Source organism: Aythya ferina, assembly GCF_964211825.1.
Source record: "Aythya ferina genome assembly, chromosome: 2".
Classification (NCBI taxonomy): Eukaryota; Metazoa; Chordata; class Aves; order Anseriformes; family Anatidae; genus Aythya; species Aythya ferina.
The window spans coordinates 81,618,082-81,690,170 of NC_140297.1; the positions used below are offsets into that span (position 1 = coordinate 81,618,082).

General features: G+C 40.6%; 1 protein-coding gene across 4 annotated transcripts; it reads left to right on the forward strand.

The window, feature by feature from the left end:
* Positions 1-5,552: 5,552 nt before the first annotated feature.
* Positions 5,553-37,367, forward strand: MYLK4 (myosin light chain kinase family member 4). Of its 4 annotated transcripts, none has more exons than XM_084508145.1 (14): positions 5,553-6,495; positions 16,209-16,284; positions 16,868-17,330; positions 18,132-18,151; positions 20,998-21,103; positions 21,973-22,066; positions 22,760-22,869; positions 23,972-24,113; positions 26,388-26,458; positions 27,200-27,328; positions 27,849-28,001; positions 28,364-28,436; positions 30,055-30,130; positions 32,417-37,367. In XM_084508145.1, the coding sequence occupies exons 1-13, from the start codon at positions 5,836-5,838 to the stop codon at positions 30,100-30,102; spliced, it is 2,145 nt and encodes a 714-aa protein (XP_084364271.1). In that variant the 5' UTR covers positions 5,553-5,835; the 3' UTR covers positions 30,103-30,130; positions 32,417-37,367. The 4 variants fall into 4 exon arrangements, with proteins under 4 accessions (XP_084364271.1, XP_084364273.1, XP_084364272.1 ...); XM_084508147.1 differs by having other exon boundaries at positions 30,058-30,130; XM_084508146.1 differs by lacking the exon at positions 32,417-37,367 and adding an exon at positions 32,248-32,396.
* Positions 37,368-72,089: the final 34,722 nt, after the last annotated feature.

The following is a 72,089-nucleotide window of genomic DNA, read 5'->3' on the forward strand; positions in this document are numbered from 1 at the left end:
TGCTGGAAAGAGTTCATTTTTAAGGAGGGAAGAAGAACATGGAAGTCCCAGACATATAGAGCAATGTACTATTAGGTACAAAATAGACACTGAAAGGATTAGAAATAAACAAACAATTTGGGAAAAGATGGCAGAAAAATAAGGAAGTTGTAGATGAAATTAATTTTACAAAGGTCTTAATTTAAGTCATTAAAAAAGCAGATTATTATTTTATTGTCTGAGCTTCTGAAAAGTTAACTCCTGCTGTAGATTTCTGAGTGTCTCTTTTTCTTTCTTCTCTTCTGAGATTTTATTTTAGGAATTTGAGCAATTATTGTTATTATTATTATCATTATTTTTAATAGAAGAGGAAATCAATATATTCAAAGGAAAGCCAAATCTTACTTTTGTTTCTAAAAGATATAACTCGAGAAGCTGACCTGTACCATTTTCACAGACGAATTGATTACATATTCCACCCCACTCTTGAATATTTCCTCTTTCTATTCAGTAGTAAGGCAGCTTTTTAAGAAAAATATTCATGAGCATTTCCCCCCTTTTTTTTCTTGACAAAAATGCTGTCTACTCACACTGGCAATGAGTTTATGTGTATAATATAAATATATACTAGAGAGAAGACCAAGAGAGAGATGCAATAATAAGCTTCAAGTAGTAGAAGGTGTCTAAGAAACAGAAGAAAATAAACTGTTCTTGTCATCCCTAGATAGGACAAGAAATCAATTTCAGTTTCACAAAAGGAAATTTAGATTAAGAAAACTTTCTAACATTGAAAATTGTCAGCACTACAACAGATTGCTTACAGAAATTATGGGAGTTTCAGCACTGAAAGTTTTAAAATGCTTAATATATAAGCCAAACTTTATATATGAAAAGCTTGGTTTGCTACATGCTGCCTTTTAGCAGCATAAAGACAGCTGTCTTTCCTCCAGATCTTCCCACAATTTTAATAATAGATGTACAGGATAATTCGGTATGGATATAACTTAAAATACACCTCATCCTATCCAATCTTACCTAGGTTGTGTAAAAATGTATGTAATTAATCTCAGTGATTGGGAAGGTTTTCTAACGTCTCTTTTTCTGAAAGTGGAGGTCACAGTGGCCTGGTCTAAATTAGCACTTGTAAGTCAAAGCTAATTGTTCACACCTTCCTTTTTATTTTATTATTATTTTTTTTTCTTTTCTCATAAATATGTGCCCTATGCAAACCTGATCCTTGCCAGGACGTAAATACTGAAAAGCCAAAAGAACACATGCTGCTTACACACAGGAGCGAGCAATGGCTGGAATGCGGAGCGTGCGTCACACACATGCTGCAAACTCCTGCACAGCAGGCATCCCCATTTTATTTGGGGGAGAAAAGCACTGGCAAGACACCCCAACCCTCCGTAATAGCAAAATATCAAACCAGGCATGGGAGTTTGGGGGATATGTTGTTTAGACCAATTTGAAATAGGTGAGCCTGGTACTGTAGTCTCCAGATAAAGTTCAGTTCAGCATATCCCGTTGCAGAGTTTACAGCCCCAAAAGTTGGAATTAGACTCCGGGACTCAAACATTTCCACTTGTGCTCTTGTTTAAATGGCTGATGCCAGCAGCCGTAAATTTACGAGGTGCTCTGTCTGGGCCTTTAACAGTTAGGAAATGTGAAGAACTGAGCTAAACTGAAAAGACTCAGGTTAAAAATTAGGGGGGGGGGAAATCCTTATAACACGAGTCCAGTAGAAGAAGAGGAGGTAAGGCAGGGCACTTAGCATCTGAGTAGTAGTGTTAGAGGACCGAGAACTGGTGAAGATTGAGTGTACGGCTGTTTTAAGCAGAAAGCAGTTCTTGGGCTTTCTTTGCACTGATAAGCTCTCACATATGAAATATATATTAAAAAAAAAAAAAATATATATATATATATTAGCTCTTTTTACTGATTATAGACTGTTTGGATGTTTTGGGCTATCAGGATTTATTATTTTTTTTTAATATGTTTTACTCTTATATCTCTGAGACTGACATCCAAATGCTGTGGAGCTTGAGGTCCTCCTGTCCTTCATAGGTTTTGCATTGGAACATGCTAAGAGCTTGGTTTGGGCATTTCTGAACCTGAGGCTTGTTCAGAAGCAGAGACCTAATGGAATTGAGGTAGCAAACTGGCTGGTCAGTGGTAATTTCCTAATGCTAGCCAGGTTTTCATGTTCATATGTCTAGAGAAAATAACACTGACCACAGTTGGAGTTCAAGAGAGAAAGCAGAAGGAAGACTTTTTGCCTCTCTAGTCTGCCTAGTCTTCACGTTTAACCCCTTTATCAATTTCTATGCATCTAATGGCAGAATTTGAATCTAAGTATGTATCTTGTTCACAAATGTAATACTAATACTAAGTATGGAGTTTTATCACATCTCTTGCAGACCTGTTTTATGATGTCTGTAGAGGTGTTTAAAATGTGAAAATGACAGGAGTAGCCAGAGTACTTCTCTCAAACTTTAGGTGCTCATATACTTTGAAAATTACACATGCTGCTTTAAGGCCTTTTCCCACTAAACTTGAAAGAAAAAAGAAATACAGTTGTATTATTATTATTATTATTATTATCATTATTGTATCAGCCATTTGAAAGAATTCAATACCAATTCAGCAGCGATTGTATGGAATAAATAAAATTCTTGGCAGATTATTAAATACCATGAATTATCACAGTTGATCAGCACTATGTTATATAGCACAGGTGTTTGTTACTGTGTGTAAAAATTCCCAGTGTTCAGTATCAGCCTTTGGGCTGATATTGTCAATTCCACGGTGTAGTGGCGTATTGCTAATATTCTGAGGTATTCTAATATTTCTTTTGCACCCTGCAAAGAAAGAAATGTTCAAACACTTTAAATAATGCTATTTTTTACAGAAGACTTTACCTCAAATAATTGACTCTCATTGAACTCCTGAGAGGTATTTGAGCATGTATGAGCATTTCCAGTTTGCAGAGCAAGAGGCAGGGCTCACAGATTCCCAGCTCTGAAGAAGTTACTGACAGGAGCTTGCTGAGTCCTGAAAGCAAGCTGCTGTTACATTTCTTTCATTTGTTCCTCTTTTCTAACCACTACACGGCAGTTCTCTCTTCCAGCTCACTTCAGAGCTAGCACATACTGGTGAGTTTGTAAGGAAGCATTTTTGCAGCTGACTTTTTGTATTTTAAACGTGTCTGGCATTTTTGCATGTCATGGCATAATATTAAATCAATAGGACTTTACAGAAGATACCTGCTAATAGGATCTTACCTCACAGAGGCTAAAACTTTTATTAGTGTTTATAGTACTGGTTTGAGGTATTACATGTAACGTTTCCCTGGACAACTGTTAGAAGAGATTTAAATGTTTAACATATGTGGCTGTGCGCAGTAATATAACACATGATTTTACCATTACTATCTGTATCTCCTTTTTTTTTTATCGTTTCCGTGCATTTACAAAATAATGTTCCTTTTGGAAAGGATCCCGGTGGCTGCCAGCTTTCCCTGTGAAATCCCCCTGAGCAGGAGCCCTAGCTGGATGGGTGGCGAGGTACAACAAGCCTTTAGCCTCGTGTTTGTGCAGGGAGCATGGGGGTAAGGAGAAAGCTCTCAGTGAACTTTTGCCTGGATGCTTCACCCAAGGTAAATGGCTCTTCAAACTAGGGCCATTTTACAGCCGTGCAAACACCTCTCCTGGAAGGTTGTGTCTAACGGGCTTCTGCAAATGTGAAACAGTCAGGAGGGTTTAGTTTATCTTTCTAACAGAGATGAATGTAAGAAGACAAAGGGGATTAAACATAACTGCTCTCTGTAGTAGACTCCATGATATTCCTTGCTTCAATCTTCTTATCTTCTACTTTTTTTTTTTTTTTTTTTTTTTTTTGTTAACTGCTGTCCTATATATTATTCTTTCCATGAAATAGGGATCTCTAAACTCTCTTTTTATTTTCATTTTTTCCTGTCCTGCTTCCTATTTTAAAATCCTTTCACCTTCTCAATCCACCCAGCGAACACGCTACGCACAATAACATGTGGTGGTCACCTCTTGGTAATGTCTGTTATGTAAAGAAAAGATTTCATTCCACGTTTTAGGGTCACACATGGACACAGGTCACCTTTCACTCCCAGTAACACGCTGCTCTCAGGAGGTGACAAATGTACCTAGGAACTTTTTTTCCTTTATTAACCTGTGGTAACCTGAGAACAAGCTTCTGAATTAGCTTATCAACACTGTCTATATATTGATTCATAAATGACTGTGAGAGAATGCCTTTGGAAACTTTTAAAACCATCAGCTGTGATTGGCTGTAAAAGAAATCCTTGGCACCAAAAAAAGTAAGGAGAAGGCTTTTCATATGCTTCCGTTTTTGAGCAGAACTGATTTACTGATTTTGAGAGGATATTTGGTGTGTTAGATATTCAGAACTAAGTACATGCTCTACCACGTTATCCCTCACACTCCTCATTTAAAGACTGGAGAAACTGAGGTTGGGAAAAGAAATAAATCACGGGGATCACAGAAGAAGCTCTTGATCCTCTGAGCAGAGCAACTGTCTGTCTTCCAACCAGTGGGCTGACTTTCCTTGTCGTTTTCTGTAAGAGGCACTGTACCAACGCAGACTGACCTATGTGTAGACAATCTGTGGCAGTCATTTGTCCAAGGTAACCTTTTCTTCATATTTCAGAGACAGCCTTTTTCCCTCAAGGTGATCCATACTAATGTGCTTTTTGTTCATGTAGAGTATGGTTGACTTGAGATGAGAAGTTTCGGTTTTATTATTATTTTTTTTAGATCTGCTTTTATTTTCCCATGCAACATGAAAAATGACCAGCAATTCAGACCTATGCTGAGGGGAATCTTGTTCCCAGTCATGCTGATTCTTCTTTGTCCAATATTGTCTTTCTGAAAAAAAAAAAAAGCCTTTTGCAAAAGCAAAAATTAAACAAACAGTTTGAGTTATGAATACTAACCACTGGTTTTGAGACTTTTACTGGCAGGCAAACAAAGCAAAGAATAGAGTCTCTCTATCAAACTTTTTATTTTGGAATTTAAATGACCAGATCATAGTAAAACCTAAGAGCTTCTTCAATTGTGGCAAATTAGTATAGTCTCAATAAATACAGAAGTAAATGAGATTTTGGCTATGAATGGAATTGCTTGTGTGGAGAGCTAGCTATAGGGCAGAGAAAAAGCTCTGACTTTTTCAAGTATCTGCATTCCAGCATCTCCTTCTTTTACTTTCTTTAGCATATTTGTTTTTAACAACTCCATCAACTTCCTGCCTGCCATAAGAGACTTCTCAAGCAATAGAGGCTTTCATCTGAAAAGCTCACCTTAAGACGTAGCAATTTCAAGCAGCCACATTTAAGGTCCCTGTTAGGGCCCTTATTCTCTTCAGAGCAGGGATCACGTTACATACTAGGCTTTTGAAAAGCAGCAGCACCACTGCCAAGGCGTCTCTGCCCTTAGAGGCTTCTCACATATCGTGTAGCCTTTTTGCTGACAAATTCCTTTGGAGTGCAAATAGTTCTGTCCCTGCTAGGGCTGATGTCACTGAACCGAGTGCATTTAGGATGCTCACCTCTCTATTTGCTTCATTTGGAAACAGATATGTATGTAAAAAAAGAATGGATTCAAGGCGCTTTCCTTCCTAAATAATTTGGGTGTCTCTTCCCTCTGTTTTAGTCAAATGTATGAAAGTAGTTTGTTAATTAGTTGAGCTGGAGTTGCCAAAGTAGCCTGTATACCTGCGCAGTCTGGATGGGAAGCCTTTGCAACTGCTAGTGTCCTCAAGCAGCCGAGCATCAGAGCATTTTCTCTTCCTACACAAGCCAGCAAAATGACCACATCCAGCAGGCAGAGCTCTTCTACAACTAAGGTCAACAACTTGGCCAAAATATTTGATCCAAATGCTTTGCAAAACCAAGGGCCTGATATCGCAACGGAGCCACCCCAAATTCTTCGTGTTGAAAGCAGTGATGTCAGCACATCTGGAAGTTTTAACATCATGGATATGAAGTTTGCCTCCCTTGAACAAAAAATAGATAAGCTGTTGACTCTGCAAGACAATGTCCTTAAGAAGCTTAACAGTGTTTCTCAAGAAATCTGTTGCATAGAAAAAGATATTGAGATTGTAAAAGCAGAGACATCTGAACCTGGATCAAGGATGGAAAGAAACAAAAATCTAAAAAGTAATGAAATTAAGAGGCTTTGCCTTAAAATGAAAAAATCTCTTTCTGATATAAACAGGAATGCAGAGCAGCAAGTTAAAAGACTAGATGGACTGGAGCAAAGCGTTTCTGGAATACAGAAGCTCGTAGGGCCTCTGGCTGAAAAGGTTAAAACATTAATAATTCATCATTCAAGCTTAAAACACCATGTTCAAAAACGTAAGCTTTATAAGTTTGGTGATTACACAAAAGGAGCTGGACATGGTTTTGGGATGCAGATTTTCTCACAGACAACAGCTGGTGCCCTGCTCAAGAAGAAAACTGAAAAGGTGAGCCTAGGTTTGTTTTTCGTCTTGTCAAGAATTGTTGCAAGCCACAGATTTGTTCTCCTGTATGCTTAGCTCTGTCATTTCATTAACATTTAAGAGAGAACAACCCATATGCTTTAAAAAGGAAACGTATTAGAACAAACTGAGCAAGTTTTGGTGGAAAAGATACAAAAATCTACTTGGTGATAACCCCATTTGTTTTTTTCTAATGATCTCTTTACAGTTATAATACATAGTTAGGGGTCAGTGACAAGATTGTCACAGAGTTCAGTGCGTTTGGGTCCTGGGTATACATTTGACTGTGATATTCACCAGATTTATAATGATCGGGGGAAATCAAGTTGCAGGAGCCATGCTATATGTCGCGTAGTCTACACTCAGTGAAACTGATGAAAAACCTTCCGATGACTACTGTGGACTTTGGATTGTGGCCGTGCATGTGTATGATGTCCTTTATTTCAAAGAACAACTTAAGCGTGCTGTTCCGATCTGGTATTTCTGCTGACATCAGTGGGGAGGGAGGGCTTCTAAACTGGGATCCAAGGTAAGGTTACCGTAACCGGAGCTGTGGCTTGTGTAAACTTCCTCAGGGGAAAAAATGCCTGTGTCACCGTAATGGGAGTTTCGTTATGTTCTTTACAGGCCAGATTAAGAGACCACAAAAATCTCTTGAAAGGTTCCATTGAGTAGAACAGGCCCTTGTAAGGCAGTTTGTCTATTCTTTGTTTGGTGAAGAAGCCCAGTAGCACTAGAAAATGAAGGAATTTCTTCTAACAAAGTGTGCTGAACCCAGAGAGAACCAAAAAGGTTGCCTTCCATGTTCTTTTTCTGCTTTGCTTTATTTTTCCCCCTTAAAAAAAAAAAAAAAAAAAAAAATCACATACAGTCTTCACTGTTTGATACACTTAAAGGGTTATTTAGGGAGTTTGGTTTTCTAAAGGCTTTGAGCAGGAGAGCCACCGTGTGAAGTTATCACTGGAAAGGGCCTCCCTTGAAGACAGAAGCACCCAGTATTGCCCAGCTGGCTTACTCGTAGGCAGCCCCACTTCTCAGCTAGACCAGAAGCATTTGAGCCCTCCTGGGAAACTTCACAGCGGCCGGTGCTGAACAGCAGCAGCGGAGCGCCTTGTAAAGCTCCATCCATTGAAGTGTCTGCTCTGCCACCATGTAAGGATATAACATGCACAGCCCTGTTCCCAGAACAGCGGTGACTGGGGCGAGAAGTTGCTGCCCTGCCAAAGGAGACAGGCAATAAAAGTGATTTTTCACAGGCCTTCTCTGAACATCAGATCGGGCTGGTTTCAATGCGGGAGTTTGAACAAATGAGAAGTTTCCTTCTTTTGTGCCCTTACCTTGATGAGCAAATATTATTTATTTTGCAGCTAGGGCTTCTTTTACTTTTTTAAAACACCAATGAAGACATCTGCTGTGAAAGCCCCATGCACAGAGAGGGCATCTGTGTAAAGCTGTGATCACTGCAGCCTGAGGCAAAGCTCTGCCTGTGTCGGTGACAGAGGCTGTCGTCTGTGGTAGAAACACGGGGTAAGAGAGAGGAAGGGATCGTGCTGGCTTTTTGCTGGTGGCAGACTACTAAAAAAGCCTCAAAAAGGGGAGGGGTGAGTGGGGTTGCTGTCTTTGTTCCAGCAGCAGCTCCATTTGTAATCCCCTTGCTAATTCAGTGCTGTTCAGGCAGACTTTCGGTGATGCAGAGTGGCCTCAGTAGGAGCTTGTCTAGCACCAGGGCTTAGCAAAGGCAGCAGGAGCACGTCTGGAGTCATGCTGGTGATATTATTACTCTGTTAATATTTTGTTTGTTTTATTAGATAGCATACATATGTTAGCTTGTCATTACCTTCCTCTCTGTGCGTTTGATTTATTAGTAAAGGACCATCATAAAATTATCAAGCTATCTTGCGAACAACAGCTGGCTTTAGTAAACACTCAGTCATCTTGGTTTTAAGTAAAAGCAGACTTGAATTCAGCCTTGCATTAAGAATAATGGAAAATGGTATGATATCCTTCAGCAGAGACTGCTGGGCCTGGCTGTTAGTTTGGTAGGAGCCAGCATTCATCAGTGTTCAGGACAAACAGACTCTCCGGGGCCAGAGGAGGTAGAAACAGCATCTCAGCAAGTTAGTGAAATGCCAGGTGCATGAAACACTGTGAAGTCAGTTGCTTGTGCCTCTGCCTGCCACTTATTCAAAATAGATTTACAAATGGAGTTTTACATTTTTGTGACAAAAGAAATTTCTCAAAAAGAAATTGAGAAATAGGGGATTAGGTATCTTCTCACCCTCGCAGAATTTTGCACCTGAAATGTACCAGTGATACCTGGTGGCATAGCAATGAACAGACCTACCCAGTTATGCAAAAATTAACCCTTAATTCTGTGAACACAGTCCTTGTCCCTGTCCCCAGTCCCTACCCGAAGACAATTTGACCAACACCGAAGTGCTGGCCACCAGTCAATAAGACCAAAATCGGTGTTACCCCAGGTGGACTCTGTATTGCATCACTGAGCAACCCTGCCATTGCTCCAGACATGCACAGCCCTATTCTGTTCCCTTATGGCCACGACCAAAGTGATCCTCTCTCTACAGTTATTTTGGAAAGACAGCACCTGCTTTTGTGTGTGCACTGCTGGAGGTGGTCAGACATCCTGGGTGACGGGCCAATTTGTCACCCACCCTCCCCGAGCTACCAGCACATGCTGCCTGATAGTGGCTGAGCGTTCTGATAAATACCTGGCTGTCCACAGCCTGGTTCTGCAAAATAATCCAATCATCCTTAATTACTAGTAGGCTGTGCAAGAAGTGGCCATGATACATTTGGAGAAAACAGTATTTAAGTACTGCTAAATCACCTGTCTTCCATCCTTTCCTCTTTGGGAAGGTGCTCTGCTTTATTAATTGTAGGATTGGTTTTGATTTTTTTCCTGACTTGCTCATTTTACAGGACCCGACTGAGCAGAGAGCAGTTGAAAAGGCAGAACAAAGGGGACTGCTGCCTCTGCTGGAAGGGAAAAAGGGCGATGGGAGAGAGGTAGAGAAGTGGTGATAAGCAGCTGGGGTGTGTAATCTTTCTTCTGGCTTCAGCAGCAGCTGGAACAGTTTCCAGATCACGGCCTCCACAGGGACTTTTTGTGCTCTGCAAAATACAGGGATCACTCTTCTCTGAACCAAAATTTCTGCTTTCCTGCCTTTTACTGCCATCCTGCAATACCTCTGCTGCCTCGTCCAGGAGGTTAGTTTATTTCTGTTTGGGGTTGGAGTTATAATATTGTGTAGCCTGCAGACACTTCGTGCTTTGTCACTGCTGCCAAATGTCTCCCAGCCATTTTCCACCGCGTACAGCATGACCCCGTCACCACGTGGCTGAGAGGAGTAGCACGCATTACTTGTTGTTTTAAGTTATTTTCTCACTACTACTGCCCAGGGAAATCAGCAGTTCTACAGTAAGTGTCTTTAAAAGTCCTGAGGTTTTCCTCAAATTCACCTTTCTAAGTAGTCCGTGATAATCCTGTGGCAAAATGACTCTGTAACTCCATTTGCAGTCTTACTCCTTCCACCCATAAAGAAAGAGGGCGAAATGATACTTCACTTATTTCCTCCAAATTAAACAGTTTAGAGATCCTATGTTATTAACCTGCAAATACTCACCTGGAGAGTCAGAAAGTCCCTTTCTGTTGCCATCATAAAAGCCGCGTTGAACTTTCTGCATTTGCCTGCAGGTTGCTGTAATTTCAGTCTCCTGCCATTTCTACAGGCGTTGCCACAGGACTAATGACTACTAGCAATGTAAGGCTGTTTCCCACACTAAAACTCCCCAGCAGTGTGAGTCGTGCTTTCCATTTGAATCCTCTGTCCCTCCTGTGAGGGTATCACTGTGTGACTGCAAGTCACTGCTTGCTTTAGCCAAAGTCTGCAGTGAAACTTCTGTTTGCCACCTGTGTTTTAAGATCCGTTCAGCCTCAGCCTCTTACCATTCTTCTGATTCCGTCATTTTGCCTACAAATGCGAACTGCTCCCTTATGCATTATTTACCTTCTCTCCAGATTGTCTGTGTTCTGTGATTTTTTCATATTCCAGCCAAGCAGGCAGGAATTGAATTTTTTTTTTTTTTTTTTTTAATTTTTTTATTTCTGTCTGCAAGAGTTTCTGCAATCCTCAGTGGTTTTGAGGGCAGAGTCTTTCTGCAGGATCTCAGCAGATGTGTTGTCTGCTGCTTGGTCAACACAGCTGGTCAGCGCTGCCTTTGCAGCTTTGCATGGGCTTTAGCTGCTTTTATATTTGGGAATGCTTTTCTGTCCCTCAGGGCTGATGCATTTACCTAAATACGTCCTCAGTAGAGCATTCCAGTTTTTCAGTGAGTTTTAAAATATCAAAGTTATAATTTTCCCCCTCACTTTCTATAAAACCAGGGTGTTTTATTCAGACAAGACATCTTCATCTAATGTTGCCCTGTTCTCCTCCCTACTGTCAACCACAGGAGGTTTGTCATGCACTTCCAATTCAGAATGACATGCAATTTTGCTTCCATTTAGCCTCTGAACTTGCTCTCTGCTGTCAACGTTTCTTGGGTAGCATCCTGCCCTGAGCGCTGCTGCTGCTGTGGTTTTGCTCCCCCAATACCTCTGAGGAACATGTGGAATTAAAGCAGGCACCTCTGATTTCCAAATAACTGTGTACATCCTCATATGGCTTATTGGCATGATATCAATGCTGCATGTTACAGTCAGCATTTTAGGAATCCACTACAATTCCTTTGCAAATATAGAGAGGCATGTGAGATAAAGAGGTAACTGGTAAGCACAGGGGAGCAAGACAAGACAGGTTATCAGTGAGGAGTCCTACTAAAGGCTCCTTGAAGAGGGGAGACAGTGGTAGGAGGGTTTTGCTCAGGCAAGAGGACTTTGCCCACGCCAGTCATCAGAAGTCCACCAATTAAAGGCGGTCTCTCCACCATGCTGGCTTTTGATGACAAGGGTAGCTGCTCAGGAATGTAATTAATTTGGTGCCGTACTGGCAGCGCCCTGGGCTTGGTGCACACACACCAGTGATGCAGAGCAGCGATGCCTGGCTGGGCAGCGGCCCCAGCAGAGCCTGGGATGAGTCCAAGCACATTCCTGTCAGTGTGTGCTGCCTTCGTGGTGAGGTGCCACAGGAGAATGTGTGTCTGTAGAAGGGAAATAAAGAAGTCCCAGATCTTCCCCACCACCACCCAAAGCCCCTTCTTGTTAAATGAAGTGCGTTATTAGGAAAGCTTCGTTTCTGGACTCCAGTTGAAAGTGAGTCATCAGAGCTGCAGGGGATGATTTTTGAAGTTTGTAACCCTTTGGAAATCTCCCAACGGTATGATTTCCCAAAAGCAACTTATGGAGAGCAGTTCAAGAAGTCTGAACATATTTGCCTTGCATATCGTTGCATGCTTAGCTCAGCTAAGTATGTAAAGCTGTGAAATGTTCTCATACCAATGAGGCTACTCAACCAATACAATTGCAGAAAATTTCCCTGGTAGTTTGACAGATGGGTGGTTTATAGGTTTTATTGACTTCTGAGCTGGACTTTTCACCTCCTTTCTCACGGTGTGACAAGAGTGAAACCCGCAATAGAGGATGAGACATTTAATGGTAATGTGACAAATGTAGAGAATAGCACCTAGATAGTTTTTGGGATGTGGCCCAGGTACATATGATGTACATGTGCACCTGTGAAGCACACGGGACCCTATCAGTTCTCACACACAAGAGGACATCAAGCAGTATGGAGAAGGGGTGGATCTGAGGCTGTCTCACCTAGGATGACATTATTCCGAGAGAATAACTCATGGTTTGGGGGTATTTGTGTGTGTGACTGAAAGAGTCTTGTGACTTGGTTTGGTTTATACAGAAAAAAAAAAAAACATTTTTATTTTGTTTATCTAGTTCAAGGAGCACTGTAAAGATCATGAAAAGTCAAAATTTTTGCCAGAAGGTGCCAGTGGGTTGTGTAGCATAGCAAAAAATAATGATATGGAAGCAGATGTACCACCTGCCAAAAAAAGTAGAGTTCCCATGTGTATGTTTTCTCTCATTAATAAGTTTGCATCAGAAATTCATTCACTGAATATTTTACATTGCTGTGTTCTTGGGAGGAAGATAAAAACAGAGTTTATATTGAAGATCAAAGGAAGGATGGATGCCATCTTTTGGGGATAGCGCAGGAGGCATCACCATGCAGTGTGATGCCCCAGAGTCTCTATCATACATGACACATTCTCCTGTGTACCAGTGTGGAGATGCTGAGAGGATCCACCGTGCTGTGCTCAGGTGCAAAAACGCATGGCTAATTTCTGTCTGGTAGTGAAAAGAACTCTTCACAAAGCCTGAGTGGCTGAAGTCATGTTGATAAATGGATGGTGACCAGGTCTTATACAAAAGCCATAATAAAGCTCTGCAAAGTATATTAAAAACCTGAGAAAGAGAAACTGTGTAAGAAGCATGTTCTAGGCATATGAAAAGTTCTGTGTCTTGGTATCAACCTATTGAAGTTAAGCATAATATTCTGACATCAAGAGAAATGCAATGGAGTGATAAAGGATCTCTAACTAAAAGCCTGGGGCTGCTTCATGAGGCCATTTATTACTTTTTTTTTTTTTTTTTTTTTCAGTAGGAAAAAAAAAATCAAAGAGTTTTATTAGGTGAATAAAAAAAATTGAAAGTTAGCTAGGAAAACATTCCAAGGTTAGGACTGCTACAGTATAAAGGAGGAATTTAACTAAGTACAGCTCATTAAAAAGGAGTCAGATGTCTATAAAAAACATTAATTTCTCACTGCACTTGAAATCTCTGTTAAAATATGTTATATTTATACTTATGATTGCTTGTTGCTTAATTTCTGCAGGTTTCATGTCATACTTTCTAAAGTAAATTTCAATAATTGCCAGAAGTGTCTTTTTTCTGTGATCTATACTGGAGTTTTAGCCACCAGAGTATTTTACATTATTCTGTTATCACCACATGGGCTTTCGTTCTCTCTCTCTTACTTAGGGTCTAGCAATGAAATATGAATATGAAAGAGTATGATTAAGTTTGGAAAATGTATTTTTGAATACACAATGCCAACTTGTGTGGGTACAGACACTTTTTCGCTTTGGTATATTTTGTAGGCTGACAATTTAACCTTTAATATTTAACCTTTTCTGGAATTAAAATGAAAACTTCATTAAAAGATTCAGGCTTGTATGAGTAGGAAAAATACCTGTAATGCCGTAAACCTCACTGTGTATATTCGAGTCATTAAAGAATGGGAAAATAATAGGGTGGAGGCATAATTTGCACTGAGAGTATTAATTCACATAATTTTAGGAAGTACGGACTGAAAAGAGTCACATGTAACCAAATTTCAGGAAGAATAATGCATGAATAAATAAAATTCCATAAGGATTAAATTAAAAAGACCCTTAGCTGTACCCAGACTGAAGGAAGAAGCGTGTTACGAAGAACAGGCAGGTGCGATGGATGCCAGCAACCCCCACGCTTTTCAGATGAGGTCCTCAGAGATCTGGTGTGATCTCATTATTTCTTCCCTTGAAAGGGTGAGGGGAAGGTCGTATTTTTATTGCTGGACTACGATTTGACAAGTTGAAGGCACATGCTGCTACAAAGAGCAAAAACACTCCGTGTGGAGAAAACTAGAGTGTGCATGGACAGGCCACTGATGTGTCTACAGATTGTATCAGTGAAATATCTAGTCCTTGTACTTGTTTTTCTTATTCTGGTGCACTCCTGGACCTATAATTATTGCATAATACTTGCCTTGATTAATTCTGAAGAATACCGGTAAATGTTTTATTTGTGTTTTTTTTTTTTTGTTTTTGTTTGTTTGTTTGTTTGTTTGTTTTTTCTTTTTCTAATTTGGATTAGTATGAGCTCCTCCTCTGCTGTTAAAATATAAGAGATCAGAAGTGATGCTTGAATAAACACTGTAGTAATTTATGTAACACCGTGGCAGTTTCAGATATTCAGCATCATCCAATGTTCCACTAGGTGGACTTTCAAAAGCTGGCTTCCGTATTTCACACCTGCAAACTACAGCAATATTGAGTAGGAAGCACTGTGTGCCTGCAATTAATTCTGAATGCAGAAGTGAAATCTGGCACCATGCATCAAAGAGCTTGGAGGCCGTTTCTCTGGTTATTTGCTCAGCTGACTGTATTTGATCAGAGCTGATGTCCTCAGTGGTGTGGTGAGGTTGACATACTTACAGGAATCCGAGTGCATTACTAATTGCGGTCACATTGCAGGATGAATAAGTCCAAGGCTTTTCCGTGCCTCTTTCAGTGCTTTCCACTGTGAAAAACAGAATTGGCTGATTCTTTGTGATCCACCTGGAACCAAGACATTTATATTTAAGTTCCATGTGAACAAGGCTCCGATTTATATTTCAAGGCTACTTGGCTTGTTGTATTTAGACCTTTCTCATCTTACAGCTTGCACCTTCATGGGACCGACTGCATCCCAAAGAACTGTCATTCTCAACTCTCACGCTCACAGTACAGTTTCTTTGTCCCTTGCAGATTAAGATTTTCTGAAGAAGTCCTGCTGAAATCCCTCCATGCAGTTTTATCCAGTTTTTCATAACTGTTTTTGCTTCTCAGGGTGTTTTCTTTCATGCCTAATTTCTGCATAGCTTGATTAAATTAAAAGAAATAAAAAATTAAAAAAGCATAAAAATGCAGAGAAATTACCAGAAATGTGTTTAGTAACAGGACTGACTCATGCCCAGAGTACAATATGAATAAGCAGTGGGAGTGCTTACATGATTAAAACACTCAAAATTTAGTGCCTTACCCCTGTGTACTTCGTTGAAATGTACCACACTGCTCAAAGAGAGAAAGTAGTCTCTCTGGAAAATGTTTGGAGGTATCTGCATTTTTCACACCCTTTGGATCTGTTACTACTAATAATGGTGCCAGTTTCATGGTCATGTTAGAGGAAGAAGGTAGAAGGTAGGTGGAAAAGAAGCACTGGTCACCCTCCTACCACATCAAGGAGTGGCCGATGAAAACACGCACTGAGCAAATGGCAGAGGAATATTTGTAAATAGGGACAAACATAGAAGTAATAGCTAAGTTTTTAAGGAGTTGGCTAAGCATAGAGCACCTCTAGATGTCACTGTAGCATTGTAAAATGTAGATAAGGTAACACTGTAAAGCTGACAGGATGGTTTATACACTCTGATTCATGGTAAGTGTTTCGGTCAGCCTGTAATAAATTAATGGATCATTAGAAATGCTGTTACCAGACGTTGATTAACAGCAAAAGTCTTTTTGCAATATGTCAGTAAGACTGTTACTAAAAATTTTAGTAGAATATTAAATATTTCTAGTTTTCTTTTAACTAACCCAGTTTTAACAGCAAAAGCTAGTGCAGGGTAACAGCTCATTTCTGGAAGGCTTTTCTTTCAGTCCCTGAAGCTCAATCCTGATCTTTTCTGGGCTGTTTTTATGCCAACAATGATATTGATTACAACTGAGATCATTTCTCCTGCTTTACACCAGTACCAAGCTGATCAGCTTGGTAGTGATTAAAAGAAGCACTGTTGTTCACAGGAGGAGCATGAGTTAGATCACAGAGTATTTGGATTTGACCAAAAAAATCAGATTGCAGCTTCATGAGGAACAATGCAACATGAACACTGTATGCACTAACATATCCATTGCCTTCTCCACAGGACATCAAAGAAAAGTCACATTTAAGTGAGACGGGAACAAATTCTATAAAAGAGAAGAAACCTCCAGATTCAACAGGTTAGAATTTATTTTATTATGTTTTTTTTTTTTCTTTTTCTTTTTCTTTTTTTTTTTTTTTTCCTGATCAGTATCTTGTCATAAGGGTACAGCTGCAGAGCCCTTATTTCTTCACACAAATAGCCCTTACTCACCTGAGCAGCTCTTGTTTGGGTTACGTGCATGCTCACCAGCATGGGTAAGAATTGTCCAAATAACATCACATTGCCATCACATCCAAGAAACTTAACTTGTCATGTGCCTATGCACATAGTGGCAAACTGCTCAAGTAAGTGCTTTGCATAAAGGCTTTATTAACCTGATAATAAATTTGAGTGAGAAAAATGTTTTCCAGTGCTATGTCTGAAAGAGAAGAATCTGTGGCCCATGACATCCAGTTTTAAAGAAAAAGTGCTCTGCTGAAGCTTATAACTCTTCTCTTGCTTATGAGACATTTACGTTGAACATGAAAGTAGGAGAGGAAAGCAAGTGCCTAGTTCAAAAAGCAATGGAAGTTATGCTGAGCATGCAACTCCTACTTTAATACCACTACTGACTGTCAGGGAATTACTGACAGATTCCTTCTTGATCTGTTTACTTACAGAGGGGGCCATCCAGAAAAGCCAGTCCTGCTCTCATGAAGAAGAAGTTGATAAGCTCAACAAGGAAAATGCCGAGAGGGAAAGTTCTGTTCTGCTTCAAATGGATCCTCCCAGACTTCATCCTGAAGGGATGCAGAAGGAAGAGAATTTGGCTGTTGAAAGCTGTAACAGACACAGGAGGAGCTCTGTTCAGAAATCCTCCACTACAGAAAGGCAGCAAGAAGAAGAAGCTGTTGATGATGCTTGTCAAAGGATAACTGGGCAGGAGATAGAAAGTGAGTCCCCAGCAGATGGGGAGAGGAAGGAGGAACATCAGGTGTCTGTAACTGAAAAACAAGAAGAGAGGAAGAATGAAGGGGAAGGAGTTGTTGATAAGAATGAAAAAGAGGATAAAGAACCACCAGCACTTTCTCCAAATCAAGATGAGGCAGGACAAAGCCAAGATGAAGAGGCAACAGAGGGAAGGTAAGATCTGAAACTTAGGCTATACATTCTTAAGAGATACAAGTTTTACAATTGCTTTACATTGGTGAAAATACAGCCTAATGCAAAAGTGTAAAATGAGTTTACCTGTCTGAGATCTAATCTCTAAACTGAAATTATACCCTCAGAATAGACAGACAATCTATGGTACTGGCAGTGTGCTGTGATGATTTGCTTGTGAGAAAGGTTAGGACGATGGGAAATGTGATGCTATTCTTAATCTTTGAGGAGAATTCTCCCACTCTGCCATGTTTATACATTGCAGCATCGTGTAACCTGTGAGCAAAGTAAGGTTAGGTTAGGCCACGTACCAACTGGTAATTAAGTTACTACGACATTTAGTAACTTACTTGGTAATATAAAACTGTGAAACTTTGCCCAGGCAATTAAACTGATAAACTTGTTTACTGTAATTCTTTCTGTGCTGCATTTATATTTAGCCCTTCAGGGATAAACCAGTTTAAGCTCTCAGGAACCTATATGAACAGAATGAAATCCCAGTCCTCTCCCATTGCTTTAAAGGTGAGATTGATAGCCAAATGTTAAAACCAGTAGAATTCAAGCGGGCATTTCAGTAATGGACAAGCATTTTGCTGTCACAATTACTTAGAGGTCATTTTATTCCTCTAAGTGACTATTAAACCAGTTTATTTGACCTTATTATTTTATACTGTAACACAAAATAGCCTAATGCAATATGTGTCTGTGCGTTTTTCATGTATATTTCTAAATTTGTTCTGCTTTATGTGTACTGTACTCTAATGCCATGTTTTGTCCTTGCAGGTGTAAAGGCTGCGGAAAAGGTACAGGAAATTATAGTTCAGTCACTGAGCACACTCACCAATTTGAGCGTAGTAGTAGCAGTACGCGTCGGGTGAACATTGAAGGCCTAGTCAAAGATGACAACAGAGCAGGCTAGATGCAGAAAGTGCTGGTGGCATATGTAAAACTAAAAAAAGTTCTTACAGGAAGTAGTCCTAAAGGGAAAACCCAAACATTTGATTCCACTGGTATTGAGAGTGGTGACAAAGACATTTGTAAAAAGGAATGACATCATGATCATAATTATTAGGGGGAAAAGAAGAGCATGGTAACTGCAATGGGAAGCAGTTGTTCATGGGCCACATCCTAAACTGGTGGGAAATACCCCGGTTCTGTTTGCTTGCATCAAATTATACCAAAATTTAGTGCCTGAGGAGTTGGCTCATCTTTTCTTAGAGGCTTCTGTTCTGACAGAAATTAGTAGCAACTGATTTACTTCTCCCACAACTACTCCACTATTATATGACCATCTTCTTTCCCTCTTCTTTTAATAACAGTGAGCTAAAACTTGTAGATATAAAGTGGTGGGAGAAATTACATCATATGTGGTCAAACTGGTTGACCTGTGGAAGTACTAAGAACATGTGTTAACACAGAATCTACAATGTTCTGGACTTAGACTGCAAAACCAACATTCTCCTATTAGTACCATTGCAATCTGAACTGAGAACAATTGCAGTCTATACAATAAAGAAATACAGACTGTTCTGTGGGAGCTTGACTGATGCTGCCGAACAGTCAGATAAATGGTGTTCAAGCAATGAACTCTGGAGCAGAGTGAAGCAGAGATTTCTAACATTAGGCCTTTTGCTTGAGGATTTCAGTGCTTATCCCTGCGTATGAAATGATGGAACATGAGGTGGTGGCCTGATGCACTTGAAGCTCTATGTATGTGTGTGTGCACGCATAGGACACAATGAATTTCTTTGCTTTGGGAGTAGAGGGTGGAGTGGAATAAGGAAACAGTTATTAGATGTCTGTGCTAGGCTCTTAGATTTGGTAGCAGAAGTAAGAGATGGTGTACTAAAACTGTGAACTCCGTTATCTGTCTTAAGCTTTTGTAAATTGTTACTGGTGGCATTAATGATAGTTTCTCTCTATTGGAGCATCTTTCATCTGTAAGAGCAGGACATTCTTTAGTAGGGAGAAATTCCCTTTGGTGTGCAGGAAAATTAAAACCAAGGGTTTGTCACTGACAAAATCTCAAAGGTTAAAACTTTGGCCCATAATCTAGCCTCTTTAAATGAGCACTTCCTTGACCAAAGTCTGCTAACATTTGAGAGGTGAGCTTTCCAAAACCCACATTCTTCTGTCACTTACATGCTGGGGCTCTTGGAGTTTGTGCCATTATGGTCAAATTCTTCCTGTAGGATAAAGGTTTTCTGGGCAAGTTTTGGGTCTCAGTAACATGCAAAGGCTCATACTCAAGGACATGCAATTCAAGCTTTGTAGAATCCCAATTAGATGGCAAACTTCCAGGAGTCCCAGCTTTTCACAATTCCTTGACCATGAACTAACTTCCTGACCATGTAAGTTATTAATACTGTCAAAAAAAAATCTAGGTACACAGCTGGTGTCCTGGAAAAATGGACGTTCACTGTGAATAAGGACAATCCACTGTTACATTAATGACCAAAGTGTTCCTGCCAGCTACATGCTGTCATGGGTTTTTTGTTTGTGTTTTTAATCATTTTCGCTGGAGTAATGACCGGTTTAAAATTGCTCAACAAGACCCACACAAAAGGGAGCCAGCATTCCAGACCAGAGAGCTCATGTTGAAACACTGTGGCTCTAGCCCTCCCAACCAGTTGAAGAAGTATTTGTCACCTTGGTCAGCCAAAGGTCGCTCTTGGGAATATCAATCAAATGAAAAACAACATGGGTATGAAATTGAAATGGCAACACCCTGCAAAAAATCCAAAGAGAAATTAGGCATGCAGGGCTGGTCTCCAGCAGGGATTTTGACATCGGGATGGCAGAATGGTCCAGCATGTGAAGGTCTGAACAATAATACTGGAGATCTGCATTTGTGTTAACACTCTGTAGCTGCTACAGAGTGATCTTGGGAAACCATCCCTTCCCTCTGTCCTTTTTCAGCCTTTATCTGCTTTCTTTTATTAAGCACAGAAACTCTTCAGAGCAGTATGTGTCCTACCACATTGGGCCCTGAGCCATAGTGGAAATCCCAGGTGCTACCTGCCAGGATGAAACTCCAACATGTTCACAAGCTCTAGACCCAATCTTTAAAGGCAATGACCATGTTGGGGAAAATGACAAGTTGTGTCAATCAGATTGTCAGTAGAGAAGGGATTTCTGCACTATGAACACCATAAGGTGTTTCCATGAAGGGAAATGACCTCTTCTAGCTGGGCTTGCAGGAGATCTCATTCTCTCTTCCTTCCCCAAGAGAGAGTTACAGTACATACTCATCTATTAACAGTCCCTGGGGAAAAAAAGAATCTGATTAGAGAAAAAGCTAGATTCCTTGCAAAACTTCTAAGCAAATTGCTCAGGCTCTTTGTGGGCACAAAGCTACACAGGCTTAGTCTAGCCTTGCCTCTTGCTATTCTTGCTACTCACAATGCAGAAAATGCTAACTAAATTAGGAGTGCTTGTCTTGATAGGGTAGCTCCCAATTACAACACCCTGTTTTCTGAACCAGAGCTCTGGAGTAAAACACTTTCTAAATAGCAAGAACTATCTATATAACTTACAGTAGGTATATTCAGTTCTTAGCTTATTTGTGGGGAAGAGGGACTAAAATATATGAGACATATATGGGCATTGCTTGTGACCACTTATATGCTGTTTGTTTTTTCTTTTGTAGATGATAGTTCTACTCCACCAGCACCGTTTGATCACCGGATTGTCTCAGCCAAAAGGGTGGGGATCAGCAGTTATTATAACGTCAACAAGAATGAAATCCTGGGAGGGTAAGTCAAGTGAACCCAATCAACACAAAAAGCAAGGCAAAAATTTACAGCCAAACACCCCAGGAGGTGAATGGAAGCAACATACCTCACTAGAGTCAAAGTCGTGAAAATCTAAGCTCTAACAGTACTTTAGAGAGGAATGAAAACAGGAGGCTGATTTTACTGTGTGAGTAAATTTTGGCTGAAGGTTTGGCACCACCAGACTTGGCTTGTATTTGGTGTTGTTCTAGGTCAGCCAGCTGCCCTCAGGCTCTGTGATGGTGCTCCTATGTTGCTGTAGTAGTTCACATTGCAGCCAGCAGAATGTAGAGACATGTAGGTTTCTCCCCATCAGCACAGCCCATCCCTGAAAATACATGCATGTTTTCAGATAGATCCGAAAGCTAATCTGTCAGGCCATGTTGCTTGATGAGAGTTTCTTGATCTCTCATGATGACATAATTTAGGGTAGAGTGATATAATTTCTGATAGCAGCATGGTCTTAGCAGCTGCTAATGAAATCACATCCTTCCCTTGGAGTAGAATGATGACATGGAGAGAGGCAGACTGTACACTTAAGTGAGTTATTATTCTTACAGTATGTATGGCTGTTAGCTTGCCTGGGATACCTCGTAACATATTAAAATCTTGTAGATGTAATGAAGCAAGTATTACTGAATCATACAAATGGAATATCAGCTAAAACAGTGTGATTTTGGTGCACCTAAATGAGTAGTAACAAGTTTAATGTACACAACAAAATAGCAATGATAGAGCAACTGACATGGAGCTCATTAGGGAGAGGATCGTTTCTGTTGTGTATAACCTAGTTTACATTCAGGACCAACATCAGCACCACTGGATGATTTTTTTTTTCCTTCTTTTCCTAGAGGGCGATTTGGTCAAGTACACAAATGTGAAGAAAAAGCAACGGGTCTCAAGCTAGCAGCCAAAATTATAAAAGCCAGAGGTGCTAAAGAGAAGGTTGGTAGAGTCTTTTTTCCCTAATGGATCCCCACATTGCTCTTCAGCTACAGGTCTGGCCTGTTCTGCAAACCTCATAGCCATCTGGGGCTTGCTTTCACAGGAAAGACATGCACAGCATCCTTTCCATGACAGCTGTGTCATTAATGGCATTCAAGGGTGGGATTTGTCTCAGCCATCTATCTAAGCTGTCTGTGGCCAAGCTAATCACTGAGAATCCCCTTATAGTCAGTGGAGAGATTGGCATCATTACAAAGCATGTAAAATAGTTGGGCTGAATGGAGGTACCAGTCTTTCTCCCCTGACTGCAAAGGGAGGTTTTGAGGACTGTCTTGGACATTTCTTACACATATTGATTTTTGATACCTACAGCTGGTTGAAACAAGTCCTGTTTCACTTCTCTCTTTTCTTTATATATCTTTGAACACACCGGTTGCCCATCGGTGCTCTCCCTCTTTTTTTCCCCTTCCTTTTTCTCTTAATATATAACTGAAGCAGTCCCATGTTCAAGCTATGAGTTCAGTCCAGAGATATCTACCACTGCTGGAGCAATCAAAGGCAAACCCTGGGTATGGGTGCCATGAATGAAAACGTGAAGATAATGTAGATGTTTGGTTCAAACTGATGATGTCCTGGTTCATGTAGCTTTCTTAGAATAAACGCTTCTGAAACAGTACTCATTATTTTTTACAGGATGAAGTGAAGAACGAAATAAGTGTCATGAACCAGCTGAATCATGTGAACCTCATACAGCTGTATGATGCCTTTGAATCCAAAAATGATATTGTCCTAGTAATGGAATAGTAAGTGTGTTCTTTTCTTTCCCTTTCTGTCTTTACTACTTTTGTTGGAATTATCTTTTTCCTCCTTACTTTCTCCTGATATTAGATATAAGACTTCTAACAGGTGAAAAGATATAAAAGATGTCCCCAGGAATAAAAAATAAAAATAAAAATTCAAGAATTCAAGAAAAAGTTGTCCATGGAACCATTTATTCATTTTTTTCAAGTGAAGGTCCACACTACCGGTGCTTTAAAACCACTACCCCATTTAAAGAGCTGCTATATAGATTCGCTTTAATTTCATGTGGTATTTTGTGTCAGCTAAGAAACAGACATCTCAGAATATCTCCAGTTCTGTGAGGCAGATGAAAAAACATCTTACAGTGAAGAGGAACCAACTGTACACATAGCAGATAATCTTTATATTGGGTCCCCAAAAGGATTAACCTGGCTTTTATGCTAGTTTATCGAGCTAATTGGGCTCAAAATTGCTGGCTTAAAGTCAAGATAAAAAAATGTTTCAAGGAAGCCAAAAAGAATGTAATTAAAACAATGAAATACATGGGAAAAGGTTAGAAGTCATATGATCTTGACTCTTCAGTATATTCTCATATACATGTAGTCCTATTAATTTGATCTACATGTTTAGCATAACACCAAAGCTAAAAGTCTGTGTAGATATGAATTGGTAACCTGGAGACATTCTGAAATGTAATAAGACATTAAAAAGTCATTTTCACTGATTTTTGGTTGCTTCACCCTGAGATTTTGGATCGCGTTCCCCTTAAACTCTGAGGGAGAAGGCCAAGTATTTAAATGCAGATTGTCTAGCATATTGTCTTGTTTTTCCACGTGACTTCATTAATTCCACTGGTACAAAATTACATCCCAAGATGGCATATCTCAATGGATGGGAGGCTGGGCTCTCAAGCCTTGAAGAAGCTTAGGACAATGTGCATCAAAACCCAGTACTCATAACGTTGAGATCAGAGTACAATTTCATATTGCAAACCTCCCTGACTGTGAATGATTAAAATAGTCAATTGTATAAATTATGAATTACTGTAACTACATGGGTTTGGATTTGGGCTTAGTCACCGCTTCATTGTCTTTCTCTCATCAGTGTGGAAGGAGGAGAATTATTTGACAGAATTATTGATGAGAACTGCAATTTGACAGAGATGGATACTATTTCATTCATAAAACAGATCTGCGAGGGAATTCAGTACATGCACCAAATGTACATTCTTCATTTGGATCTAAAGGTAGAGAACTGACATGTTTGTTTTGTGCAATGACAGCTGTAGAAATTGTCTTTCTTAAGGGTAGGCTATACAGCTTAGCAAATTCCCATGGCAGAAACAACAAAAGTCCTTATTCTTCTTTCCTTAAACTGGTGGGTATTTACTTTAACCACACTTAAATCATTAGTTAAACCCTTACAGGGGTAAGTAATTTAGATGAGAAATGTGGTCACATGTCATCAAGCCCTATAGCTCTTGAGTTTTCTACGGAATTAATTTACAGAAATCCAGCAACTGGCTACAATAACTTGCTATTTTCAGTTTTGATATTTGGATCTCAAGATATTGTGTGACTATTACTTAATCCAGCTGCACAAGATCTCTGTCTTATGCATCAACCATGGGAATTAACTGCATTTTTACCATGTAGAAGCCCAGACAAGAGTGAGTGGAGGGTTGTTCAAGGGTCATTTGTGGTCTGTGAAAACCCAACATATCTTTCTAAGGTCTATGCTGCACTGTTGTGGTCGTGAAACAGCATCAGTAGATAGCCAGCCTGAGGGAAAATACATTAAAATATATTTGCTAAAATGGAAGCAATAAAAAACAGTCAGTGGCTGATGGAACACATATGGCATCTCTGTGTTGGACTTAACAATAGCTACCAGTACAGCTGAAAGTCCAGAAAAGAGTAGCAGATTCTCCATCAGGAGCTTGCTTAGTTTTGTGAACTATTTAACTGTATACACAAAATTTCCCCTTATTTCTTTCCAAAAATGAATTCACAATTGCATGTTCTTACACTGGTTGATTGCTAATGATTAACTGTCGCCCCTCAGAAAGTATGTTGTAACAGTATTTTTCATTAAGCTGGACATTTAAGCTGCATCTTTCCCTTATACCAGGTTTTTATCAAATAAAAGATATGTTTCTTACCATTATTTAGTGCAGGAATAAAAGGGGATGATGTCTTAAGTTTTATGGCTGGTTATAAAGCCCCCTAATGATCCCTGAGCTTTACAAGAAAGCAAAAAGAAACAAAAAGTGCTCAAGAGGGGTTTCTCATTGGTGGGATTTTTATTACAACCGCTGTTTTTGGCTTGTAATAACTGAGTTAACATAGTACATCTTTAATGTTGTTAGTGTTGATATTATAGTACTGGTTAAGCAAATGAGCAGATGTTTGTTGGGATCTGCTTCAGTTGTTGATCAATGACCAGATTCACTTTTCTCTTTGTTTATAAACATACTGATAACTAGAAAATTTTACAAAATTCTTTGGGGCATGCTAATTATGTTCTTGGAGATGGCACAGTTTTAATATGAGGTCAAACTGCTGACATAAAGACACGTATACAGTCCAAGAAATTCTTCCCAGAGACCTCTCTTCTCATGAGTTTCAGGAAGAAGGCTTGAAATTGAAAGAAATTCATTCTGACCGTAATCATCCAGGACCTCAGAAAATATGGACATATGGTGTTTAAAAGTCCTACATGTAAAAAGAATTAGTAATGGTGACAAAGGTTAACTAATGTTTTAAGTGTTGAGGGCTGTTTTATTTCAAAGAGGACTCAAAGAGCAACAAGACAGAGTAGCTATAAAACTGCTGGCAGTGAATACAAGACTCTATTTTAGGTATTTACATTTCAAAGACAATTGGCCAAATTGTATTCTCAGTCCCTTCTATATGAATTTGGACAAATTCTAGGAAGCCAGTGGATTCTTGCCAGAGCATGAAGAACTACACTTGGCCATGTGAAAATCCAGAGGGATTTAACCTGTGAATCCCACCTTTTGCTATAATATCTAATGAAAATGTGAAGTTGATGTGGCTAGCATAACAGACCAGTGTTCAATCAGTTACTGCCACAATATGCATGAACTCAGAAACGTAAAGCTAAAAGATAATTGTAAAAGGTGTTGTTGTGTTTTTTTTTTTTTTTTTTTTTTTTTTTTTTTTTTAAATTACAGTGTCAGCTTAATAAGGTGTGTAAAACCACAGTGCCAGCATCCTGAAACGTCCCTTTGGAAGTCTGCATTCTCTACCCCACTTTCCCTAATGACTTCTTTATCTGAACTGCTGCCTTATGTCAAATTGAACTGCCAAGGAGAAGAAGCAGTTACAAGGCACAGAACACCCAACCTCGACTGCTATGTGATAGCAGGGGGGTACCCATGCAGAGAAATCTGACCAAGGAGGAAAGCAAAAGATGCTTTTTTCATGCTGCAGTTTGCTAAAAGCCCAATTTGTCATACTTGTTTCTCATTGAAGTGTTTTCTGGTTTCTCTTGGCAGCCAGAGAATATCCTGTGTGTGAACCGAGCTGCAAATCAAATAAAAATTATCGATTTTGGATTGGCAAGAAGGTATGTGCATGTGCTCTTGCTAGTTGTAAATGAACTAGGAAACAACTTAAAAAGTATCACATCTCTGCAACAACACATTTGACACACAATGGTCTCCTGCTGTTCCTGGGACAAGGATCTTTTTATGTATGGATCTTTTAACTAGGGACATCTTTTAATATGGAATGTTTGAAGTTGAGTAAAAAAGTTTTGTTCTGAAGTCTTTTTTGGGTGAAAGGTTGAAAGATGTCTGATTCTGATCGAGCATGCACATATAAGTATATCGGAACAGCTGAAAAGGACAAAAAAGATGATGACTCTTGTCTGGTCTCCTGCCCCCAGTGTTAGGAGGTTCTTCAAAAGAGAGTATAAGAGGCCATCAAAGGCTGTTACAATATAACCATGCTATATCACTTTCTAGTTTAAGAAGATACCAATACCTCAGTGAATAATTCACTGTCTAAAAATCCCAGGTCTATGATATGGGGAAGGTTCGAAAGGATGATAACAGCCTCCCTGAGGAGTCCTTGAAATCTGAATTTCTTCCTTTATTATGCCATTTGTTTTTGTCCTGAAGTATGATATAAAGCTTGCAAACATTTTTTATTCTTATATATGTTTACATTTATTATTACTTTGTACCTCTGTCTGTCCTTGATTTCCTCCTGAATGTCCTGTATGCTTCCGAAATCCAACTGGACAACTTAAAACATAACTTTAGAGCTGTATTTGATGTCCTTTGTTAATGTTTCCTTTGCCTAGATATAAACCCAGGGAAAAACTTCGAGTTAACTTTGGGACTCCAGAATTTCTTGCTCCTGAAGTTGTGAATTATGAGTTTGTCTCCTTTCCTACAGACATGTGGAGTGTAGGAGTCATTGCTTACATGCTGTAAGTAGGATTCAGTCTCTGCTTTGTATGCTGTTTTTAGGTTGAAGTGTGTCAGTCATCCAAATAGATTGTTATACTAGAAGACTGACAAAATTTGTAGACAGAATAGAAAATGTAGGCCTCTTTCCAAATTCCACATTCAGGAATCTCCCCCCTTTTTCAAGCACCACCAACTTTTCTTCTTTGTTCCATTGAGCATCTCTCTTGAGCAATTAGACATTACACTTCCAGAATAATGTAGACCTCTTGATAAACTGCCAGTAGGTGTGTACAAGAGTGGACAGTGGTCTGGAAAATGAAAGAATGTAATGAAAGAAAATAATGCTTGGTTTGTTGGGGAAAAAGGGTGATTATTTAAAAAATATAAGTAAAAGAGAAAGTGGGAATGGTCTGGAAACTTTCTTAGACAGTAGCATGCTGCAAGGTGAGCCAGGAGTAACAGAATGATCACAGACAGCACATCAAAGATTATGTGCAGAAATGGGCAAAGAAGGATTTAACATATTTCTTTTTACTTTAGCCTCAGTGGATTGTCTCCCTTTTTGGGTGATGATGACAATGAGACCCTCAACAATATTCTGGCCTGCAGCTGGGATTTTGAAGATGAGGAATTTCGAGGTGTTTCTGATCAGGCCAAAGATTTCATCTCGAAGCTTCTCATCAAGGAAAAATGGTATATAATCACTGTGTCTTTTTTATATATATATTTTTTTGTGTTCCATGCCATTATGCCACAATTGTATAACTTATACTGCCCCACTGCAGAATTATCATGACTTATCAAAGTTTTTAATGTCCATGTAAAATACTATAATGCCACTTCATTGATGTTCATTATGACCATAAAGTACTCTGAAGCTACGTGAATGAGTTTTTGCTTTCATGTTATTGGTTTCATGGATTAGCTGCCATCTGGCATGAAGCATCCTGAAACGACAGCATTGCATGATGGCAGAATACAAGAGCTGTAGGAGACAATTGTTGGATGGTAATATTCTGGGAAAAACACTTAATAGCATTCTGGTTTTCCTTTAGCTGGAGAATAAGTGCAACTGCTGCCTTAAAACACCCCTGGTTATCAGACCACAAGCTCCACTGCAGACTTCAGGTCCCTAAATTTAAATATCCTTGTGCATTGTAGATCTGCTATTGCCTTCTCATGTTGCAATATCACTATTTGCTTTGACATTTTTCTCATCTGTTTTTGAGTCCACCTTTCTGATGTATTTCTTGCTACTGTGAGCCATGTGTGTCCCTTTGTTTTTACTTAGCTGTTCTAATTTGCATGCTCACGCTTGCTTATCAGTTCTTGCATGGCTGGGAAGAAATATATCATCATGGGACTGGTGTGTGTTGCTGAGTGGATCCATTTCTTAGCAAAACAGGGTTGTTTAAATAATGTACACAGAATTACCATATGTTGAAATATGGTAATATGAGGAGTTTTTCAGCTGGGGATGATTCTGCTTGCGTCTTTGAAAAGTCTTTCAGGCTGTCCTCAAGTCCTATATGAGTGCTGTTAGATTTCACTCTAGCTCTTCCCAAGGGATACTTTTCCCAGTACAGCTTGGAACATCAGCCAGTGCATATCTTTGTATTTTAGCACCTTCTTGCCCTTTAAGTATAGTCAGCTTAGTGGCAAGAAGAAATAAAGCCATTGTTCACCCAAAAAATTCCTTTTGGCTGAGTTGGAGAATCTGTGTGATTTTAAATCATTTTGATTATTTCTCTTTTAAGTGGTCAGTAAGTATGGAAGATTCAGACTGTTGATGAGCTTGCTGTTGGCTGAATCTAACTGAGTCCATGCTGTGGTTTAGTGGTTCAAGGGGGGATCATTTTGAGCAGGTTCCTATTTATTCTTTTTTTTTTTTTTTTTTTTTTCAGTTTCAAGTGCAATATTCACTGTTCCTTTACAGGCAAAGCACATCTATGTTAAATAAAATGACCACTGTAGTACCTAGGATTTATATGTCAAGGTGCCTTTTGAACTGCAGCCATCATTAAGAGTTAGTAAACCATCTTATTAATTAATACAACAATTTTATTAAAATAAGATCAAAGTTTGCAAAGATAATAAAACAATAGTAGTTCTGCTGGTGAGGTGGTGTGAGTTTTGGGGAGGATGGACTGAGTAGTATCCTAACAGCTCTAACCTTGAGAGACATTCCTGTTACACAAAGTAAGGATAACTAGAAATAGGATGAAATGGGAAATATTAATAATCAAATAAATTGTTATCACTTTCATTGAAATTCAATTATCTTGATGATGTCCCAGAACAACAATGCCCATAAGATTATTAGATTTATAAATGAGCATACACAGTAAAAATAAGGGAGTTTGTCACCTACTTTAGAGAATTTCATAGGATAGCATTCAACCCTTTTAGTTTTGCTCCAGTGAAGCTCTGATTGCTGCAATCTGGAGAATAGGCTGGCTTTCCAAATGCTGCAAAGACACGAGCTGCTCACCTGGTATGCTGCTTCCTATCACCAATTTTCTTCTGGGAAAATCCTTCCCTCATAGAAACCTTGCAACTCATTTCATCCTTGTGGTGCCTCCCCTGGTGTTTTTCTGTTTGTACCTCTTGCACTTTCTAAACTAGCTTCACCAAGCATGCTGATGTTGCAGTGTTCTGCCATTATATTAACTAGAGGTAAAATGGGACTGATCTTCAATTAATACTCTGATAATGGCAACTATCTTTCTTTTTTGTTTTCCACTAGAAGAAGGCTAAAGGCACCTGTGTGTCCCAAGCACCCCCGGCTCCATAATCCCTCTGAAAGAGCTGCCAAACAGAAGGTTTGTATAGGGTCCCCAGTGTTTCTTCAGACGTAAATACCATAACCCCTGTGTGTAAGGGATCAGTGGGAGGCCGAAAACCTCTCACAGTCCTAACTGCACAGGCCAAAATATATTCACCACCACCATCCTCACTGTTGTTTGGAAAGCATTCAAAATATAAGCTGGCCCTATCACTTATACCAAGTCACAGCAATGTACAAAACCCCTCATATATATGAAGCCATATGTGCTGCAAACCCTGGCCATTTTAGAGGGAATGAATGGTTATGCTCCCCCTGACTCTCATGGGGCAGGATTTCACCCAATAACTTCTCAGTGTTGAAAGCTTTCAGGTTTTCATGCTGTGGTTAGGAGTATGGTTTTAAAGGGGTAGAAATATGAAAAGTAATTACTTTTTAGCAAAAGCCCGGGCCAGACCCTCAGGGCAGTTCCAGTAACTGTACTGAAAGAAAAGTGAGGTGTCCCCGAAAAGAAGCTGCTCCACACTTTAGAGGACCCGATTCTGACAGGGCACTTCTCTGCTCTTTTGGTGTGTAGCAGTCAGAACGATCTTGACAGCATCTCTTTGACCTTTTTTTTTTTTTTTTTTTTTTTTTTTCTGGCTCCCTGTCCTTTCCTTTTCATCAACAAGCTCTTAATTCGTGGTTCTCAGGCTGGCTTGGCTACCTCCCCCAGGGTGGCCAGCAAAGTTGCTCCCATGTTGTGTCTCTGGTCTTTGACCAAAGCATGCTCACTCAGCCACTTCGAAATCCGGCTACCTCAGGCAGTGCGGTATCTCCATAAACCAGCACACCAATTCCCACAGCCCCTTTTTACAAACTACCACAGAAGGTGGGGCCTCTCTTGAAGGACCTTGGGAACCACTCAGAGCTTCTGGGGGCATCTCTGGACATGACTCGGTGGAGGGTCAAGATGCGAACAAGGCTGAGAACACACACACTGTAAAACCACTTCCTTTTAATCATGCGTCATGCGTAACAACCAGGATACCAAAATAAACGTGGTCCACTTCTCACCGCATGCAAGTTTTTAGTGCTGCCATCATCCACCATCCACTCAATAGGGCAGGAGATGTGGTGGGTTTTACTTGCAATGGGTTTTGTCCAGAAACATCTAAAAAAGACAGATTATTGCGAGCGGTTGAAATTTTTGTTCTGTTTTGACTAAACATAGGATTAGCACAGATTTTATAATAGTGTGGTGTAGTCCCACACCAGTTACTTATCTTTAAATGAGTTATTTTAAGTATGTGAAGCAGCCTTTCCATGGTACACTGGGGGTCAGTGAAGGCTAAGGCTCTGTTCTTATCTCCTGCTTGCCCTGTGAAGCCCCATAACTTCCTGATGCATAGTGTCCCAGCATCACCTTCTGCAGTGGGAATGCACTGGGAATTAATAGCTCTCTGTGATCCTCAGCATTCATCCCTGCTTCACTGGTGCTGGGACAGGTTACACGAAGCTTTGGTCCAAACACTGGTGCACTTCTACATAGTAAATTTCAAAACTGATTTTCCCAGTTGTTTGATCTGTGTTTGCCATTTCAAGCTGCTGTCTGCACAGCAACCAAATGCTGAAAACTCTCCTGCTTTCAACCAGGAAGCACCGTATTACACAAATTTCTATTGCAACCAAGATCATCTTCGAGATAAATTGTCTGTCCAGCGGCAGTCAAAATTATTTTTAAATAAACCTTTTATAATTTTGTAACGTAGTAACTTACCCATGATCTAACCTGCAGGAAAACCTGCTTTTGGCTTTTGCAGTATTTCCTCTGAGAGTGTTTTTCTATTTGGCATTTATTTGAGTTTACTTAATGAGTGGATCTAAAGTCATAGCACTGCTTTGTTTTTAAAGAATCCCTTTAGCTATTTTTATCAGGCAAGTAGTGTGGTTGCCACATTTAACCCAAAATAATACACTCAAGTGCCAGCTGATTTAGGCCTGGCATCATAAATGCTTGCAGTGGTAACACAAATAAATGGAGAGGTTCGCACCCTCCCTTTCTATGCTGGGATCTGTATGACAAGAGTGGCAAAAAAAAGCAGAGTAGCTACATTTCAAGGGAGACCTCCAGGGCCTTTTCTGCCCTTAACAAAGAGGCCTTGTCTTTTTAAGGTGTCTTTTAATAAGGTGGCTGCAAGAACCCTTTGTGAGCAAGAAGCTTCAGCACTGCTTTCTTTTCCTTATGCACAAAGAAACCGCCATGTGGTTGTCCTAGAACGCTTAACCAAATAAAAAAGCACACTGCTGAATTAACTGGATTCCTGTTTTGTTTGTTTTGCAGAAAAGCTGCTGTGTGGTTACTGCTGCTAAGAGATTTGAAAATATCAGCAGTCTTGGTGCTTTACCCCCCTGCCATGACCGAGTCTTTTACTAAATGGACCAACAGCATTTTAGCTGCAGGATAAATCCCAGCATTGCTGAGCTGCTGCTTCTCTATTCAGCTCTCAAAAGAAGGAAAGTATTTCTCCAGTTTGAGGAAGGTGTCTCTTCTGGAGCACCACGTTCTCCATGTCTGGGAGTGCTACATTTGCTTGGTTTCACAAAAATCTTTTCTCTATCTTGCCTTCATGAGGGTCATTTATTTTTCAAAGCTTGTTAGGATTCAAATTATCAGGTTAAATTGACTGTTTCTTCTCAGACAGAAGGCAAATTGGCACTGTGTTATATGTGTAGCCAAAAATGATTTGACACTGCAATCAAATAATAGGAAAAACAAACAAACAAACAAAGAGCCAATTTAAAGCTGCATTATGTAGATTTGAAGTTTGTTTTTCCTGTCATCCTAAAATGAGCTAAGGATTAGCTCAATGAAAGTTAAAGCCATGATAATGTACTGCCAATGGAAGTGAGAAATTAGGCTTTCCTTGCAGGTAGGTGGATTTGCTGCAACCATGATGCATTTTAGGATTTTTTTTAGTCTGATGAATTGCTGTTCATTTTAAATACTCTTGTATTCATTCAACAAGAAAGAAAACAAGGCACTATTCACTCATACCCATGCAGGATGTTTTCTCCACTATGCAAGTGTAACTCAGAGCTGCTCCTCATAACCTCTGTTTTTCTAGTTTTCATTTCTTATATTGCTACCAAGTCCTTCTGACTCCTAAGTAAGGAAAAAAATGGGAATCAAAACAGCTGAATTCTTTACCTGATATTGTTTGAGTATGGCTCTTCATTAAGTGAATCTGAATCTTACTGGCCTATGCTGCGAGGTTAAAATAAGAATTATTCCCTGCTGTATATGGCTTTCTGACTGCTTGGTTTCAGAACTACATACATGCAAAATATAGCAAGTATTTTACTCCATGATGCTCACATATTGCAGTGCCTTTAGGTTTTCTTTGATTAATCCAGTTCTGATCAAACTACATATTAACATAATGATATCTATATATTTATCTATACATTTATCTATACATTTCATACATATTTATATTTGAATTATGTCTTTTATTAAAGGGGATCAACATAAAGACAAAACTCAACAGCGTTATTCATCACTACCCAATGCATTGTTTTCATACCTTTGTCCTTTCTGAATAGCACTCATATATGAAATAAAAGGGGCCCACTAATGGGACATCACATCACGACATCCTCTACAGCCAGTTTGATCCAATGCTTTAACGCCATTGTAGTAGATCTATTGAGACTGCTTCTGTAAACAAGCAGGGCTTTTTACAGCTGTGAAATCTAAGAAATACTGACATGTTGTAATAGTTGTTGCAAGTAGATGAGAACCATTACTACAATCACGCAACGTTTTACCATGTAACTATGATACCATGTAGAGCACTGCCACCTCAAAATCCTTATCTGTAGTCTTAACTGAAGTAAATGTTGACTAGCAGAAATGGAAGTCTCTCTGGGAATGTTGCTCTTGAGCAGCCTCAAAGCAAGGAAACCAGAATATGACCTTGAGATAGAAACTAGTTTGCTTATTTTTAGTCACCATTCAAGTTTCCATGTGCAAACAGAGAAGCTACCTTTCTGTTAAGGCTGGAATTCCCACTCTTGTCTGACTACCTTCAAAACAGTTAGCTTTTTGTGCAGTAAACAACTCAATGATCATACTAACATACAGCAGGCTAACTTTGGAATGACAAGATCTCGTTGTGCACTTCAGTGCCAGTATTATAGGTTTGAATTTTGTTTTTCCTGTGGTGGACATTTACATGAGTATGAATAATTGCATGTCATTTTGACTCTTAGTAACTATACTAAAATAACAGTGTGACTATAGTCTTATCTGGTTTGTTGATCAGTTAAACTAAGAGAATTTATCATTTGTAGATCTGTGCAGCTGAGTTGTGATGCCATAATGATCAGCCACATGTTAGGGCGCGTTGCACTGAGTCAGGCACTGATACTCCAGGAGTCTACTGGGGAACGTGGCCTCTTGCACACAGCCACAGAGATCATCTGTTTAGCTCTCTGTCAGAAATACACACATAAATTACTAGGGAGGGTGGACATATTTCACCTGCTTTGAGAGGGAAGGCCCTTTTGAAAGGCTCGAGTCAAGGAGGGACTACCTCTCTACTTCCTTGCTTGTGCAACTGGGCAGGGTGCTAATATTTTCGAGGGATTTAAATTCCACTGTCACTAACATGGATAATGACGGTCACATTCTTGAGTCTTGTCTGTAAACTGCCCTACTGCTCCTGTAACAAGGGATGAAGCAGGGATGGGACAGTTGGGGGTGGTTTGACTGCACGAGTGTCTACAGTGACTGATGTCCGGCACAAGCACAGGACTACAGGTGTCCAGCTGAGGAGGAAAAATCCCAAGCATACTTCTTGCTATTGCCCCAAAGACTCTAGATTTCAAGCATTATGTGCATAATGTGCATTATTAAGATCTTAAGTGTTATTAAGGGTAAAAAACAATTACACTGCTGCATAATTATCATTACCATGTGTAGTGGTGTGCCTTAGAAAAGTTTCTCCAGAGATGCTTGTTTGTATCTTTGCTGACTGTAGCAGTTTAGTTAAATAATACTTGACACAGCTCTATTTTAGTGCCTTCCTAATTCTGTCTCATTGCACTTTGAGCAGCATGCTGTTCTGTGTGTGTGTAAGTTTGTTGTTGATTGTTTTCCTTAAATATATTCTATAATGACTAATAACTAAAGACTGCTATAATAAGTTATTGTTTTGACACATCATTATTTATTTTCTACTAGGTAATAATAAGTTGGTTAAGTTCTAATAAGTCAACTGCATCTATGTGAGTTTGCTTATTGTTCATTTTTGTTGCATATTGGTTTGAGAGACTTTATTTGGAAACTGTGAACTTCCGTGCCTGAGAGCGGGTTTAGGTGTGAAGGGCACTTTACTTTAGCTGTAGTTACTGCATTCAGCTCTATAACCACAGACAGTCAGAGACGGCTGCAGGTTCTGCAAGAATCACAAGGGAACAGAACGATCTGGAAACATCAGTTGTGTTGGAAGGGATAAAGTGCCAAGATGAAGTATTTGTTCTGCGTATGCCATTGTATTCTTCCAGATGTGCAAATTAGAGGTCATACCACTGGAACACAGTGATTTATATCAGGCGATGACTTGACCCCAAGTTTGCATACAGACTCACTGCTAGGCTGCAGCAAGGAAAAGAACTTTCTGTTCACACAGGCAACTTCAGCAACGATATTACACAGCAACCCTTCTGCAGGAATGACCTGTGGGAATTCACAGGGAGCTGAAGGCACTCTCTGGCTGCCAAGTTCTCCCATGGTCTTGGAGGTAACTTTACTTAGGGAAGCACAACTTAATTCGTCCAGCACTTGTAAGAATTAGGATGCTGTTATTCCTAATTCTGTAGATACAGCAGAGAGACTCAGCTAGATAAAACCTCAGAGTTTTGCTCAGGATATACTAGAGTAGTCTAATATTAGCATCAGAGTTATAAGCAAATTTGTTTCATTCAAGGTGGGATGCTAGTGGCTTTCCAACAATTTTTTACATGTTGAACAACCTGGAGGCGATGAAATGGGTAAAAACCTCTACCACATAAATATTTCCATACTATCAAATCCATATTTGTGCAAACCTGGAGCCAGTCACTCCCCTGAGTACCCTCATAGAGTAAGCAGCTGGCAATCTGTGACAGTCTGGTCTGGAGATTATAACAGAAGCTACGTTTTAATTTCTTTTTCATATTCCTTCTAATGACAGAAGTGGAATAAACTTAAAGCCTAAGCTAAACTCTTCTATAACTTGATTCCTATCAGAAATAACAGTGCAGCTCCACAGATTTAAAGAAGGGAAGCGCTTGGTCCACATTTTGAGATACAAGTAGCACAAGAGCCCAGTTTAATCTCCCCTCCTCACCAAAAAATAAAAATATAAAAATATAAGTTAAAAAAAAAAAAACACAACACTACTTTGCCCTAGTCCTCAGCAGTTAAAATATAAAGAACCTTACTTTTTAGCAGTTGAAGTAGTTCAGTGAAGATACATTTTTCTGCAGTGGTTAAATTGCTGTAGTAAGGGTCAAGATATTTTAGCATCTTCAGTTCAGTGCTGATATTACTGGCAGTGTCTTTCAGCAAAATGGTCCCCACCAGCAAGTGTTCTGCTTTTTGCCACTGATGGGGATCTGAAAACTGCCCATCCCCTTCCCCTGGCCTCACCAGTAAGCAGAGCATTTCTTAGCTTGTGGTGCCTTAATATGGGATAAGGATTGTAATTCTGCTTCGTGTCAAGCCCACAGTGGTGATGAATGAGCACCGATGCTCCAAACTCCTTCCTGCTTTCAAGGAGGATGCTGCATTTTCACATCCTACTTCTGTTGTCTCTGATATATACTTGTCCTCATGTCTCATGTGAATAAAACTAAACACTGCATGAATCCATTTAGGGACATTAGACTCTTTCACCTTCCATGAAGGCTTAATAGCTGAACAACTAACTACCTGTTTCAAGTATTAGATGAAGACTGGTAGATATAATGCTTTGTAAATATGTTGTTTAGCTATGTCAGTAGAGTTAGCAATCACATTTTGGTGTGGCAGAACTAATGTTTGTGTACCCCACAGCAACTTCTCTTAGATGACAGGCGTATGAGAACTAAATCACACAGCATGTGGATTTTCATGTACCGTATCGTTTTCCTTGCACATCTGGTTTTGTAGATTAACTCATGTATCTCTGGTACGTGTTCTTTTGTGAAAAACATAAAGCAACCTTGTAAACAGATGACAGGAATAAATGCTGATTTTGTTTACTCCATGGTTTTTGTTTATTGTATTTAATGTGCCTGTCATTTATGCTAGTAAGTAATAGAAAGAAACAGTGACTTTTTGCCAGGTACTGGCTATGAAGGTCTCTAGGTACGCAAAGAAAGAGTAATTTCCATTGAAACAAATGCAGATACTTAAGCCAAAGGTCTGCTCAGGCTCACAGCTTGTACTTTACTTACCCCTTGTAGCAAAGCCACTGCTCTCTCTGCAAATCACTAGGGCTTGGCGTACTCTTGGACAAAATCTTGCTGCATGTCCTCAGATCAGATCAGTGGAGAGGAAAGAAGAAATTTCTAGTGCTCATTCATTCAATGCAGCTGGTGCCAGTCTCGTCTCCCTAAATAGTCACACTTTGGACTGTTGGCTAGCTATTCAGTATTGCTGTCTGAGGAACACATTTATGCAATGTCCTAGTTCACTGACTAATAAAACAGCCTGAAATCAAACGGATGCTTCCTGCAGTGTTAAATTAACCTCAAATTGGACTATCTAGTTAAAAAAAAAAAAAAAATAATAATGTTATAGGATGAGAAAGTAGGAAGCAACCTCTCACTGGCACTGGGCTATATTCAGTAGGCAGCACTTTTCTTCCAAGCCTTATACATAGCTCTGGTTGCAACACTTGAGACATTTACCATGCTTTAAGACTTGAGGACTGGCTTTGATTTCTTACAGTAGAAGTCCCACTTAATTTCAAGCTTTCCAGGTATAAGATCTAAGCATGCAACAGGACACCCCCTGGTTAATTTATAAGTTAAATTGACCAAAGAGTTACCCTCATCCCTGGGGGAGCGCCACACTTCTCACCAACACAGAGCAAAGCCAGCACAACCCAGCTGGTAGATTCTGGGGCTGGAGGGAGCAAAGAGCCCAGGAAACAATTTTCTGAGAGCTGAGTGTAGGACACACAGCTGTTGCCTCTTACCACCAGCTCACCGCAGCCCTGAAACCACCGATCCTATCAACTTGTGCTTGGTAGCCTCATTCTCAGTGTGTCCTATGTTAGGAGGCAAGAGGTTGCTCTTACAAGCGAGGCTGTGAGGCCTTTGCATGAAGGCTGCGTCCTCCCTTTCTCCTGAAAAAGTCTTCTAACAGTCCTTAATGTTATCTGTAACACTGTGTTATGTGGGATTATTGAGGTGCTGCACCCATGTTTACTTTTCATTTGCTTTTCTGAAGCCAGTAACTGTTGTTTCTTTTAGTTTTAAATGCTTTTGACCCTCATGGAGGAGTTTTTTTCCTTGAAAATATTAGCATCTGGGCTTTATAGCTGATGAGGAAGACTTTGCCGTAGTACCTCAGTCATCTCAACAGCTCCTGCTAAATAAATGCCACTGGCAAAAGTAAAATAATGGGGATAAAATAACACTCGGCTCCCTATATGTGTCTGTAAAGCAACTCCACACTTTTAAAATGTGTTCGCTAAGTGCATGTGGTTAAAAATATGTTGACTACAGGAAAAAAGTCCAACAAGGGACATTCATAATTCTTCATTAATTAATAGTCAACCCTTTTTCTCCCCCAATTATTTCAAACACCTGCTCACAGTAAATTTCCTTTGCAATTTTTTAATGCTACTTTAATATTACCCAGGACTTGGAAACATACACTGAGCTTCTCTTAGTTTTAATTATTTTCAAATTAATTTTAATTTTCTGAATATTTTCAGTCCTGCCCATTTGTTCAATAAAACTGAATTTTAATTTTAATTTTTTATTTTTTTTTTTCTTAAAGGCCTCCTAAAGTTTCCAGAGACTGCTTTTATTGGCTGTTTTAATGAAAGGTTTTGGAAAGGGACTGGAGGCTTCCAAATTCCTCTCTTGAAGACTCCTCATCCAAAAAGAAGGGAAGGAAAAAAAAAATCACTTCACCCAGGGTGACTCACTTTTCTTGCCCACGGCAGGTACTCATTTGGGAGCTAATCCATCATGCACTAAGGGAGATGTGGGTCCCTTGGGTCTCGGTGACTTTGGTGAGAGGCGAGGACACAAGGATCCAGCTCTCACAGCTCCAGGTGATGCTGTCTCAGGGCTGGATGTGCAGAGTGCCTCTCATCATGGTCATGAAAAAAAAAAAAAGCACACAGAAACAACTTTTGACATCCTAAGATCAGAAGCAGGTTGTTTTCTGCTCTTAAATACTGCAAGCAGTTATAAGGAAATAAATGCAAGCCAAATAGCGCTGGTGTGAACCAGGGAATATGTGGACTGTCCCTCCCTCAGTGCTGGTCCTTGCCTCTGCTGTGCATCTATTTTATCCTCAGGTGCTGAGCTGCCTGGCCCAAAGCCTCCCGACCTGCACCTGTCCCCACTGGGTACATGAGGAACATGTTCACTGCCACCAAAAATCAGATGTGAAGCAATCTTCAGGGCATAACTGATTCTTATCCAGATCAGAAAGAGGAAGGGAAGGTGAACCTTATCTTTTTCCAGACTCACCCACCCCTCACCAGATAACTTAAATGCACCTCATCTCTTTGCTTTAGGTGTCCAGTCATTGTTTCATAAACTTTTCTTTGGCTATCTCCATAACGTACGTAGGCGCGACATCTGACCACTGAAAACAGGTCATGGCAAATGATGTTCAAGGGTGATCTTGGTCCTTTGGAAACAAAAATGAGTCTGCAGAGAGGATACCAGGACACCTCACTTAAAGTGAAGCAAATTCCTTAAATATACCAATTCTATCTTGGACTGTGTAGGCTCAGGGGCTGGCGATGGCTTAGAAATACATGGCAGGGTCTTGCCTCACTGAAATGTATTATGGTTGCTGTCCACCCGACTGGTCACTGTTCAGTGTGTAAGCATGCAGCTAGTTTGATTTCCTTGCATATCAGCGAGATGGATCCTGAGCATGATGCCTTCCTGAGCTGTGGCCAAAATCAGCAGCCAGCCAGGACCACTGGGGTGGAGCTGGGAGCAATGTGAAGGTGATGTCCCACGGGGAGAATCCCAAGAGGCGATGCTCAGGTACCTGCCCCAGGGCCAGGCAGCTGATGCTGAGCAAGGATTCCGCTTGAGACACCTTGCTGCAAACGGCTGCTGTGGCCGCGAGAGGTCAGCATTGTTGTTTCTTATTCAATAAAACGGTCCCTTCGATCTCTTTATTGAGGGGCTGCTCTGGAAAGTCAAGCTGTATCCAGACCTGCCCACGCTGGCTGGGGTGCGCAGTGCTGTGGCACCCCCAAGCCCCACTAAAGGACCACCTCGCCAGCCATCCATGCAGAGATGGGTGGCCTTTGAAACCCCTCCGAGTGATACAACACTTTATTTTCAGGCACTGCACTAAATACAGGTTTTAACCTGTATTTACACTATGTAGAAGGACCTAGGGAAGTGCCTGAGGTACGATACCAGAAAGGGGTCAGAGGGTCTGTGCAACATGGAGACTGGCCAAGGCAAATGTGGGGAACAAATGGAGGAGCCAGGAGAGCTTTTTGCTTACTGCTGTTTCATACCACTCTCACTTTAGCCATAGCGCTACCTTAGCTCCTCTGCAGAACGGGAACAGCCGACAGATCTGATTTAGGATTTGCATATAAATCAGCTGACATAAGTGGAAAAGCATGAAGAAACGTGCACACCCCTCTCATAAATAGAGAGCTCTCCACCATATGGTCCGTACATCAAGAGAGATATTAAATGAGATACTAAATGAGATATTAAATCCATTGAGTGAGATGTCAACCACTACTCTACTGGCTTAAATGGGAAGTGAGAGCATTGGGCAACAACTAGGGCTGGTTCTTTATGTAGTAAAACACCTATTCTGTCTTTGCTCTGTGCACAGATATCCTGTGGTTGTCCTGAGGAAAAGGACAAGAGCAGAGGTCTCAAGTTCCATGTGTTATCTCTTCCTCTGTTTCTATAAAAGCTGAACGAACATAACTGAAGTAGAAACAGAAATTATACGATCTGAGAAGACTTCTCTGATGGCTATGTCTGCTGTTCAGTACGTAAAATGACATAAGAACTCACGCAATTGCTTTTTAAACTTTTTTTTTTTTTTTTTTTTTACATTGAAAAAATACATCTTATGTCTTCTGCTTTTTCTGCTTTTTTTTTTTTTTTTTTTTTTTTCACCTTCTAGTCTTTGGGTCTTGCCCTACATTTGCCAGGTTGAACAAATCCCTACTAGCAAGCATTTTCTCCTCACTTATGTGCTTCTAGACTGACCAAGCCATTCATTACCTTTTCTTTAAGATAATTCTATTTCCCTTTTTCACCATTTTCATATATCTCTTTCATATGCAAATATTTGCTTTCTGATGCCAGTCTTAAACTGCAGACACCGTAATACAACACAGCATGCCATTATCTGTCACCTCAGTGTCAGGTGTAATAGAAGCATGAGGTCCTTCGTATTAATTCCCTGTCTGCCCGTTTCTGTGCTCCTGGTTGCCATTAGCCTCGCTGTTCATCAGGTCAATAACTTAGAGCAAAGACCTGCAAGTTCCTAGTGCCTGGCTTTCACCACTTGCCAGGACACAAGTTCCCAGTCCTTGAGCAGACCTGCATTCCTTTGGCACTTGGCTAACAACATTGGTGGGTAGGTGGCAGTCCCTGGGCTCCCGAAAATAAACACTGTTTTTCCACGAGTGGGCCTGCCTTCTCTCTGTGTACCAGGTGCAGAACCCATATGACAGCAGTGTCTCAGGTCAGTCCAAGGGTTTTCACCCCAATCCCTGGTGGCTGGAGCTTTATCCTTCTGATCAAAGTTTAAATTCCAAAGAAAGAAGTGGCATCGACAGAGAAGACTTGTTATGGAAATGTTGCATAAATAAAGAAAGGCTCTGTTTGTGGGGGTCAAGGGAAGGAAAACATCCACAGCAAGTATGGCAGTGAGCTAGGAAGTAATCCAGGCTTAAGAAAAGTCAGAAACCTGGCTCACTGTAAGCTCACAATATTGATGGTTGTAGGAGTGAGGAAATCTAGCGGTATTACATTTGCCAGTGAGGAAAAAGTACTTTTGAGAGTTTAGCGGAATGTTTGAATGTAAGTTGGAGAAGAAATGAGAACAAATTAATCTGCTTCATTGCTTAATTGTGTTGCACCTTTACTACTACTGCCATAGTATGATGATGTCCAGGGGTCCTGCTCTGAGATCATTTTGCTTTTCCATCTCATGACTGAGAGAGTCCCTCGCCCGCACACTTTGCAGCCCAAGCAGACAAGCAAGCTGAAGACAGGGAAGAGAACAGAGGTGCAAAGTTGCTTGGCCAGAGTCTGCTCCCATTCCAGCCCTGCTCACACGCTGCTCCCCTTGTCTAAACAAGCTGCATTCCCAGCTGCTGGCCACCACCCACCCCCACCACCAGCAAGCCCCTGCCACCCAGGTGTGCTGCTTCACCACTCGTGTGCACGCTCCCCAGCCTTTCCCAAGCTAAAACAGAGCTCAGGCAGTAGATCATTGCTAACCCAGCTCATGCTGACAGAGAGCAGCTAATAAACACTCACAAATGCAGCTCTGGCAGCAGCTCTGGCAGAGGGAAGATGATGAACAGCCAGGGGTGGGATGAAGCTTCTCATGTCCACAGCCAGCTCGGCTGCAGCCTGGTGGACCAGCGAGCACGTTCTGTGGAAGAGCTTCAACTCCAGCTTCTGGTGCTTACCCCAGCTGCAGCTCCTGCTGCCTGCACACTTCTCTGGCACGGGCAAAGAATGTGGCTAGGTCACCTGAAAAAAAAGTGGGTGATTCACTGGGGACATGAATGTGAGCCCCAGCAGCTCAGCTGGCCATTGACAAATCTATTGGTCGTCCGGAGGATAAAATGGGTAAAGGAGGGGAGAAGACTGCAGAAAATAGTTTGTTACAAATAGGCAAAATCAGGCAGCAGAAGGTGGAGGACGCAATCCTACTCACACTCTGCTTCCTGCTGTGGTGAGCACCTCTGAAGGCAAGGCAACGTTACAGGGGATTTGGCTAGACAGGGTTGGGGGCCTTGGTTATGCTGGTTTGTGGGGAAGGCTCTCACCACAGCCCAGTGAGAGGTCAAACACCAGCCTGATTCTCCTGTCAACCCCAACCTGTGTTCATATATTTGCATTTAAATGGGAAAGGCTCCACGCTGTATGGCATGTGCTGACACCAACTTTCACATTCAGCTGTCACGGGGTGCCTAACCAGCATAGGCATGAGGGATGGCCAATCTAAAAAGACAGCCATGGTGAGATGGGCAGCATCTTCTCTCTCTGCTACCACCTGAACCACAGGAATAAGGAACAGGCCGAAAGTGCTGGCAAAGCAGATGGAGGGAGGCCTTAATTTCTTGAGCAAACTCCTGAGTGGTAGCATACTCCACGTAAAGGCAGCACTGTTAATTTTGAGCATCAAAGCTTCAACACCTTCCTAAATCCTGAGAGTGGCTTAAAGATGCTGAGACTTCTTAAAAAAAAAAAAAGTATAAGTCAATTTCTTTTTATTTTCCTTTGGGTTTTGGAGTCTTTGGGGGAGAATTTTCTTCCTCTTTGTTGCAAAAATAAAGGTTTACCTTTTGCTCTGAATGAATGCAGAGAGCCTTCTGGAATCCCTTGATTCCAGCTTCTGGCTCTTTAAGGGAAACACCAAAAGTCATTAAGATGTGCAATTAAATCATGACCGTGGCTAACACAGCAAATATAAATGCAAACCCTGCCCTAGAGAACAAAGACCCATTCATTCTGCCTAAATTGGTTTTGAGACTTGCTTGCTGCTTCTTTTTTTTTTTTTTCCCCCGTCCTTATTTCTTCAGAACGCTGGGGAACTTTCTTGGCTTGCGCCACATCCTGGATAGTTAGAAAAGCCCATGCTCAGCAGCCTGAGTCCGCCTTGCCTCCTGTCTGCCACCCCTCTAGAAAAGCAAGGCTACAGGCAAACGTCAGCAGAGAGGGAGCAAAAACAAAGAGCCTTGATAACTGAGGTAAAGTGGCCATTGTGCAACTACGAACGATAGGGGTAGAAATATAGGAGCTGGAAATGTCAAAAGGCAGCTGAGGTTGCATTTCTTATTGGAAGTAATAGGTGAGGGAAGATCAGTCGTCGGCAGGCACTCTTACTTCATACATCGAGAAGGATTTGCCAGCAAAGGATATTAACGACCTGAAAGTGAATTGCAAGTCCACGAGGGAAATCTGAACTGAAAATGGAAAAGACAGAAAGCTAGGCAGGGGGATTTGTATTGGGTTAAACTGTCAACATTTAGAGATGGATGGATCACTGTAGCTCAGACTAGGAGAAAAAAACAAAACAAAGAAAAAAAAAAAGAAAGAAGAAAAAAAACACCTCTCAACAAAGAACCCAAAATAAACAGCAAACCACAACACCAGTGTCACCCTTTACCCCAAATTTAAGGCCCTGTCAGCTTGACCTTTTTTGCTTGGTCATGAATGTGCAACAGAATTGGCTTGAAGGTTAAAAGTGGCAGTATACAAAGGGACAAATTGCCTCTGCCACCTTTCAAAAAATGTTTTTGTCCCTTCTCTACATTTCCCTCCCCCCCTCCTTTTTTCTAACTCTTGAAAGTCAGTTTCATCTCTCTGGTACTCAGTGAGATTTCCCTGCCCCACCACCTGTTTCCAGATGAAGGAAATTCAGAAGGTAGTGCATCGAAAGGGGCTGTTGGCCAGGTAGGTGGAAGGGTGAAATCCTTGGGGATGTGTTTTTTTGGAGACCACAGTATGTACTGGAGCGCTCTGTTTTATAGTCCTATCTCTGTTCCTGTCATGAATATATATTACAAGATGTAATCTGTGAAAAACATCTCCCATATTTTTCACTCAACAAAAGTTCTCTATTTAAACAGGAGGACCACACATTTGAGATATTATGCTCATGCTGCAATTTACAGGATGGACTTGGGCTTTTTTTTCCCCCCCTTCTTAGGAATCATTTAAGTTCCAGGCATTTCCATGACTATTTATGCCCTTTAATTCCTGCAAACTGGCTGAGTGCCTTGGATTTGTCTTCCTCTTTCTGCAATGAGGCATGGTCCACTTGGGCCCTGTAGCTTGCTAATGCAAAAAGTGGCCATGTGTGAGCCAGAAGAGGGGCCATGGGGGGGGACCAGGGGGTCCGTGCTCCCGGCACGGGGCAGGTCATGGGAGGGCCCTGCCTGGGGTTTCACGAGCCTCTCATGAGGAGACAGTTGAGTGCCGGTCCAAGGAACAACATAAAACTGGCACAAAAATCCTTTTTCTTTCAAGCTACAGGGTTTTTCAATCAACTACAGATTCTAGCTGCAAGTTGTGAAATTTGGCTGCTGCTTAGGTTTAATTTATTAACAGTTTAATCCAAATTTACAGGAGATTAGCCAAATTTGTTACTGCGCATGGCCAAACTAGAAATTGGTCCTAGTTTCACCGGAGATAGAGATTCCTTATAAATTCCCCAGGATGCCTTGATTTTGGATGTATGAGAAACATAGAACCACCAAAATGCAATCCACCACCCCGTTCCACTCTTTTCTCTTACAGTCCTAAATGTAAGTTGTGCTGTGGTGTGTGGAAAACATTTACACAAATTTCCCACACTTTCCCAAATCTTAGTCTTTATTCCAGGAGAGCATGTGAGTTGGCTTTTTCCCAAAGTCATTCAGCCACTGCTAAATAAGATAGACGAAGGAAGTAGGCTACTTCAGGAGCTCACACCAGTGTTACGAGGGTTGATTTTCATATTAACAGGATACCAGTCAAAACTTCCTTCATGTCATCTTTCTGGTGGCATTTTTTCTTAAATCCTTTGTGTTCTCTCAGAAGCATCGCCCCACATTTTTTTCCTGACAGCATTCCTAGGGTTCTTAGCTGCATTATGGTCAACCGAGCTGGTCAAAAATGCTATACAACATTGGGATTTTCCAACTCTTTAAAATAAAGTTTAAAAGTTTACACAAGTAGTAAACGTGTTCTGAAAGCCTCTTATATAATTTTGTTGCTTTTAAGCAAATAAGTTGACTAGATAAAGCACTTTAAGCAGCTAGGATTGAGCATGCCCATTCTGTATTCTCATAAGAAAGGCTTAAGACACTAAGAAGTTCAGCCTACGATAAAGGCTCCCAACTTTCATCCCTTAGCTCAGTGAATTGTCAACTACATCTCCACAGACCGAAGAGACTGCTCTGGCTGCTTCAGTTTTATGCCAGAAAGTGAGCAGACGTGTTTTCTGGGATGTCCAGACAGATGGGCTCATTTCTGGAGCATTTCTTCTGTCAGGACATGTGAAAGAACAGAATATTGGTGAAGGATGGGATTCAAGAGAAGAAAAAAATACACTTATTAGCCAGCACCGTAGCAGAAGGCCAATGGAGTGAGCATGGAAAGGAGGTGGGCGCAAGCTCTGAGGAAGTTCCCCCCTTCAGTATTTCAGTGGATATCTGCATCACTTTGGATCACTTTTTTTTGTTGTTTGTTTAATATGACTTGGAAGAAGAATCAGATTTTTGCCTGTCTAGGAAACGTCAGGCACCAGTTAAAACACACCCTGGTTCAGCAGAAACCAAAGCCCAGACGCACAAAGGTTTTTGGACACCTCATAATGTGCCTGTGGTCCTGGCTTCCACTCGTTGCAAACCAGGCATGGGAACCAGGAAGGGGCTGCAGCTTCTCACACCCACGTCTTCCCGGGTCCAGAAAGCTGCCTTCATAAAGAGAAGCCGTGCTGCTGAACTTCACAGGGAGCAAGAAACCACAGGGCACAGCCAGAGGAAGGCCCGGTGGGCAGAGGCTGGAGAAGCAGGCCACAGCACCTGGAGCAAGAGGCATAGAGGCAGGAGCTCACCTGAGGCGTGGAAGGGTCCCTTGGGCTGTCACATCCAGCTGGGGCTGGACCTTGGGTGGTGCTGGCTGAGTCACTACTGGCAAGTGATGACCCAGTGAAGTCACCCAGACCGCTTCATGCGAGTCACTGCTCGCTGGTACAGACCTCCCAGCCCACCTCTCCTGCGCTCTTGGCAACAGAACCTAGAGTGAAAACAAATAAATAAAACAAAAAGTAAGAATGAAAGAATAAAACCATCTCCCTCAACCCCCCAGCTAGTGTTTTCCAATATGTTCAAAGCCTTTGAATGCAAAATACTTGGAACTTATTTTCAGAAAAAGTTCCAAAGGCTTCCCAAAGCCCAGATTTGTCTAGACTCTCCCATCCTCAGTGCAGGGAAACAGGGTGAATGGATAGGGTGTGATACAGACTTTTCTGAAAGTTTGTTTGGATTTCAGGAAGTGAACAAGATAAGCCAAATGGCCCTTTCCTGCTTTTGCTCTTTAAATTTCTTTATTTATTTTTTTTCTCAATAAGTCCTGACAAGAAATGCTTGGAATAAAGAAAACTCAGATGAGTTTGTTGAGCTGCTCCCCCCACTTCACCTCTCCTTTAAAAAAAAAAAAACACCCACACACAAAATTGGGAGATAGCACCAAATCAGTCTTTATTAGCTGAGCCCCCGGGCACATATGAAAGCTGTTTTCATTGCCATTCCTGCAGCATAGAACATTATTTTCCTTCTTTTTCAATCTCTTTCAAAGCTTGCAGGGGGACTGAGAAATAATTCACTACAAAATACATCATGGACATGGAGTATCTAATCAGAAGGGGGAGAAAGGAAATATTCTTTATCATCTTGAGTGTCACAGGTGCTGAAGTGTGAATGAGCCCTTTGAAGACACATCAGCCTTGCTGCTAGAAAAGCCTGAGAAAAGACAAATCAGTGAGGCCATTCTCCAGCCCAGCTGCCCTGCATCCAACAAAGGTGCTGGGGACTGTGTAATAACCAGTTACAGATATCCCTTCCTTGGACGGCTTTGTTCCTGTGTTTTGGCCAGTATACTCGTTTATTGACATAAGGTCTGCTGAAGGAAGCTTCCTTCTCCTTCTGTTTTTACGCAGTCTAATGTACCTGTGTCTGACCCTTTCTGTCCTAATTCAGACAGACCTCAGAATTTTAGGTCTGAGAAATCTGGATTTCATACTGGGGTACCTATATCTATAACCTGTTTGTTTGTTTGTTTATTTATTTATTTATTTATTTATTTATTTATTTATTTTTCCTGTGAATGTTCCTGTCTAGGATAGAGTATTTTTAACTGAGAGAAAAAATCAGATGTCCCAATATAAATTAATTTTATTTCCCTTACCCAACTCCAGTACTATCATACCACACCAGCTACCAGCTCTGTGGCCTTGCTCCTGTTACAAAATGCAAACATTTGCCAGCAGCACATTTTAGAAAGAAAGAATTTTAATACTTGATCAGAAAAATCTCTGGAACCCTGCATATTATTGTAAGTTGGAGGCTGGGGAAATAAATTCTTCTCCTCTGCTGGAACATGCTGACCCTCCTCCCCTCTTGTTTGTTTGTATGATCCTAATGAATTTCTTATTTGAAATTGACACCACCTAAAAGTGTTTCCTAGAACTAGTTTTTTAAAGCAGCTTGATAAACTAACTCTAGAAGTTACTTGGGTATTTGAAGGTCATTTACTGTAATAGAGGCCTTTCCACCAGCAGATGTTACCATAGCATAACAGGAAGATTGAGAAAGACTACAGTAACAAGGATATTGATGCCACTAAAGGAAAGTAAAGGTTAATGCACCAGATACTCTTTGAAAAGATGATAAATGCTCAGAATGATTTGAGATCTGTAGCAGTGATGTGAGTGTCATGTAATATAGGATTTGTAATGATAAGACATTGTTCAGAAAAAAAAAGTGTTGTTTTTTTTTTTTTTTTTTTTTTTTGTTTGTTTGTTTTGGACAGACCACTAAGTCATTTGCTAGTAGTTGGTGCTTCATTCATTGAAGATACATCCCTGTTGTGAAAGATATAAATACTGAAAAACTCTTAATCATACTGCACATATAGCAGTATGAGCATCTGCTCACCCCTTTCCAAGGGGCTTCTTCTCAGCTTTGGAGATCTTTAAAATGAGGGAGGAACAGTTTATTTTCCATGTTTCTTAACTGAAAATTAAGAAAAAATTTTGATTGCCTTTTCGATGAAGAAATCAATAGGGAATTATGATAGTTAGACATTATCTAGGTTCAAAAAATACCCAGCTTTTCTTTAGCTGCCTAAATACCTTTCTATATTTGTATCTATTTGCCTAATCATTTTCTTCTAACCTGTCCTTAATTCACCAGCCGTATTGAGTCTGATTCTCTTCAACTGTAAAACAGAACTAATTCTGTACTATAATGGTGCCATAAATTCAAAGAAACTGCTGTGTGAAATCATTCCAAGACTTTCAGGTAATATACACTCTAGCCATGCTATCTCTACAATGCCAGGTAATCCTAGACGTGTTTTGGGGGTATTTGTGTGTGTGTGTGCATGGTGCTGTTACATCTTCACTAGGAGGCATTCCACTACAGAGCTGCTGTCAGATCATGAAGCTGTGACCTCCCCAGCAGTTCAGTCCTTTGCAAACTCAAATATGCTAAAAAGCATTTCCAACCTTTTTTTTTTTTAAGTTTAAAAAAAGTTTAAAAAAAAAAAAAAAGAAAAAAGAAAAAAGAACAGTATATATGTTTCACCACTTACTCTGCTGCAGCCACTATTTTGGCTTTTTCTCTCATTTTGTTTCTTTCAACTATTAGTTTGTTTCCCTGGTGGGAAAAGAAATGAGAGTAATGTACAGACATCATAACCGGCATCGGGTTTAGGATATCTGGAACAAAGACAAGGATGTTGTCATTTGGACAGAGAACGGTGGTATAAAGAAAGAAGAACCCAAAGAAATCTGAGTCAAATGAAGGAATCGTAGACCACTCCAACTAGCTAATTATCATGTATTTTGGGCTGCCCAATTGCTAGTGACATATACTTGCCTCAAAATTTCAAGAACTAAATGCTTAAAATGTGTGTTCAGTACACCGCAAAAGTGTCTTCCTTATGCATTTACATATCCAATTATAAGTGCCCAGATTTAACCAGTACCTGTAGCAAATAGGTATTTTCCGTAAAGCTACGACTGCTTCAGCTGTGCCTAAAATGGCTGAGGGGCCAAGGACACTCTTTTCAGTGTGGGTGGCTATGCAAAACCCAAACCCATCTGGGAGGCAGTTAGACTGCAAGTCTCAATTTGTCATGCCTAATTTCACCATTTATGGCTGCAATACATTATGTTTGGTGAGGGAGTATCAGCAGCATACCATGCATTAATCCAAAGGCTGAATTCCTTAGTAGATTAAATAGCCTTCATCTCTGATAAGTGACTGCATTTCTGTTGCACGAACAGTGCTGTGAAGCCCATAATGCTGTTAATAGCTGGGAAAGAGTGCAGCATGAGAAAGTCCCTCTCCAGACTCACTTCCTCAGGATGTCGTTTGGATTTAGAAATATCTGTGGGCTGCAAAGCTTCCACCCACGTTTCTAACTTCAGTCTTTCCTGGATGCTTGAGTTCCCTTAGGACCAACATATCATGGTATACCAAAAAATATTATATATATAACTTTGCCCTCTAGATCAGCAGTGCCCTCTGGAAGAACCCTTTGTTTTACTGGCAACAGCAAATACACATGTTATCTAAAGCTGCCAGATCAGCAGAAAAGAAGAGCTTTTCTCTTTGACAGCAGCTGTAGTTGTCTGGGCTAAAATACCTCAGATTAGTATGAAAGTTTACCACAAAATATCCCCATCCTGCCCAAAACATGCCCTTTCTCTCCTTACCTTCCAGTCTTGGCAGCATGTGAATGCTTATTTTCCCAGTCTGTCACATAAGAAGCCCTTAAGAAACGTTCCTTCCTCAGTCATTTCTGCTAACTCCATACAAAAGGTTAAAATCCAAGGGGACAAAAATACAGAAAACTATTTATCAAGGGAAGAGAGCAAATTATGTTTCTATGCACAGAAGCAATAGAGAGTGGTCTACAACCAAAGTTCTAAGCCAGCACTGCTTTTAGGTCTGAGATAATTGCCAAAGTATTTAGCAGAACAGAATGCTGTATTTTATGGTGCTCCCTCTGCCTGAAAACTGCTACTTAATGGACTGGGGTGACAGTAAAAGGCACATTTCTAAAAATGTGGGCAGCTGAACTATGCTCTGAAGATTAAGACATGCCTCCATATTATGGAAACTGAAATAAGTGTGGAATTATTGTTTTTTAAAGAGAAAGATAGTCTGCTCTAGCTTCACTGTTGGATCTAAAATAAAATAAAATAAAATAAAATCACGCTAAGCTCTCACTGGCTTCTGAGACGTTATTAATAGTAAGTCAAATTCTGCAGTCTTTCTGTCACATCCTCCGGTTGCAGATATCATTGAAGGCGCACTTTGGTCTCTTTGCATGATTGTTGAGATTCTGTTGGTGATGTTTGTGGTTCTGTTGCAGGCAACACCAAGCCGTGTGGTGCAGTCAACACGCCGAAGGACAGGGATGCCATCCAGAGGGACCTGGACAGGCCTGAGAGGTGGGCCTGTGTGAACCTTGTGAGGTTCAACAAGGCCAAGGGCAAGGCCCTGTACCTACGTTAGGGCAATCCCAAGCACAAATACAGGCTGGGTGGAGAATGGGTGGAGTCATTAGATTAACTCTCCATGTCCAAGCAATTTAACATAACTCTTACTGCTCATGCAGAAGCTAACTTCACAGGATCTCTGATTGCATTGCCTTGGCAATGGTGTATATCGGGGTGCTGTTTTACATATATACTGGACACAAGAACCCTCTTTAAACATCATGTGAAAGGCTTTTGTATTGTTCTGTCCTCTTTCCTCCAACAGTAAATTTCCTACCATGGCTAAGTTCCCATACCAAACTGTAAAGTGCTTTTACTGGTGACAGGCCAGGGAGTGGAATTGTTCCCTGAATTCTCCCAGACATTGTCCTTTCTCAGACTTCAGGAGCAGGACAAGTTGGCCAGGATTTACGTATGAGTGGTACTTTACCTGCTGTTGCTGACAGCCCCTGCCCACATGGGGATGACATGTAGGATACATTAAAGACCTCCCTCAGTCACAGCTTCTTTATGAAGGGGTCATTCAGGAAGGCAGGGACAAATGCTTGGCTCCTTTGCTCCCTCCTACATCTTCTATAAAGGAGTGCATTTCCATCTGAAAAGCGCAAAGTGCAAATATAGTCACTGATACTACTGTGACTTGTCACTTATTAAATCAACCCTGAGAGCTATTCTCAATGTTTGCTTGATGCCTGATCTCTTTTCTGTTTGTTTGTTGTTTTTTTTGTTTGTTTGTTTGTTTCATTGACTGCAGTCTTTGGGACCGTATTTCAGGGAACCTTGCATAAAAATCAGTTCTTTAGGAGGTTGGGTATGTAGATGGTGGGTGAAAAATGAAACCTCTGTTCTTCTCTTGCTTACACAGCTTTCTTGTACTGAAGATACTATGGTTGAATTAGAAGAAAATAAAGGAGTATGAGCTTCAATGGCTAGTCCAGGGAAGTGATGAACATTTCCTGTCTGCAGCAATGTACATAGCTTGCCAGAGCAGTGAATACTGAAGTCAGAAAAGCTCTTCAGGAGCAACATTACATGTGTAAAAACAAGCCTTTGGACTGCAGTTTGGTGAAGCTCACCCCTGTTTACCTTTTCTTCCATGGTAATTTGGTTGTCATTCTGCATTAATCTGTGAAATGATGTCATACTAAAAAACAAACAAACAAACAAAAAACACTCTAAATTTTAAACATTAAGGATGTTGAAATCTATCACCCGCCATGATCTGAAAATGAATCTGAAATGGTCTTTAGTACCACTTGAGCACGGTCTGTCCTCACAACACACTTAAAGGCTGGTGGGTAAGCTTCCATCTGCAAAATGATCATACTTTCAAGAATTTGTGTACACACACGTAAATATTATTCACTTAAAAAAATAAATAAACAAGTAAAGAACAATCAAACAAACCAACCAACCAAAAAACCAACAACCCTTGAGGGTTTTCCTCATAGTCAGGAAGATAAAATTTATATCTGATATCTAGATATTTATATTATTAATTTATATTATATTTATATCTAGATAAATTTATATCTGACCCTGACATGGAGATGCTGGATGCTCATGCAAAATGGCTAGAGCTAGACTGTACTACATGGGACATAAAGAGCTTGTGCACAGGCTAAGACTGTGGTAAGGGTGACTCCAGCAACACAGCCAGAAAGAGGAAAATTTGAAGAGCAGAAATGTGTATGGACCCAACTTTCTGCTTCATTATCTCCCAGAGGAAGACACTGCAGAAACTGCTTTTGCCTCTCTTATCTCAACATGCCCAAAGGATCCTTGAAAAGATTTCCTTGCCATAGGATTCAGGACAGTGACCTGGACTGTTGAAGTTTCCGGCACTTTTAGAAAATCACATGCATCAGTCTGAGATTTGCAGCTCTGGCCATAACTACCTTAACATGCCTTTCTTAGAGCCTAAGTGTGGCAGCCTCTACCTGCTTGTTGGGTAGCTGGTGGCTGGTAAGGACACTTTTCTGTAGGGTATTACAGGGCTTTTATGGGCAACATTAGCACTAGATGGTGTAATGAGTCTCCCAGCCATAGCCCTAATGCACAGCTGGGATCACTGAAAATCGCTCTGAGTTGTGTCCTCTCTCAGCTTAATTCTTGTTTCTGTTTGAGGGCATTTGAATGCACATTTTACCTCCAGGGTAGGTGCATGTGAGCCATGACCAGGCTGTATATGGCATTCCAGGACAGGCCTTTCCCACCACTAAGCTGCTTCATTTGTTGGCAATAACTCTTCACTGGACTGGAGAAGGTGAGGTCTAGAGGTCAGGGCATTTATGTGGGAAGAAGCAGATCTGCGTCATTCATCCCAAGGGAAGCCTTTGTGTGTGGCCTGAGACACTATCACTCACTTTCTCCCTGGCATACTGGCTATTTTTGCAGGTTCAAATTACTTCAGAGGGAGGAAAGATCTGAACCAGGGTCTCCCAGATCCTCGGTGAGTGCTGTAACTTTTCAGCCACTGGGGGAAGATGGTGAAAGGGGACCACCTTCTTTGACTGTGCCTTCCGTAGGCACCCGTCCAGCTGGCATGTCCAAGATTGGCTTCACAAGTGAAACAGGCACAAAACAAGTTTTAGTGGATCGTGGCAAAACCCAGGTTTGGAGTGCTTGCTTTGCAACCTAGCACAGTAAATGAGAGGTAAACACTGTTGAGACTAAGAGCCTGAGCTTTGGGTGGCTGGAAGATGGCAGTGGCAGAAATGCAAGTGACAAGGGACTTCACACAACTAGGTGGTAGCTGAGCAAGGGCTTTGGGCACTCTCAGGTGCAGTATTTAAGCCTCCCAAGCCTTTTGAAACTGATACCAGTGTGTTTTCCTCAGGCAGAGCCCTCAAAATCAGAGTCCCCAAACTTCATCAGGGGCTTTGCCATGCAAAGCTAAATCCTCAGTGCTATCTACAATTCAAGTAGCATCCAAAATGAGCCCATTCTCATCTCCAGTGCCACATACACTCCCTGGTGCTTGGTACATTTGGGGCAAGGGTGTTACTGGCTACCACACTCACCTTTAAGGAAACGAGGGAATTTTCTGGCCTTGTCTACTGCAAGTGGAAGGAGAGACTCCAGGGGATCCTATACCATAATGAACCTAAATCCATGGATTAGCTTCCTCTGGGCTTTGGCTTCTGTAGAGCCATTACATAAGTATGAGAGCTACATAATACATAGGTGAGACAAAGAGCTCATAAGACTGCATAGCAGGGAGCAGAGCTAGAAATGGTAAAGTATGTTTTTCCATCCTGCTAGGAAAAAAAAAAAAAAAAAAGAGAGAGAGAGGAGGGTTGGCTGGAGGTCTGTCAGAAACAAATGCAGGCATTGAGACCCATGCTCTCCTGCAGAGTTTGGTACTGGCTAAGTCATCTCTACTGGGGTCTGGCAAAGACTGGTGCAAGTGAAGAGGCTGAAAGGGAGTGATTATTTAGCACCAGCAGGTTTGTGAGTCTCCGCAGCAGAGGGATTAATGTGTGATATGCCAGCAAATCATGGCATAACGCTGACACTGCCACTTTGGCTTCAGTGGATCTCAGCTGCAGGAGTTATGCAAGCACAGCTGTAAACAGAGGTCTGCTGTTACTATCTATAGAAGACCAAATGTGACAGGGAAGCCCTGAGTGTCCCATGCAAGGGTATGTTGTTTTTTATGAGTCAAAGGTCTCCTTGGGTTTTACTCAGAAGCGGACTGTGCAAACCAATAGTAGGATAGGTGAGCAGTTCCCCAGAGAATTCATCCCAGTGTGACTAAACCTCTGCATAAGTGCATGCAAGCATGTACAAAGGTTATGAAAACTGGCTTACAGCATTTGCTCCATTCTCATGCATGGAAATTCTCATTGAAGACAGTAGGAGGCTTTTGCCAAAGTAAAGACTGAATTAATACCCAAACATTTTGTCGTTACAGCCTGTCTCTTATTTACACTAATGTTCTTCTGGACAGTTGTGATATCTGAAAAGAGCTTGGCACCCAACTTACCCAGCATACAATCCATCTAAATGGTCATAATAAGGTAAAAAAGACTCAGCATAAATGTGGACCTGTCCCTTTCCAGTTTCTGTTGACAGATTTCATTAATAAGTCTGGAAAAAAAACATTCCTTCAGGGAAAAAAAAAATATTTTAAGAACATTGAAGCTGTCTCAAAACATACAAATATTAGTCAGCTTAGAAACAAAAAATGAAGACTCTGCTTGAAACAAAATTCAGTGCAGGAGTGCATAAGGCATTATGCATTAGGGTGTAATGACTAAGGGTTAAATTCTGTTGGGGACTTGAGTGTGTCCTGCCTGGAAATCTGTGGTAGTGCAAAAGCAGACAAACCCTGCTCAGCCACCAGCCACCACAGTGTTTTGATTAAAAGCTCCCTGGGGAAACTGGGAGAGGACGTGGGCGCAGGACTCAGACAGAGTTACCGAATCCCCAACCTCACAGCTGTCAGGGGACAAGACCAGCAACTGGAAACTCCTGCAGAGCCAGACCACCCCTTTGGCTTCTTCCACCCCTACACCACCCCCGAGGCAATCCATGGGGCAGATGGCACCTGCTCTGGAAGGGGCAGAGGAGAGGGCAGCAGAGCATGGCTGGAGGGCTGGGACAAAGCCCAGGAGGGCCCGGCCTCTGTCTAGTTGGCAAAAGCAAAGGAGAAACCCAGGCACTGAAAGAAGGAAGTCACAAGGACACCAGGCAGCAAGCCCAGCAAGGACCATAGGTTGCAAAAGGCGAAGGCTGAAATTTAGGGACAAGGAGGTAGTGGCGTGGGTAAGAAGCAGCAGACAAAAAGGGTCAGCTCTGCAGAGTCTACCTCCAACCCGTGCTCTGGGCCCATCTGGATATTGTTAGGCCCCCTGCCCACCCACCCACCATGCCTGGAACGTGCAAGTACCTTATCTTGCATTTCTTGTAATGCAGAACACCAACTTCTTTTTATGCTTCTTGGCACAGTTTATGACCTTTTTACAACTCCTTCCCTGTCAGGATATAGGCCATAAAGATATTTTAAATGGCTTCTCTTGGTGGTGATCTATTAGTTGGAATAATGGCTCCATATGCAAAATATGAACCCATAACCACTGCAAGCTAGCCCAATACCTTCACATCATTCAAACCTTACTTTGAGAGCCACTTGTGCTTTGAAGCTACAAGAAAATAGCCAGCAAATATTTAAGTAGAAGGACCGTTGAGCATAATTTATGTAACCTTTCCCATTTTCAAACTGCAATTACCTATGTAGGGACTGGATGAATAGTGGGTTTTCAGTTCAGTTGCTGAGCAGAAGTATCAGAGGAAAAAAACATTTGGTTTAAACCAAAGCAGAATTTTTCAAATTTTCTTGAAATGCAAAAAGACTGGAATTATTTATTTTCTGTTTTAAATTACTTAATCCTTTTAAAATGCTTTAGAAGCTCTAGATTGCCTGTGAAGTGAAAAATGTCATTTCAGAGTGAAAGTCCTGGTGTCCCATCAGCCTTCAGAGAGGTTTGGCTACGCTAAACTTATTGCTCTGGAAGATTATCAGGACAAGCTGCTTCAACAATTCCAATTCCTCCCATAAATGCATAATATTTTCTCAAAAGTTATTATTCTGATTTGCAAAAAGCCCTGTCCCACCCTTAGAAAAAATATTTTTTATACTAATTTGTTGTTCAAAAGAATAAAAGACCAAAATACTGTATTGTGTTTGCTCCTGACTATTATTGTCCTGACTTCTCTGTCTCCTTGAACTGTCTACCCTCTACTACCCATCCATTTGCATACTTTGGATCCCAAACCTTTGGGATTATGTTGGTTTTGTTGGCCTAGAACACAGCCATCTCTACCACCAATGCCTGAGCAGAGAACGATGTTTTCACCCCTGGTACAGGCATACATCAACATCAGTAAAGAGGTTGCACCCATGTTGCAAGGAGGAATTAACAGCAGCAAAACTTTGTCCATTCATCTAGATAACTTAATCAAGGTGCAGTGAGCATAAAATTGGTTCTTTCCTGAATATCTCTTAGTCTTCCTCTATCAAAGGAAGAAGAGTGCCTGTACTTGGAGCCACAGACCAACATGTTGGTGATGTCCCTGATTTCTCTGTTTTTTATTCTTCCTTAGTGCTGCTCACATGCTTGATGTGTTGCACAATATACCAGCTAGCCAGAAAAAAAAATATATATATATATATACCTATATATATACATACGAATCCAACACGAAGGACAAGATCTATCAAAAGCCTGTGGAACAACCAGGGCAGAGAATGGCTGCTTCTTAAACCTTTCATGGACCTTCTATGGTAATTCACAGCACTAACAGGTTTTGGGGTGAAGAGATTTTTAACCCTAACTGCACGTTATTTATTCAACCACTATGCAAAGCATACTGCTATATTTTTATGAACAGACAATTGCAAACTGTTGTATATGTTTATATCTGTATCTGTTTATATATGTATGTTTAGAAATCAACACGAGTATTGTTGTGGGTTATCTGCCTCAGAATTAAATAAGAAACGCCAGACAGTGTTAGATATTGATGTTATAGGAGAAATACTTATCAAAAGCTCTTCCTCACTTCAGTAGCACCACTGAGAAAATTGCTGGCTGTATTATGGGGTGACATGCCTTGGCCAAATGCAGAAAAATTGTTAGAGCTGAAAAATTGGATGGTAACTATGAAAGGCTCCCATTTGCAAGAGCTGGTGAAATGCCTTTTATTGCTTTATTTTCCAGCTCAGGAAGGTAATCCCCACTGCAGGAGTCCAACTAATATTAATGGCAGTCATACACCTTAAGCATCCTCGCACAGCGCTTTGGTTGGTGATCTGGTGGACTTCCCTCGGCTTTCTTCACCTGCTTACCTGGGAGATGAGGAATAGCTGACCAGACAGGCAGGACCTTAAAACTAAAACCAGCCTATTGTATTACATCAGGTCTCTATCACCTGCTCAACCTTCCTCACATAGAGCATGACCCTGTTGGGGTCTCGTGCCCTTTGCAACTGCTTTCTCCCATGCCCCCTCCTCCCCCAAAGGGAAGTGGTTGTGTGGTTAAAGTTTAGAAAGTGGTTCTCTGCAGCTAAAAAACGTGTGGTTTCACCCAAACCATAAAATATCTCAAATCATTGGGATTAGTCCTTTTCTGCTTTCCCGTGTGCCTTCAATTAGCCTCATGAAAGTGAACCCGCAGCTTTAGGACCGAAAATAGCTGGAGCGAAGTGACGCAGGCTTTGCCCGAGATGAAAGAGTGGCTTCCAGAAGCCTAATTAAAAGCAACTGAGAAACCAGCACTTGATACAGCCTTTACTCACCTGAAAAAATAAACGGAGAGCTGCAGCAAGGCTTCAGCGCAGCGTTGTGGGAAAGGGGCTGGAGGTTTTCGCCCGGGTCACGGGAAGGCGCAGCTCTGCCAGAGCACAAAATCTTTCTGTTTCTCCCTGCCCCAAGTCAGGGGGAGGTCAGCCAGCCAGGAGAGGCCACCAGCAGTTCTTCACACCACGGTGGGTGACAAGACAGCAGGACCTGACTCCCTGGCCACCCCGCTCTGCTCCCAATCTGTCTCGGCATCCCAATCGCACTTTAGCAGAGAAAATAAGCTTTAGATGAGTTTTCCTAATTTTTCTGCAGGCTTGTGTTTGTAAGCAACCTTATCTCCACTCTAAAATAGTGCACAGATACATGTGTCATTTAGAAAACAGCTGGGCAAGCTGACAAATTACTGAAAATTACTTTTCTCTTTTAAACTGCACTGACATTGGGATTGTAAATGTGAAGCCCTGAACCATCTCTATGAAACTCCACTAATTTCACCTTTTTTTGCCTTTAAATTCCACAGGCTTTTTCTATCAGGTATTCCTCTCTCGACTCACCTGCAGTCAAGATTATAGGGGCAGGGCATAGTGAAAAAAAAAAAAAGTCCTGAAGAAAAGTTTAATCACAAGGTTTAATCACTTCAAAAGTACTTGCTCTGGCCACCTTCCAGATTTTTGGTGCTTGATCTACTTTCTCATTAAGGTGGATAATTCTGACTGGAAAAAAAAGGCCCTTCAAAGAATGTAAGAGAACTTCACAGTACAGATTTGACACTCTCAAACCAAAAACTGCCTGGTTTTCATTCTGAAAATAAAAATATTTCAATATACAGTTCACAAAAATTAAAATCTAGTTGACAAATGGTCCAGGAAATGAATACCTTTCATAAAATATTTGGTTCACAATGAAATTTTTATTTTTATTTTGACAGGGTGGAAAAATATTCTTTGCAGAATAAAGTGAAAATAAAAATAAGAAATACTGTCTTTTTACCAATGACCTGAAAAATCAAATAGATGATCAGCTTTGTGTTTGCACATTAACTCAGATTGCTGTCTGCACTAACAATGAAATGAGTCAAGAATTTATACCTCAGTGTAAAGAAGTGAGAAGCTGTTTGTAATATGCTGTTATCATCCTATATCCCATGCACAGGAATGGGACAACACAGTTTGAATAGATTTTAAATTTGGAAAAGTAAAACTGGAAGCAGTAAAAAAGAAGGGAGCAAGATAAAATGTGGCATTTATTTGCTGTGAACTTTTCTCATTCATAGACTAAACTTTTGGTTTTGATCAGAAATATTCATTTATTATTTTTTTTTAGTCCTCTTATTTGAGAAAAAGAGCAGGCAGTTGATCTCTACAGCACATTTCTGTGCATTTCACAGGTACCTGAATTAGGAGCTGAGAAGCTGTCAAGAAACCCCACTAGAAGCAACAGCGTGGAGCAAAGAAAAACACAGTACTCATAACTTAAGCCTGATTTAGCATCTGATAAAGTCGATAGAAGTAACTCTGAAGTTGTTGTTCAGACCTCTGAGCAGAGATCCACAGTGTACTGAAACGGATCGTCACACACGGCACAGAGCTTTCTTAAATGATATACCAAGGTGAGGCATAAAACCTTTTTCTCCTGTAGCAGTATCGATCAAATAGCTTAAACAAAATTAAAACTTAAGCAAGTTATTGTCTTTTTTTTTTTTTTTTTTCCAATGGGCATATTCTGCAGTGCTCCCTGTAAAGGCTGCTTAAACAGTTAGCTAGTGAGAAAGGACTTTTTTTTGGTTGGTATATTCTTGTTCTTGACTTGTGGGATCAGATGTATGTGTGATGTGTGACTATGGGGCATATTCTGCTATTCTGATGGAGCTATGAATTCACAACTGAAGAGAAACAGGAAACATTTTTTAAAATCATAACCTAGAAAAACAGAAAGAGCCCCAACCAAAACCAAACAACAACAAAAACAGAAAAGAAGTGGTAAGGATTTTGAGAAACATCTAGGTTTGCAAGGGTGTAATCAGTGCCGCTGGAAACTTAGTAATAAAATCATAGTTACATATGAGACCAAAAGAATACAGGTAATTAATTCACATTGAAGAAAAGGCAGTCATGTGGAAGTGAAGCCTGACAGAAAGCACTTCTGTATTTTACAAGGCTCTGTGAGGAACTCTTTTCCCTAGAAATCTTCGGAGTAACATACTCTCTTTTCTTGAGCTAGCTGAAGTGTGAAACATTATCCTGAAAGCTGTTTATTTATGAGCCCTCTGCAAGGCACATTGAATTCTCAAGGCTGAATCTCTCAATTTCTTGTAAAAATATTTGAAAAGCATTTCAGAGGCCTCATTGCACCTTTGAATTAGCTACTACTGACTCAACTGCCATACTAACAAAGCAGAGTCATCTCTGGGGCTGCTTTGAAGAGTTACAGCAGCGGTGAATTTCTGCCTGCCTGCCTTTTTATGTGCAGCACTCCACGTGAAACAGAGCTCAGCCTATACAATAAAGTCTGAAATTAGCCTAGAGCATTACACTGAACTCTGAAATTAACACAGAGAAATAGACTTTCAATCTCAAATTCTAATTTTTATGTTTATGTGACTCGTTCCTAGCAGCATGCCTAGAAATAAAATACAATTGGTAGTCAGGAGGATCAGTCAAGACACACTTAAAGACTTTTCTTAAAACAAAACACACTTAAAGACTTTTCTTGAAACAATCACTTATTCTTTTCTTAGTCAAAATATACATATATTATCTACTGAAAGGTTTAGTTGTGAATTATTTGCCTTTTCAGGAAAGTTTCTCTATAAAGCATCCACAGTTTTATTAAGTACTTAAATGTGAAATGGAGTTTGAGTATAGAAGTAGGAAAAAAAAAAAAAAAACAAAAAAAAAAAACAACACAAAACAAAACACAAAACCACAAACCAAAACCAAAAAGTATTTATTTCTAAAATGCTAGGACATTTAAAATATCAAATTGATTATAGTGAATTTTCTTTCTTAGTGAGAATTTTTATGATGCTCTTTACTCTTGGTATCAAGAAAAAGCCTGCTTTGCTCTTTCTCTTGTTATTTCTCTGTTGCACCAATGTGTGAGGTATGAGTGAGGGATCGTGTGGGAAGGGTGAGGTGTGAAAAGGAACTTTTGTGTATGACAGGGAGAGAGAAATAAATGGTTAAGTGTTGAGGTGCATGTTTAAAAGGCAAATTTTGTTAGAAAGACAAAATTACTAATAATTTTGTAAGGCAGGCATAATTAGTAGTGTTAGTGTTTTAAAAGTATGTGTAAAAATTCAGGTAAGGAATAACACATCATCTACACATTGTGAATTGTATTACAAAAAGAAAATATCATAGCCCAACAAGCATACATCTTCAAGATGACAAATTTGGGGAACAATGTTTGTTCTTTACAATATAGCTGCCACTTAAGTGTTTTCCAGCAATACTAGTAGAAATGCATCACTATATTTTGACTCTCAGATGGCAGTTTTCTTAATGTAATTGACATTCTTTTACAGATTCTTTGGCACATGAATTCTTCCTCATCTTCCTATAAAGCCGTGTTGTCATGCGTGTCACTGTATGTTTTGGAAAATAAAATTGCATACAGGAACAAGAAGTCCTATTCAATATTCCTTACATCCTTGTCAGACAAAGCTCACACTGACTTCAAGAAGTCAAGAGATTTGTCTGGGCAAAGCATAAACAAAAGGACCTGAATAGGATCCAGAAAAGCAACCTGTAACTGTACAAATCCCCTTAAAACCCCAGTCCCTATGTGAGGAAGCAGTGGTTGAAATGGTCTGCTCTCTTTGCTTGCCCCTCCAGGCAGGTCACAGGTGCCATCAGGAAGGAATGGAACAAGCTGCCCATGCCTTGGTCTACCCAATTTAAATGGGAGTACATGGTGCTGTATTTCCAAAACCAAAAAAAAAAAAAAAAAAAAAAAAAAAAAAAGAAAAAGAAAAAAAAAAAAAGACATCTTAATTGTTTGTTTTATTCTTCACAACTTGGTTTGGGTAGAAGAATCCTGGCAGCAGGAGGAAGATTTTGCTTCTGATTACATGTTGGGGGTGTCAGGATCAACCTGTATTTTTCTTAGCCTACTCTTAATTCTCTGAATTAGGGTCCAAATGTGAAAGGATTAATTAATCAATTAATTAATTTTTTTTCAGCTCACCTCTTGATTACTTCCTCCCTAGTCTCCCTAGTGTCTTCTCCACTAAGGAGAAACAGGAGGGAAATTTACCCCTCCCAGGAGGCAACTTATTCATTACATGCCTCAGCATGGGGAGAAAAAATGAAGTAAAAATTTAATTTTAATGTCACTAAATTAAGCCACTAAATTACCTCCTTAAAATGAGCCTGGTAATCCAAGAGGGAAAATCTCTCTCTCTAGGCTTAATTGTGAAAACAATTAGATCTAGATAGAGCCAGATTTTGCCAGATGACACAGTCCAGAGCACATTGAAAGAAACCAAACCCTCAAAAACAGAAAGGAGAAAAGATGTCTTTTTGAATTTTCCCTGGCATTTCTCTAGATGGAGCTGCATGGAAGGACTAAATAGTCGTTGTCTGCTAGGTGGCAGGGAGCATCCACCACCCCAGGGCTGTCATCTCCACTGGGAGGGAGAGGCACGGGTCTCTGGTGGGCACTGTGCTCCCCTGCAGCAGTGCTCCCAAATAAATCACCTTCACTACTCGAGCAAGAGAGCACCAGAACAGAAAATTAGTTGTGAGGCTTTTTTTTTTTTCTTTTCTTCCCTAAAAGCCTTCAATTATTCACACTTCCTGTATGTTTGCCTGGAGTTACCCAGCAGAGGAGGTCCCTGGGCCAGTCTGGGAGCAGGGAGTGTTGTTCCAGCTGGGCGGCCAGTCCCTGCAACAAGTGAGCAATTGTTCGGTGGCCAGGGGCCCCAGGGAGCCCCTGTGCCCCCCAGGCAGGGGTCGGTGGGGCATGGCAGGGAGCCCATACAGCCCCCTCTAATGCCTGTGCTTCGGTCACACCGTGTACCCATCCTGCCTGCGCTCCCTTCTCCATGTCCTCCTTTTTCTTTTTCCTCATCTGAGCTGTGCTACCTTTATCCCTACTTATTTTCTGAAAGTTGATTGACTTTTATTTTTAATAAAATGAAACAGAATAAGAACACCACTTGCGTCTTTTCACACTGCCTTTGTCCAGTAAGTCAGCAGCACAAAATATTTTGGTTGTTGTCCTGACTTTCCATGCATCTCAAATGTTATTTTGTGTTTTGGCATGATGATGTTTTTCCAGGAAACCGTGACTTTCCAGAGTGAGAGTCCCCTCCTAATTCCCTCCCCAACCCCCAAATAATGTCTTTACGAACCATAGCTGAGCAACTTAATGGGTATGTGTATGCATCTGTATGTTTGTGTGAAAGGCAGAGTTCAGAGGGAATGGGGAGAGAATTAAATGCCATTATGTGCCTATAGCAACAAGAAACTTCTCTTAATACACAGGCAAGATCTTTGGAGAATATATGTCACATAAATTTCAAGAAAATAGCAGGTTTGTTTACTTGCAAAGCAGATCATAAATAGTGCACATAAGACTCTTTACATTTATTCTGTATGTTCACCAATTAGGAAATTCTTCTTCCTGAGACGAAGGAAGTGGTCTGCAGGGAATAAAAGGCATCCCTTTCAAGCTATGCAAAGTCTAGTGTATGCAAAGAAAGGTAGTTCTTCCAAAAACCACTTCATACTTTCTCATTGCAGTCTGCTGGAATGACTATTGCATAGGCCAACTGGCAGCTACTCAAGTGCATTCTTAATTCAGTGGGGAGTGAAATAAGGAAAACATTTTTATAAGACTGTTTAAAAATTATATGTGAGGGAAACAATTAAAAAAATGTGCAGCCATTTTCTTGATGGTACAAAAATGCCACATCCAATGTCCAATTGAAATGGGCCAATTTTCTCCAACCAGATTTATGTAGCAAAACCTGCCAGGCAGACAGAAAGTTAAATAGTGAAGTGTTTCATTTTAATATAATTTTAATTTAACAATAATGCCAAAAAAATAGCCAGACAGGTTTATAGTGCAGAAGTTGTACTATCCCACAACTTTTCTTTTGGCTGCCTCAAAATGATGATCAGGTTCCTGTACACTTCTTTTTTTTTTTTTTTTTAAAAAAAAAAAAAAAAAAAAAAAAAAAAACACACAAAAAAAGGGTCAGCGGGTATCTGGTTGGAACTGGTTTGGATTTAAAATCTTCCAAATCTTCTTAACATTCACTTTTTCAACCTTACCCCCAAAAATGCTGTACCTGTGGGCACACTTGAGCCATGACTCCCATTAAGTTTAAGGAGCTTTTTATTGCTTCAAATTGCATACCTTGAATATTTTCATTATAGATCTGTCTATGCTTAATTTTTGTAGCATTTTGACTAGAAATTGCAGCAAGTTGGTGGTTTGCTCATATGAACATTAACTATCCCCACATATCACAGAATCACAGAATCACAGAATTTTCTAGGTTGGAAGAGACCTCAAGGTCATCGAGTCCAACCTCCAACCTAACGCTAACAGCCCTCCACTAAACCATATCCCTAAGCTCTACAATGGGACACATATGGGACATATGGGACAGGGAATACATGCAGGGACTATTTTCTTCTCAGCTGTAACAGCTGCGCCAGCCATTCACGAATCAGAGCCCCAGGGCTAACTAATGACACTTTCAGGTGTAGCTTGAATTGTAAATATCTAGGTATTGTTTGACAGCTTCTTTGAAGGATTCACATACCTGCATGTGGGAAAAAAAAAATCTCATACCAAATATCCAGTAGTAGGTAACTCCATGTAACCTAGGAGTACTCAAAAAGAAAGCCCTAATTTTTGGTTGCTTTCATGTAAAACTTCAGCACTGGTAGAAGAGAGGGGATACAAAGAAAAGGCTTAAGGAAAAAAAAAAAAAAAAAAAAAAAAAAGATGCATATATGCATATTTGTAAGCCAAAACACCAAGAATAATGGACTGAAGTGTGGGTAAGAATTAGGCATTGAACAAAATTTGTACATCCATTCATCCATTGCATATATTTTCTGGGCCTTTCTCAAAGAATGTAGATGAGTTTGGGATGATATGGTTCCACTCACACTTGCATATCTTACATGGTTGTAGATGACACTCCTTCCTTTTCTTTAAAAGAGAAATAACTCAGTACCACACCCAAACATAAGTGGGATTTCGTTTATTCGCATTGATAAAGCAGCTCAATTCTTGGCTAGTCTCCAGAATTATTTCACAGAGCTCTCCAGCAATATAATTGCTTCTGCACATATTCTCACATAACAGAGACCAAGGTTGCTGTTTGCTTGTGTCCCCGGCACAGCTTATCCAAGTCAGTAAAGAAAATCGAACGTTCACTAAGATCAATGGATTTTGAGGCGAGAAGGATCTACACTATAACAAAGGTCTTCAGAACTGATAAGGTGGTATTTTCAATGTAATAAGTAAACAAAATCCACACTGAATCACAGTCTTTGTATTAAGTATACAAAATTATTTATTTCCCTGAGAAAAGGGAAACAGAAAATGAAATAAACTGAAAGATAGATCACAAAATTCCTGTCCACAGGATTGCATGAAAACATCCATATTTAAAGAAACAAAATACTTTTTGAAATCCATTTCTTTACACCTTTTCTTCTCTTTCAGATCATAGAGTTTGTAATCATTGCAAGAGTATTTTCTGTTATAATATTTGGGAATTTGACTGTTTGCTAACTTAAAAATATTAAATTAACCATTGCCCTTTTGGTACAGAAAGAGACATATGGCAAACAAAGATTAATTTCATTCTGACTTTGTGCATATTTAATTTGTACAAATGGGTGATTCCTTCTGAAAATCACTTATGATTTACTATACACCTTTTAAATATTATAACTCACTAGAACACTAATCGTATTTCAAACGTAATCATTCTTGTACTCAACTTTAAAGATCTATTTTAAAAATGGAGAAAAATAAAACCTCTGTATATTGTTTGGGAAAAAAATTAAGTAAAATTTCTAAGGAAATCCTAGAATTCAAACTATTCAAAAAGCATCAGTAAAATACTATGGACCTCATGTATCTCTTCATAGAGATGAAATGTAAGAGTACCTACATTTGCCATTTTTCTACAGTTATCCTGTGTCATACCATTTCCAGCATCTTTGTGACATATGAAATTCAAACAGTTTTTTCTCTTTACCTATTTTAAATTTAATTAAACTAAAAATATAGTATAAATAATTATGACTGAACAGAAGTTCAGATAAGAAACCTGTGATATATAAAGAGCGTAAGTCAGACAGCGTAAGATTCCACAGAGAGAAAACCTAGAAACCAGTACCTTCAACAAAAGACTTTACTCATTCCAACCTGTTTTGGTCAATTCCTTCTGTTGTTAAATGTGTTTCTTCTGAAGTTTTGGCATTCTTGCTGCTTCTGTGTGTTTTCTGTGGCTGTGATCTATTACAACCAGTATAAATCTGATTTTTCTTTCTGGTAGTTTAAATATTTTGCTTTAATTGTTAGCCTGTGTCTGTTGGAAAATGTTTGGTGGAAAGAAAGATGAGAAAGGTAAAAGAGAAAAAGCATACATCATTGTAAAATAGGTTACTGAAAAAAACAAAGAAGTACTGAGATTTTGGTTTTCAAGTGAATTCTGCCTTTTTATGTTTTAGCTGAGAGAACAGAAAGGAGTTAGGAGGAATTATTTTGAACTGCATGTGGGCATTAGGGTGGGTTCTGATAGAGGCCAGACGACAAACTGTAGTTGGTGGAGTTGTGTCAGCTGTAGCACAAAGACCAAAAGAGCCACCCCATACTGTTCTACTACTGTGATCCCCAGCTCCTGCAGGGATAGAGGCATCCGCTGGTTTCCAGGGCTTTGCCCTTTCTTTGTCTCCTCTGCCTGCCCATGGTGAATGATGCTCTGATGCTCCCACTGCTGCTCTTCAACTAGGGATGTGCCTGTGATTTAGAAGGCAAAACTCTCCAAACTCTGTGGCCTTCCCTTTGACCTGTCTCTTCCCTAAAGAACATTTGGAGGGGCCACAAAACATTGCAGATATTAATTTGATGGTGACCTTGAGGTGACCTGGTTTTGCTGCCCCTGTGTGAACTTTTTCAGCCCTGCGGTGTGCATGGCACAGAGAAGGCACCACTGCCAACCTCCTAAACAAGGCCAGTGTGGGTGGAGGGAAGCATCCCACCAGCAGAAACTAGATGTGTTTTCTTTTTTGATTGTTCCCATTCTTTTCTGTGATTCACAGCCTAGAGAAACAACTCAAGAATGAGGAGAATTTCTGCAGGTCGGGTGCAAAGGCAAGGCAGGATGTCAGAAGTGAACAGAAGATAAGAAGTTACATTTGTTTAGAGTTTGGGAAAGTAGGATTGGCAGGTTGAGGAACAATGGGGCAGAGGTATTCAGGGCAGTAAATGTGCAAATCATTGATCAATTTTGTACCACCCCGTCACAAAGGCTGCTGTTATGACTCTTGTCATTATGGAGAGCTGTGCCTTACTCTGAAGGAGAGGTCCCTCAGATGTTCAAGCACTTGTTCAAGTACCAGAGGGGCCTGGAACCAACTGAAAGAGCCATCCAAATACTCCTTGGTTTTCTGTCTCCATTGACCTGACTAAGAATGTGACACACATTAATTGTCCCCAGGCAAGATGTGTCTTAATGGACAGAAATACTTCAACTTTGGCTCTCAGTTCCTCCTTCGGTTTATGGCCAGTGGTCCTCTCACAGTCCTTCAAATCTCACCATTCTTCATTTGTTCAGAGCTCGGTTATGCAACTGGGCACTGGGCCATTTTATATTCTGTGCAGAAATGCTCATTCCGTGGGAGCACCTGCAGGAGCAAGTTATGATATCTTCATTAAACAGCACTTTAAACAGAGTGATAAATTACAAGAAGGCTGTCAAAAGCCAAAACCCTCTCAGAACTCAGGTATGCAGACAGAGCATGGAAATGAGGTACCTTCCTTGAGAACCCCAAAGAGTATATGAGTTACCTGTGTTAAATATTGGACATTAAAAATTGGTGCAATAGAGTTTCACATGGCTCTTTGCACTTTTGTCAACCTTTCATATCAGAAAGCAGCTGGTTTTCTTCCACCATAGGTTTTGGAGAAGGAATTGGTACAGCTGGTCAATTTTATACATTTTTTAAAGAAATAAACATCTAAAACATCCTAAGGAAAACTTGGTAACCTTTTTCCTAAGGAATGACACCCTTCTCTGCAATAATTTACACAGAATGTTAATGCTTTTATAGAATTTTAGTTTTAGAAAATATGGAGAAAGACTCATGAAATATGCCAACAGTGTCATTCTTTTTTTCCTTCAGTCAGTTCTGGGTTACAGAATTTCTTTGACACAATTTTAAAATATCTTCATGAGGATTATAATTTTATTTGAAGGGATTTGTTTTATACATTTTATTAAGGTGAGCCTACCTATATTCAGATGGCATGATGAATATATATCACAAATATAATTTCTTAATCTCCACATCAGGCAAAGCTTCTTATAAAATGAGATATAAGAGAAGCCACTGCAAGGAAAAATACACAACAAAGCAAAGCATAATGAAATGGGGAAAAGGGATGTGGAAAACACACACTAGATCAAACAAAAAATGCCCCATGTTTCATCCTAGAAGTGGAGCATGTATGAACGACAGGATGAAAATCTACAGGGAATACTTATGGTATCTTCCATCCAGCAGGTTTCTAGAGTGTTTGACAGATCATCTCCTCACATGAGCAGGATCTTCTGCTATAATGCCATGAATTTATGGGTAGCAAACTGTGTTGCCATTATAGACTTAATGAGAGGTGTCATTGGCATTCACTTGGGGCCAGAAGCCTCTTAAAATCTTTCATCTCTAAGCTTCCCCGAGACTCTCCTAAGCCATGCAAGACACTATCATCAAGGACATAATGATACAAGGCACCAGGCAATGGTATCAGAAGCGTGTGTTATTTCAAACTTTATAGCATCCCAGGAGCTACTCACTGCCTAGGAGTTAGCCCCATCCCAGGCCCTGTCCTGCTACTGGAGATGACTGTAGCTGGAGTCAGGAGGACCCAGGTTGCTCAGGCAGCAGAGAGACAGGCGGAGCTTTGGGATAAATCTGGTGCTGGTACAAAGAGAGCCTGAAAGCATGTGATGGTGATCAACAGAATAAGTGCCTTCCCCTCTTCACCTCAAGCAGCAGCTTAAGTTGCTTTTCTGAGGAGGGTTATGGATTCTAGCAGGTCTTTGCAGCCAGGTCTCCTTGCTAGCCCACAATGCCCAACATAAAGTCGTGGAGAACCAGCAGCATCTCTGCAACCAATTTACAGGGACACAGGAAGATATGTGACAGGCAGGGTTGAGAAGAGTTCACCTCCCCACTTTCTTTCCCTCGCTCTCTCTTTTTTTCTTTTTACATCAGAACACATGCGGGGAAATATCTGATTGCACTAATAGCTTTATTACTTTTAGCATGTACTCACTTAGCCAAACAGGTGAAACTGATTTGTGCCAGGTTTTTATGAGCCCAAGGGCCAGGCAAGCAAAACGGGAGTTTTGTGTGACAGGGCCCAGCTTCTTCTGGTTCTCATCCCAGTTTGAAATTTGTGAGAAAATTCAATTTGAGCAAAGCACCCTTTTCAACTCTGAGACAAGCTCGCGGCCACCTGAATCAAAACCAGATGTACTTATCAGGCCTAAAGATAACAAATAGCGGCTTGAGATCCTGTCAGCAGAGGACCACCAGAGCAAGGGCTACAAAACTCGCTTGCCTCATGAAATTCTAGCACGATGCATATTAATGCTCACCAGATCTGGAGTCGAATCTCCTCGGCTCCTTTTTTTTGCCCCTTTAATAAATTCTGAAGAACATCGCTGCATTGTAAACTGGTTATATGAGACTGTTTAAGTAAAACCAAAAGCCCCCACATCCCTCTAATTCCTCCCCCCTCACCCCCTCCCCTTCCCTCTTCCCCCAGGCTGACAAAAGCAGGTCTTTTCAAGTATGCCCATAGCAGGAGATGGTTTGTTTTGGCAAGGGAGCAGGTGCCTTCCCCAGCGCGGAGATCTGGAGTGTCAGCAGTGACCCTGAGGTCTTGGGTGGCCAGCTTCACGCTTACACTTCCCCGTGTCAGCCGATACACCTACCACCCACACGCTGAAAGCTTCCAGCTAGCTCAGAAATGCTTAAAAAGGGAGCTGACCTTTCTCTCCTCGCCTCCCTCCTCCTCCTCCCTCCCTCCCCAGCCCTCTCCTCCTGTCCCCTTGGAGCAGCCTGGGAACATTATGAATGTCAGGCCCCACTTCTTATAAACAGCAAGGTAGGGGATCGCTTGAACGCTGGGGTTGTGTAACCTTAGCTTCCTAGAGATGATTAAAATATGGCCGTGTAAACAAATGATGCCTTAAACCCCTGGAATATTCTGCCCTGCTCTTATCTAAAGAGAAAGAGAAGATGGGAGGATTACGTGGATGTTTTTCAGGGTAATTTTATTTGGTGCTCCTAAGCCAAGGGTGTCTGTTTCAGCACTAAAAAGACCAGTCTTCTGTTACCTTTTAATTATTCTTTTCTATTTGCATCTTCCAAACAAAATCATTTTCCCACATGGTCTTCTAATAAGCTTCCATAGTTTCCACTATGCACAACAGGGCTTGACAAGTACATTGCAAGATTTTTTTGTTTTTAATCTGAAAACTGCCAAATTACTACCTTTTCTCTTGTTCTTTTGCCTTTGAGGGCAACAGAAGAAAAGAAACCTGCTCTGCAGTCTTGCAAGATAAAAGCAATGGTCTACTATGAAGGGGAAAACCAAGGAAATCCAGTCATTCTCCTGGTTTTGGCTTTTGTTTTCAGATCCGGTGAGCCTGATTTCCAGTTAATATATGAAACTATTTTCCAGCTAATAATCTGAAAACCAAAAAGATCT

Excerpts from the sequence above, each read along its gene's own strand:
- MYLK4 (XM_084508145.1), top strand. The coding sequence starts at position 5,836 with ATGACCACATCCAGCAGGCAGAGCTCTTCTACAACTAAGGTCAACAAC. Across the intron at positions 22,870-23,971 it reads ATTGTCCTAGTAATGGAATA|TGTGGAAGGAGGAGAATTAT; the intron begins GTAAGTGTGTTC and ends TTCTCTCATCAG. Across the intron at positions 24,114-26,387 it reads TTCTTCATTTGGATCTAAAG|CCAGAGAATATCCTGTGTGT; the intron begins GTAGAGAACTGA and ends TTCTCTTGGCAG.